Source organism: Rousettus aegyptiacus, unplaced genomic scaffold (assembly GCF_014176215.1).
Source record: "Rousettus aegyptiacus isolate mRouAeg1 unplaced genomic scaffold, mRouAeg1.p scaffold_m13_p_17, whole genome shotgun sequence".
NCBI lineage: Eukaryota > Metazoa > Chordata > Mammalia > Chiroptera > Pteropodidae > Rousettus > Rousettus aegyptiacus.
The window spans coordinates 1589967-1660206 of NW_023416292.1; the positions used below are offsets into that span (position 1 = coordinate 1589967).

At 49.7% G+C, this 70240-nt stretch overlaps 2 protein-coding genes and 1 pseudogene across 5 annotated transcripts; all 3 read left to right on the plus strand.

Moving 5' to 3' along the window:
* The first annotated feature begins 17468 nt into the window (after window positions 1–17468).
* Window positions 17469–29111, plus strand: LOC107508136 (proline and arginine rich end leucine rich repeat protein). Of its 4 annotated transcripts, none has more exons than XM_016139722.2 (4): window positions 17469–17619; window positions 19287–19432; window positions 24672–25651; window positions 27965–29111. In XM_016139722.2, the coding sequence occupies exons 3-4, from the start codon at window positions 24688–24690 to the stop codon at window positions 28138–28140; spliced, it is 1140 nt and encodes a 379-aa protein (XP_015995208.1). In that variant the 5' UTR covers window positions 17469–17619; window positions 19287–19432; window positions 24672–24687; the 3' UTR covers window positions 28141–29111. The 4 variants fall into 4 exon arrangements, with proteins under 4 accessions (XP_015995208.1, XP_015995228.1, XP_015995218.1 ...); XM_016139742.2 differs by having other exon boundaries at window positions 17469–17609; XM_016139732.2 differs by lacking the exon at window positions 19287–19432 and having other exon boundaries at window positions 17469–17609.
* A 3059-nt stretch (window positions 29112–32170) lies between these two features.
* OPTC (opticin) lies at window positions 32171–42434 on the plus strand. The gene is made up of 7 exons (XM_016139757.2): window positions 32171–33894; window positions 36241–36474; window positions 37226–37361; window positions 38902–39060; window positions 39874–40076; window positions 41249–41344; window positions 41752–42434. Exons 2-7 carry the CDS (start codon window positions 36247–36249, stop codon window positions 41920–41922), a joined length of 993 nt encoding a protein of 330 aa, XP_015995243.2. The 5' UTR covers window positions 32171–33894; window positions 36241–36246; the 3' UTR covers window positions 41923–42434.
* A 19569-nt stretch (window positions 42435–62003) lies between these two features.
* On the plus strand, window positions 62004–63165 carry LOC107508904 (annotated as a pseudogene).
* Window positions 63166–70240: the final 7075 nt, after the last annotated feature.

Below are 70240 nucleotides of genomic sequence, written 5' to 3' on the forward strand. Positions count from 1 at the left end.
TTGGCCACTAGCACCAAGTCCCAACCCCCATCTGCCATTTCCTCTCTTGGGAGAAGAGTTTAAACTACAATGATACTTATAGGAAGCGGGTCACTGTCCCCATTCACAGTTACCCTTAATCTGAATGAGGCCATCAAAAATGCAGAATCCTGCCCCTGACCTAGAATTAGTAGTGGGAGCACTCCCAGTCAGAGGTTTGTTGGAGGGGCTAAAGAGGAATTTCCACTCAAAAGGCTAATCAGCTCTTTGTTCTGCTTCTATAGATGTGCTTACTGCATAGGAAATACTCGAAATAAACTAAAGACTTATCTTCCCTTTTGCTTGTTCTGTCTAAGCAACGAATATAACTGCCTGCAACCCATAGCAATTCCTGCACTTTGTAACCATCTGAGGACAATCAGCCCATGCCAAAGAAGTTCTATATAAGTAATGTTACAACTGAGCTCTGGGCCCATCTTCAGAGCACTAGCTCCTCTGGAACCACCGGCATAATAAACCTGAGTTCTCCAGCTCTCTGAGTGCTGCTTGGTTTCTCACTGATCTGATTTTTTGCAGCTTTTCTGCAACAGGGCAAGTAGGAATCAGAAAACAATGCAGAAAGGTTGGCAGGCAGGACCCCAAGTCATAGCACCTGGTGACTCTAAGTCTCGCTCTCTTTCCACTTTTCAAGACCCAATTCCTCAAGGGCCATCACTTCCAGAAGCCTTCCCAGAAACTGCACACCTGTCTCCTCTGAGGTTCCTGTAACTCTCAGGCATCCACACCCAGTTTGACCCCAGGGCTTTCTCTCATATTACTGGTTCTCTCCTCCTTGTCTGCCATTCCTGCTTTTCCAAGGAGCTGTGAGCCTCAAAATCCAAACCTCCTTGTAGGACCTGACATCCCACTGGGACTCAAGAGATTCAAGACAGCCTGACTGACTATTCCATTTACAGATGAGTCTTAAAAAATAACCCTCTCCCAGTGAAACAATCTCCAGCCCTCTGAGTGAAAAATGTGCCCTTACATGTCTATATCAATTTTAGAGTTTTCTCAGCTCTATTTTCTAGAGAAGTGATACAACAAGAGCTTAGTGGGTCCTGAACACCTAGATCGTGACTTCCTGTGTTCAAATCCCAGCTCTGCTACTTACTAACTGTAAATTCATAGGCAAGTTCTTTAACCTCACTGTTCCTCAGTTTCCTCATCCATTAAATGGGGATAATAAGAGTACCTGCCTTGTAGTTCTGGTGTGAGGAGCGAGTGAGTTAGTGTGTGGAAAGTGCTGAGAACAGTGTTTGCCACACACATGGAAGCTCATAATTTGATCCTCTCATTAACTGAATTAATGTGATTCTTATATAATCTCATGTGATTCTCACACTGGAAAGCTATCTCCCTATCACAGAAGAGTCGGGTTTCAGAGAAGTTAAGTGACTTGCTTCAGGCAACACAGCTAATAAGTGAGCACACGGTTTCTCAAAGCCAGGACTCTGAGCAACAGAGACGTGGCATATGGAATCCTGATGCTGGACCCCTCCTGTCTCTCCATCCCCCGTCCTCTGGCATTCCTGTGGCTTCCTTACACATTCTTGAAGCCTCCAATAACAGTCAGTGTTCCCCCTCCAAAACCACCAGGGACCACACTCCTGCCTTCCTGGTCTTGGGCAGGGAGCCCTGCAGGAACCACACTGGGCTCCTGTGGCAGCACTAGTGGGCTCATCGGGAAGGTGGGAGCCGTGGCCCTCATCTTGCTCTCCCAGAGCCCAGCCTATATGTGATCCTACCGATTATCTCCTGGCATCAACCTTCCAGATTTAGCTTACCCAGCTGCCCAGAGCCCAGTACAGGAGAGACTTATCAGAGGGGCATGCCACAAACCCTCAGACTCTAGCACTGAGACAGCCTGGTAGACCGGATGTGCCAGGAAGGGGGCTGGGCAAGGGTCCTTGGATGGGCTGAGGAGCTTGCTCTGTGTGGGAGCCAGAGGCCATCTGAGAGGCAGAATGAGGCTGCACAGAGTATTTGGGTGGGATCTTCACAGGGCCAGACAGAAACACACTGCAGCCCCTTATGAGGTGTTTCTGGAATGGCCGTTATGCAAATGCTGAACTCTTCAGTGTGTTCTGGATTTTGCCACTCACACAGTCCCTTCACAGATGTCGTCCCTTTAGGTCATATAACTGCCTTTTGAGGTGGATTTGTTATGTCCACTTACAGATAAGGAACTGAAACTCAAGCTTCTGCCTCCAGTTCATAAGTCTGGCTGCTAATCTTACCTCTGGACAGATACAGAGCTAAGCCAGGAGACCGGCAGGTCCTGAACATGGGAGTGAGAGAAGCAGCAGGGAGTTGGGTGGGGACTGGGGCACGGGCACTGCTCAGTGCTGCCAATTGGTGCCAGGTGGGAATGCGACCTCAGGGTTGCAAAAGAGCTCTGGATTTTTCCAGAGAAAATGGAAATCTGGATTTTTAAAATGTGTAATTTCTCATTTTTCAAATGTTTGCAACTAATTTAGTTTAAAATGTCTAGCAGGCTCAACAAAACACATTCTTGGGCTGGACTCAACTCCAGGCCACCAGTTTGCAGACTTGGGCTGGCACATCTTCTCCAAGATGCCTTGCGGAATAAGTCCTCGCCCTCCTGAATTGAATAAAAACATTCAAATGCCCTTGGGTGGGTTGCACAGGAATAAGCCAACACAAAGGAGTGAGGGAGGCATTACTCATTGAGTGCCTATATGTCAGATTTAGTTCTGGTGGTAAGTGATATAATTTGACAAAACAGACAAAAACCCACTCATGAAGTTTATATTCTAATCGGAGAGACATGCTATAAATATAAACTTGCAAAGACTTTAGTGTGTTAATAATAAGTACCAAGGAGAAAAATAAGCAGAAATTTCAGTTTTAGAGAGGGTGATCAGAGAGCCTCACTAGGCAGAATACATGTGACAAAGAACCAGAGGAGAAGAGAGAGGGAGTCCTGCTGATAGCTGCAGGATAACCATCTGGAAAAGGAAGAGCCAGTACACAGGCCCTGAGGACCAGGGAGAGGATCGGAGTGGTTGGGAAGCAGGAAAGGAGTAAGAGTGGCTAGGCGAGTAGTTCAAGAGTGGTGCATAACAGTATCAGTGGTCATGAAGAGGAATTTCCATTCAAAAGGCTAGTCAACTCTGTTCTGCTTCTGTAAATATGCTGGCTGCATGCCCTATACTGGAAATTGACTAAAGACTCACCTTCCCTTTGCTTGTTTTAAGTAACAAATATAACTGTTTGTACCCCCTAGCAACTCCCAAGCTTTGCAACTCCTACCCTTGTAAGGCAATGTATCTACCTGCAACCATAGCAACTCGTGCTGCTTTGTAGCAGCCTCAGTTCAAATTATCCAATCAGGCCATGCCAAAAAGGTCTATATAAGGAATGTGGCAACTGAGCCCAGGGCTTAGATCTTCAGAGTTCTAGCTCCTCTGCTGCTACCAGAGTAATAAACCTGAGTTCTCCAACTCTCTGAATGCTGGTTGGTTTCTCACGAATTTGATTTTGGATCTTTTCTGCAACAGTCAGAGAGGTAGGAGGAATTAGAAGGGAGACGCCAAGACACCTAGGACCTCTGGTTTTACTCTGAATGAGATTGGAAACCATTGGCGTGACCAGATAATTCTTGCTGCTGTGTTGAAAATGGATTAAAGAGAAGCAAGGAAGGAAACAGAAAGACTATTTAAAAGGCTATTGCAATAATTTGGGTGAGGAAATGATGGTGGATGGGGCTGGGGCAGTGGCTGTGAAGATGATGAGAAGTGATCAGATTCTGGACATGTTTTGTAAGTAAACCCAGGGGTGTGCTGGTAAAGGTTCAACAACTGGCTCTTGGATGGGGTGGCTGATTCCCATAGTGTAAAGTTTCCTAACACGGTTCATTTCAAGCTACCACCAGAATGTTAACTGGCTCGCAAAATTCCTAAAAATTTTACCATTGGCTCTTGCAAGCCAATACAGGCCAGCTTTGGTGCAGCACTGGGCATAGCTAACAAGACTAATGGATTGAATGTGAGTGGTCAGAGAAAGAGAGCAAAGAGAACTCTGAGATTTGGGCAACTGATAAAATGGAGTTGCCATTGATTTAGATTGGGAAGCACATGATGAGATTAGGTTTGGGAGGAATATCAAGGATCTCAGTTTGGACATTATAAGTTTGAGAAACTCATATTTTTTATTTTCAAACCTCACAAGACTGATTCATGTAGTCAATATTTGTTTTTATTTACCCAAATGTTTGCCACTTTTTTTGCTCTTCATTCTTTCTTGCCTCTCAGACCTTCTTTCTGGGTTCATTTCTCTTCTGCCTAAAGAGCAGAATGTCCTTTACAGAGAATTGGCTGGTAGCAACTCCCTTTTTTGTTTTTTACTTTATTTTTACCATCTCAAAGCATCTGTATTTTGCCCTAATTTTAGATCTAATTTTACTGAGAAAATAATTTTAGGTAGGCAGTTATTTTCTTTCAGCAAATTAAAAAAAAAAAATTAAGATAATGTGTCCTTAACATTTTTCTTTGTGTTTTGGTTTACTAAAGTTTCACAATGACGTGCCTAGCTATGGATATCTGTTTATCCATAGAGTTATTTGTCTTCTTGTATTTGTGATCTGTTGTTTTTTATCAGTTTGGGAACACTATCAGTTGTTATCTGCTTGCATGTTGCTGCTGACACAATTTATTCCTCTTATGTTCCTGGGACTCCAATTAAACATATGTTGGTTCTTCTCACATAGTCCTCTGTGGCTCTTATGTTTTCTTTAATAGCTTTCATCTTTGTGTTCCTCTGTGCTAAATCTTGGATAATTTCTTCCACCTTCTGGGTTTTTAATTCTCTCCAGGTATATCTTTTGAGCTTTAATTTTTATTAATTTTATTTATTATTTCTAGAAGTTTGATTCGGTCTTTTTCCAAATGAAAAATCAATTATTATAGTTTCTTATTAACTATCAGTATTTTCAAGCATGTCTTTTATTTCTTAAACATAGTAATCATAATTGTTTTATAGTCCATGTCTGATAAATACAAGATCTGAAGACTTTGCAGTTTAATTTCTCTTGTCTGTTATGTCTATAGTTCCTTACTCATGTTGCCTGTTCCCTGGTGTATAGTAGGTCCTCACTTAATGTCATCATTGACAGATTCTTGGGAACTGTAACTTTAAGTGAAACAACATATAACAAAACCAATTTCACCATAGGCTAATTGGCACAAACAAGAATTAAGTTCCTACAGCATATTTCTGGTCACAAAAACACAACCAAACTTCTAAATAAAGACTCTCCACACCTCTAATATTCAACTTTGAGATGAATGTGAGCTATTCATACATTTAAGAAAGATCAATAAAAACAAGTGAGATAATTATTTTGAACCCACTTATTCCAGTTCAGGGTCGTGGGTGGCCGGAGCCTCTCCTGGAAGCTCAGAGCACAAGGTCGGAACCCACCCTGGACAGAACATCTTTCCTTTGCAGGGGGGCCCTCATCCATAACCACACTCGCTCAGACAGGGATAATGTAGACATACCAGTTCACCTAAAAGATGCATCTTTGGAATATGGGAGGAAGCCGGAGTCCCCAGAGAAAACCCACACAGACATGGGGAGAATATGCAAGGCTGAGAATCAACTTTTTTTCCCCCTCCATGTTGTAATGAAATGATGTTGAAAAAAAATAATGTCATTTGAGGCCCTGCTGTGTTTTTTTTGTTGTTTGCTTCCCATCATACTTTGAAAAATAATTTAGTGAAATAATTTAAGAGTAGAGGATGAGAGCACCTTCCTCCAGAAAAGTGTTTTCATTTCTTTCGATTTTTGCTTCTGCCATGCACTTGTGGGGAGTACTACTGATCTGGAACTGCCTTAAATCAAATTCAAGTTATTGAGGTTCCCTGAACCAGGCAGTGACGAGAATTCTGTCAGATTGTTCACCTTTACACTCAAGGTGTGGTCCTTTGGGGTCCTGGCTTATAGAGAAGAATATCAACCAATCTTTAAGTTCCAGTTTTGATTTGCATCCTCCTTGCCCTTGAAGTTACCAAAACAAAAGTTTGAATTTACTGAGATGAGCAAATACTCTCAGAGCAAACTTTTAGTTTCTGTCTCTGGGGTTTCCATGTGTTCCCTTCAATTTAGCCCTGTTATTTCTCTCACTAGCTCTCTTGTTAGCTCTTGCTTTTTTTTTTTTTAAATAAAAAAATAATTATTAATATCTTATTTACCAGTTTTACTTGTTTTCAGTGGTAGGGTTGGTCCAAACATCTTCCTTCATCTGGAGATGGGGAATTCCACTGAATGGTTGTGGAGGAGGCAGAAGAGACATGACATGGAATTTTTCAAGGTGATGGAAATATTTTACATCTGACTGGAGTGGTGGTTAGATGAGTCTATACATTTTTTAAAGTTTATCAAACTACACTTAAAATGGGTACATTTTGCATGCAATTTATGTAAAGTTGAATTAAAAAGTAAGGAAAAATATCTCTTGCTTCTAGTGAAGGACGGACGACAGAGTGGCAGGAGGCCCTGCACTCAGTACTGTTCACCATCCCAGCCATCTCCGAGCACAGAGTCTGATTATGGGTCGGGGGTAAAAGTTCCTGTCCATAAATGCAGTGTTAATGAGCTTGTATAATTAAGATGAGTAAGCACATAGGGTGGAGTTTTTTATCAGAATAAATTCAGAGCTAAATGGAAATGAGTCTGGAGGGACTGAGAGAGCTAGAGTTGATGGGATAACTCCAGCGGTTCATCTTAGACATGCTAGCCTTGCCTTATAAGAAGGACCCGGAATGCCTTGTTCCTACTACTCTATGGGCAGACCTTAATGGAAGAGAAGGTAGGTAGAGAGACATAGAAGTGAAGATAGTGGCAGGGGTTTGGGACATGGGTGGCATGGCCTGGAGAACAGAGTGGTCTTCCTGTGCTTCTGACCGTGCTCCTTTAGGTGCAGAGAGTGTATGTGAAGGCCTGTGCAGGGTGCTGGGCTACATTGTAAGTCCTCATAGGGCTTTTAGTCTCAAGCAGGAAGCTGGAATAATTTAAATAATTCCCCTGCGGTTAGTTTTCAGATCTCTGTGAGTAGAAGGTATCAGGTAAGGGGCCTGCGATGAGGAGGGAGGGACATGGCCCTGGAGGGAGATGACAGGGCTGGCATAGGAGTCCTGACACGAGGCCACAGGGGCACTGGGAAGACAGGTTTAGGGGTGGGGTGAAAGCAAGAGAAAGGGCCTCGTGTCCTTGCCAGGGTGTTCCGGGCCCGATGAAGAGCTTAGAGTTGGGAAGTCGGGCCAGGAGGGTGGGGGTGAAGCACCCAGGAAAGAGGGGCTGACTGCCCTCATCCACCTCAGACTTGGGAAAGAGGAAAAGGACAGGCACTGTGTCACCAGGACTGGGGGGAGTAGAAGCGCCCAGGGAGATGAACCGAAGGGTCCAGGCCTGACAGACCTGCTGGGTGCAGGTGCAAGTGCCTGTGCACCTGTGGCTCTGCCAGGCCTGATGGATTAGAGCACTGCTCCAGAATGAGCCACCTGTTTCATCCAGTGGCAGTGTGGCGGCTAATGAATCGCATATCCCCTCCCTGGGCTCAGCCATAGGAGGAGCCAGAGGTTGGGGGAGAGAGGAGGAAGCCATGAGCAAGGCAGGACAATACTATGAGGGGCCTGCAGGGGAGGAAAGGAGAGGAAATTGGGGGGATAGGTGAGAAGGGAGAGGAGGAGGAGAGAAGGCAGGAAGAAGGGAGAGGAGGGAGGGTGGGAAGGAGGAAAAGGACCTAATCAATGTGACAGCCTCACAGGCTGATTACCCAAATCACTCCCACCCTGCACCTTAGCAGGAGCAGGGAGTCATCCATCAGGTTATGGAGGGAGCTGGATTCCCTTCTGTGCAGTGTTCCCTTCCTCCTCTGCCCACCTCTCACCATAGCTCCCCATCCCTCCTCTTTCTCTCTCTCTCCAGAACTAACAGGAAGGAGGGTGGCTGTCCGCCCAGAGAGCTACTGCTGTTCAGAAGGAGACGACAGATGAGTAATGCTAATGATACAACAGCGTTAATGACAACACCATTTACCCAGCACCTGTCTCCAAGGAGGCCAGACCTCTCTTCAAATCCAAGTTCCGCTTAAGGCGGGAGGAGGCTTCTCAGTCAGTCCTCCAATAAGCATGAATTCCAGCATGCAAGAGTCCTGGTAGACTGAAGGAAGAACTTCCTAATGAAGTCATTTCAGCTTGAAGTACTAGGCAAGTGATGGTTTTGGGGAGTGAAGGCGTGGTGGGGTGGAAAGCCTTCATTTCTGGGGGGTCTCTAGAGAAAAGAGAGCCACTACTGTCCCAGCTGTCGTCTCGCACTCTCTGCACCACTTTGCTAACTGCACAGCCTCTCACTGAGCCCTGGCCCAGGGAGCAGACAGTCAGGGCTGCCAGCCACCTTCCAAAACATGTTTTGCCTTTTTGCCTTCATTCTGTGGCTTGGCTCAATGAGGCCTAAAAATTCCCCACACCTGAGGCGGGCCAAGATGGGCTGCTCTATCGCTAATAATCAGTTTCCAGCCTAAAAGCCTTGGTTTGTCCTCAGACCAGCCTTATGGGATGGGGCAGCAGGCACCGAGGCCCTGATATTAGCAGGGGACAACTTCCAGGGCAGCGTGGGGGGATGGGCATCAGGAGGCTGCTAGTCCCAACACCAGAGTGCCTCCCAACAAGGAGCACCCAGGATGACTGTCTGGGTCATGGCTGGGTGACCACATAAGCTCATTGAGGAGAGGAGACTGGATTAAAAGAGCATTTGTGCCCAGTACATCAGTTCCCAGGTCACAGTCCTCAGCCAGGAGTGCCCTTGGCTATGTCCTCTGTTGATGGACACCAAGGCCAGCGTAAACACTACTAAGGAAACGCAATGTCTCTTGGCAAAGACACTTCATAACAATAATCTGAATCCTTCTACAATGCTGTTTCATGAGCCACAGCCGTTAAAATATTTATCCTTTACCGAGTATATTTGGGATCAGAAAATCATGAGTTTTGGTACCAAATTGTCCTATCTGTGTATTGCTCAATTTAGACTGTGAGTCAGCTCTTAGAGCAGAAGAAAGCAAATCTCCTTGCTTGCTCCATGGAGCACTTTAAATAGGACCTCGCCACCCTCCTTGGACCCTGAGTTGGGGTAGAGAACAAGTTTGAACCAAGCATGTCCTCTCTTTCTCACCATTAACTAGGAGAATCCCTTTTCACATGCCCTTGGAAAATGCCATGCCCTTGGGAGACACAGCCTCCTCTGGAGGAACGTCCAACCTGATTGTCTAAGGGCAGAGCAAGGCCAGATGAAGGCTGCACGTGGGAGACCCAACGCTAAGCTGTAGGCAAGTGAGTTGGAGCAGAATGCAGGGGGCGTGGGGAGCAGAGGGCCTCTGGTAATCTGCTCAGGTGGGCCAGCGTCCCTGGGGCCTGGGACAGTTATGAGAGCCACAAAAGGGCATGCTCTCTCACCCTTTCTTTTTCAGCCCACTGCCCTGTGTTACCAGCCTCAGGAGAGCAAAAGCCCCAGGCAGTGATGGGAGTTCACACACATGTCGCTTGCAACTTTCTGCAGCAGCACTTCTGAGTCCAGCAGGCTGAGAGAAGAGAAAACTGGAGGCTTAGAACAGTCTCAGCTTTAGTCTTTGCCTCTGGCCATGTCCTTTCCTTTGACAGGGAGAATTCAGGCTTAGAGACTGAGGGAGGAGGAGGGAGGGGACAGCCACGTGGCATGGCTCAGTAAGGCCTGGGCTGCACAGGAGAGGAAGAAGGGGCCCCACTCACGAGCTGCAGGCCAACCAGTTATTTTCCCAGACTGGGCAAGCAGAACAGAATAAAGGAGAAATGAAAAGGAGGGAGGCTGAGGCTTGTGGGGGTAATGAGAGAAGGGGGCGCGCATCTGTGTCACCTGTTGGAAAAGAGATGATGACAGCTCTGTTGTTTCAGTAAAAGCCACAGAGCAGGCTTCAGGAGATCAGGGTTCCGTTCCAGCCTGACATCAGGAGTGGTGTGGGCAGGAACCAAGTCATACTATGTTTTTATTAACTACTCCCCTCCTCCACACACACACACACACACACACACACACACACACACACGTTCTCACTGTGAATTACCATGCATTCTGCAGGCATGATCAGTATAGTGTAGACAGCATGGACCCTGTGTTCGAATCCTGGTTATGACACTTAGTGACTATAATACTCTGTAAAATAGGAGTGATAATATAGCGTCTGCTCCTGGGTTGTTACAAGGCTGGAATGAGCCAATGCATTGTAACTGTCATGCTTGGCACACAGGAAGGTCTGTGAGGTGTTGGCTATTCTGACTGTTGTCACTTATCTGCCAGGTCCTTTCTCAGGAGCTGGGTTTCTGTCTTGGAGACTCTGCGATCACACGGAAGAGGCAAACATGGAAACAAGCAGTTAGTGCACTGTGTGGCCATCGCAGTGACAGCCCTGGATAGGGGAGCACAAAGAGCCCGCTCTGCCCGCAGGAGTCAAGGAGAGCTTCGCACAGGAGGGAACGTTTGGTTTGGGCCTTGAAGGGTAGATAGGAGTTCCCCAAATGGAGAATAAGGGGAAACGGACCCAAACTGGGCAAAGGCCTAGAGACTTGAAAACCCAGGGAAACATAATCTCATGAATCTGGTTCTCAGGTCTTGTGGGAACTATGGAAGGGAACGAGAATAAGAATTGTAGGAAAGCAAGAGTCAGACTGCAGGCCCTCAAGTATCACGTGAAGGCATCTGAGCTTTGTTCTGTAAACAACTGAGACATACTGCAGTTTTAGGCAAGAGAGTTGCATGATCAGGTTTGTGTTTTGGGAAGTAACACATTTGATGGGTCATGGAAAATAAATTAGAAAGTGAGAAGGTTGCAGGAAAACACAGACACACACAGGAGGATTTCACAATGACTGGGGCAAACCCAAAACAGGGGAAACTATTCTAGTGCTTTGAGGCTCACTGCCAGATTACACCAGGGCCGGAATGTAAGATACGGAACACCTACTATGTGTCAGAGCTGTGCGGATCCCCAAACTCCAAGGAATCGGATTAGGTACAGACCCTTGGGGGAGCTGGTAGACCAGGCAGGCAGGATAACAGGGAAGTGGCACCAGTCCTGGGCTGGATATCCTTTAGGGGCGTGGCTGAAGCACACGGGCAGAGTGTGTTCGGTATCCAGGGGCTGAAGAGGAAAATTGCTGTCGGGAGATCATCTAGAAGATGTAACCCCTGGGAGGCGGGGAAGGGCCATCTAGACAGAAGGCACAGAGAGCAACAGTATAGAGATGTAGAGATAGCTCGGAGTGTCCTCGTTGCTGTGAGGCAGTCACACGTTCGGGGTTTAGAGTTTGAGCAATGGTACCAGAGTAAGCGTGGGGCAGAGCATGGATCTTGGGCTACAGTCTATGTCTCAGTTGTGGATGTGGATCTGAATCACTCACAGGGACAGCCTTTAAAAATACAGAGCTCCTTCCATCAGCATTTCTAAGGATGGGGATGCAGGTGTGTTTAAGAGCTGCTCTCAGGTGAATCTGACAAGCACTATGGACTAAGAACTGTGGTTGTGGGGACAAAGAGACAATGGAAAGTGACCTGGTCAGATATGCCTTAGCAAGAGCCAGATAGAGGGTGGAGGGAGGGGCGAGGCCAGGAAACATGATCAGGAACTCCAGCAATGGTCTAGTACCATGGTAGGAAAGATGGGGAAGCTGCAGAAGCCATTAGGGAACTGACAGAACTTGAAGAGTCCATATAGGGTTAGAAAGAGAGGCATTGAGAGTAACTCTATTTTAGGGATGAGAAGCTGAGGCCCATGTCAGTGGTTCTCAATAGTTTCAAGCGTGAGGATTTTCTTTTCAAAATCAGAAGATAAATATGTGATAATAGTTAAACTTGCATGAATAAAAAATACCTAATGACACCAAGCTACATGAATTTGGAGAGGATCGTGAATGATTTGGATTTTAATCTTCACAATAGACGGATAAACAAATGAGCACTGGAGGCAGTACAGCCTGGGGTCAGAAGCCATCCCCACCATCACTAGATGGTTGACCTTGGGTACATTAATTGTGCCTCAGCCTCTCACTTGTAAAATGAGTGTTCGAGCAATCCCTGCTTCATGGAGGTGTATGAGGACTAAAGAGTTGTACGTGTAGATGGCTTGGAAGAATGGCTGCCACAGAGTAAACCTCAACAAGCTGTAGCCATTAGTGTTACTGTTATTCAGTTCAAAGATAATGCTTGGTGCACACGTGGATGTGAGGACCTCCAAGGTCATGGGTGGTGCTCCCTGGCAGTTCTGCCTTCTCTTCCCTCTTAGACCTTTTGACCTGGGACATGACTGACTGCACATGGCCACATGTCATCATCAGATGGCTGCAGTGCAACTACGCCTGTGTGAGGCAATGGCATTACCCAATAGTCTATTTCAAAGAGCAGGATGGCACTGGTGACTTATCGAAACAATACTTGCAACCTGGATATTAGATCCAGGTGCTGTGACTTGTGAAAGGTGATTTTTACAACATAAAATTAAGTAGCATTCAAGGATGACATGACTAAAGGGCACAAAGCCTCACCAGAACCCAAGAGGGCATCACCTTGGAAGGCAGATGCCACCTACTCACCTGAGTTGGTTTCTTAGGTACCTGAGGAACTCCAGCACCAATGCTGATCCAGCAGCCCAGGTTACTATCCTTGGGTCACACTGACTGATGGTGTAGCAGGAGTGCTCAGATGACCAGCAGGTTGACAGCCCCAAGACAGGATTGTGGACAAATGAGAAGGTATTTTGGCATCCTCCAGTCTCCCTGCCCTCATTTCATGGCTGACAGACATGCTTTGTTTTTTCTTTCTCTGTCTTTGCCCCTCCCTTCCTCCAATGCTCCCTGCCACAGGCAAGGCAGGAAGGAAATGGAAGAAGCCTACAAATTCTAGGGGTTCATTTTCCATAAGACTGAGCCCTTGGAGGTTTCTAGGCATGAATATAGTGTTTTGGCTAGAAGTAAGGGAGACAAGGAAGCTTCCTTCCCCACAGAAGAAATGGCCCCTGGTTGAGGCCAGGACAGGGGAGAATTGTGGGGTTCTGTAGCTCCTGAGCCCCTGGCAGAGTGCCAGGTTGTCAGCATGTCTCCAGAGAGGAAATGACAGCTCTCAGGTTTCTGTCCTCTGCACACAGCCTTAGAATGTGTCTGAGTGCTGTTCAGACAGAGGGGCCTCACAGGACAGAGGGCGTGTCCCGAGCAACCTGGGTGGGACACTAACCAGGAACCATGTGTACCTCCCCACAGGCACGTCCCCTGACCCAGGCCCTAGCACCACGTAAATCTGCCACAGCTGCTGGATAACCCCGGGGAGGGGGAGGGGCCACCAAGAAGGGCCGAGATGGAGTTTTCCACCATGCCAGTAAAACGAGCACTCAGATTCAGAAATTAAGTTAAATCATAGAATGATTGGATGAACTGCAACTGACACAGATGAGAAAACCGAGGCTCAGAGAGGGCAAATGAGCAGCTAAGACCACCTGGTCAGCATGGAGAGGAGGCAGAACAGAACTGGACCCAAGACTGTAAGCTCTAAGCCCAAGGTGGGGGAGGGGGACCAGCGCCAACGTCCACAAGAGGGACTGGTCAAGTAAACAGTGGGCAGAGAGAGAGCGAGCCTCATGTACCAATATGGACAGACCGTCAAGATATGCTACCAAGTAAAAATAAAAGTGCTCAGTTGCTGGGACTCATTGCTCGTATGTACGTTAAATAAATCTGGTGGACACAAGCAGCTGATTGTCTCCGGGAGGAAACTGGACAATGGGGACGCAGACAGCGTAGAAGACTTTTCCCTGGTGCAACTTTTTGTACCTTTTGGATTTTGAATCAAGAGAATGTATTACCTATTTATATTTTTTTAAATGCTATTTTTTAAAAAAGAGTGACAGAGAGTCTCCTTGTTCAACCCTCTTGAATGTGATGGAACAGACTCCTACTGAGCACTCGGAGCATGCCAAGCCCCTGGTGGGTGCTGTGGGTTATCCCATGATGACAGGATGATGCCCCTACCCACCAGGAGCCCACTCGTCCCAGGCAACCCAGACCCCCCAGGTTAGGCAACAAGACAGTGACCACAGGACTCCCGCAGCTTCTCCCTGTCACATATTTGCCCAGATGATGCCCAGCCACTGGAGGCTGTGAGCCTCAATTGGTGAGGGGCGAGGGTCCTTCCCAGGGCCAGCCCCATAGACCTGATGAACACAGGGCCGTCTGAGCCCAGACTTCTCAGGGCAACACTGCTCTTTCCCGGCAGAGTTTTGAGGACAGGGCAATGGAGAGGTGGGGAGCCTGTGTTTCTATAAACTCTTCTATATTTCTATGGAAAGGATCATACACAATTGTGCTCTTTCTTCTCTTGCTTCAAGCACTTGCTTGTAACCAGCAACAGTTACTGTGAGGGTCAAATCAAGCAGTGAGCCCCTGAGCGGGGATGCAACCTGGGTGGAAAGCAGGATCAGGTCCAGCCTCTCCAGAAATAGAACTGAGATCTACTGCATCGCAGAGCCACCTGGCTCCCCTCCCTGCCTCCCCATCCCTGACATTTTCTGTCCCCACATTCTGCCCTTCTCCACTGCCCCAGACCCCTCCTAGGAGTAGGCTACAGCCGCAACCTAGACCTCCTGACTTTCCACCACTTTCCCCAGCATTTACCTCATGTTGTCCTTACACCAGGAAGCAAAGCTACATGGATTGGTGTCCCGAGACTTGAGACTTGAGGAGGGGAAGCTCTTTCTGGAAGTATTGCAGTGCCTGGCCGTTTGAAGCCAGTGAATCACGAAATGCTCTCCCAGACAGCACTCCCAGTGAGCTTCGTGTTGTCCTGGGTGCACCTGGGCAGGAGGTGGAGCAGGGTGATTACCTTAGATGCAGGTGTGTTCAAGACCTGCTCACTAGGTATCAGAGAGTAGTAGAGTGGAAGTTTTAACCCAAGTGTCCTAACCCCAGATCCCAGGCTCTCTTCATACTATTGCTCCAGGAGAACTCAGAGGTCACTCAGTACAACCTCGCATTTTCAAATGATGAACTGAGGCCAGCAAGGGAGGGAGGGGGACATCTCTAAGGTCACACAGTGTATAAGAGGCAAAGCCAGGTTTCGAGAACCCAGCCAGCTCCTGTCTCCCACTCTTAAAGCTATTTTGTCTTCTGTCAAGGTGATGAGAAAGGCAGGTTGGTTGGGATAACTTGGCACCTTCTCCCTTATGGTGACCCGATTTGTCCCAACTCATGCCATTTCCCAGTTGTTGCCCTTAGACCAGTGGATGTGACCTCAAATGTCTTCAGAGACAGGCAGGTCAGTAACTGAGTGAGGCGGTCTAGGCCCTCCACTCTGTTGACAAGATCATATAGAGAGATGGTGACTGTGTTGCACTGGGGAGTGTTTTTCCTGCCTAAAAAGCTTCAAATACAATTTGAAAAGTATCGATGCTTCAAATGTGTAGTGGGAGTGTGGGGAACAGATGAAACGAGATGGGTCGTGAGTTGGTAATTGTTGAAGCTGAGCTTGGGTACATGGGGTTATTAATACAACTCCAAGTGAATGTACACATGTTTTAAATTTTCCATAATAAAAGATACTTTTTAATTAATGTGTTATTAAAAAACATTGGATCCTCAAGCCATATTATATCTACAGGCCACCAATTAGCACACTCTAGACATCCCGGAATAGCTCAGGGCCCTCTCTGTCTTTCATTGCAGTTCCCTCTGCGTGGCCTGGGACAGGAGGAGACAAGGGAGGAAGGAAAGAAGACTGACTTGGGAAGGTATGGAGTCTGTTATCATAGATGCTGAAGAGCCTGGACTCTGGGTATTTGAGTGGACCCCATAAAAATGGATGCAAGTCACACCCCCTGCACCTGTCTAACTTCTCCCACCCCAGTCCCTGCCCATCCTCCCTGCAGCTCACAGTATCTTGCTTACGTTTCTTACCACCAACTCCACCAAGGGAAATAAGCAAATCTACAGTTGGTGTCCTCAGTCTGCAGAAGGGAACATATCCCACGGGGACGAAAAATAAAATGCATGAGCGCCTGGCCCACTAGAGCTCATGCAACTCTAGAGAGGGCTGTACTGACTTCCAGCAAGACCCAGCCAGCAGAGGGGGAAGGCTCATGCTTTTGAGTGGAAGCTTGGTGGGGAAAGAAACTGCAGGTTATATTTTTCCTTCTCTGTTTCTTAGGCTGACTACCATTCACCATGCTTACTCTTCTAACCCTAATATCGTCCCAGTTTATAAAGTGCTTTCACACTTATGATATCATTTCATCTTCCAACCCTGTGAGACAGGTATTGTCCCCATTTCATAGATGAGGAAACTGAGGCTCCACATGATCAAGTAACTTACCCAAGACCATGCAACTTGTAAATGGCAGAGTCCAGGACGGCTGACCCTGATTTTAATGTTCTTTCCTCTGCCCCAGGTTGGGAAGGGTGAGAGGAGTTCCCTGTCACAGGGCTCTGCAGCACTTTCTTCATGGACCTGATGACAGAAAAAGTACGTATCATTGGGTTTTCTAAGCAGTCAATGGGGGTGGCAGGAATTTTCAATGGATTGCTACTTAACTGCAACTGTGTTGCCCTTTTTTAATTGAGGACAATTGTTTGAGGTAGAGGTCTGACTTAAATGGGTCTTCTGGGAAAGGACATTTAGACTGTCCCATGTCCTTGTGTGATGACCATACAGTCCCTAAATCCTGAGTGTGAAACAGATGGAGAAGCTGAAAGAAGACACTGACACTGTCCATATAGACTAGGGACATTGACTTTAGGTCTTATATCAAATCTTAATTCTGTCTTAATTTGCTGTGTGACCTCAGGCCAGACTTTTCCCTCTCTGATCCCCAGAGCATCCCCCTGGCAGCCAAACCAAGGCTATCTCCCATGCCAGCTCACTGCACAGCAAGACTCTACTTCCTTATCAACCTCTTAGAGAAGATGACTTAGGGAAGGATTGTCGCAGCTCAGAGAGACGCCCCACATCCCTCACTGGTTTGGGAATTTAACACCAGGGGAGCAACGGGGAAGCAAAGCATTATTAGGGAGAGGAGCAAAACAGGCTGGTGGACCCATCCATCCCGCTCCAGCCACACACAGTTTGTTTTTCATGCCTTTTCCTCTGTTAATTTGGCTTGTTTCCCAAACATGGGTGAAACAATCTCTCCCTAGGAACAAGGACGGCAGAAGGAAATGTTATTAAAAATGAGTTCATTAGTGGGCATGGTGTGTGGATGAAGTCTTTGGGAGTTTTGGCTGCCAAATAAAGACTTTATTGTTGTCATTCCTCCTTTCCCAAGCTCCCTCCTTCTCTTCTCTCCTCCCCACTCCTCCCCTCCCTCTCTACAATCTGCCCCTCCCTCCCCCTAACCTAACCTCCCCACCCCAATAGGATCTGGTAGAAGAAAAGTCAGGCACTCACAAGCAGGCTCCCAGGGAGATCAGAGCTTCTAGCTGGCTCTCTGCTGCCACACTCCACCGAAGGGCAGGGGAGGAAAAGGAGGGAGACTGACCCAGAGCTGAGAGCAGAGGCAGGTGTGTGCAGGTAAGCCCAGTCGGGAGATGGGTAGGAAGCCTCCTTCCTCCAACAAGTGTCCTCCTGCTCTGTCTAGCTTAGGTTTTTGATCTGGTTTCTGACTCCTCCTTCCTTCCTTCCTTCCACCTTTATCTCCTTTCAAATGAGTTCAAATTAGTCTTCCTCATTGCTTCTACTCCCTGGTCCTCTTCCTTCTCTTTGTCATCCTCTGTATTTGCTGGCTGTGTATTTGCTGGCTGCAGAAGTTAAACTTTCTTGGTACAGATGTTTGTTGTAGCACAGAGTCATGCTGCACACAGTATTTCTACGGATCAGGTGTTTCCATAGAAACTGGAACCTATTTCTCTTCACCTCTCATATACTGTCACTTGCTGTCACAGGCACATGTGCACACACATAACACAGAGGCTGCACTTCACACACACACATGCTCACACATACACACACGCACACACACACATTACATATACACACATGAAGACTCCTGCCCATTCACCTGCACTCTCTGACTGCATGTGACATGCAGAGCTAAACACACACATACACACACACACACACACACACACACACATGCACACCCCACATCTTGTCTTTCACCCTCTCACGTACCTCTCCAGCAGTAAGAGCAAAGAGAAAGTATACTTTCCACTGAGACGGCCAGTCCAAAGAAAATCATGTGCTGAGTCTAGGAGGAGCGGGGAGGAGATGAACAAGAGCGGGAGGTGGAAGGATTTCTTTGTTCTTTGGAACTTAATTGGGTAGGAGGGAGAAGTGGCTTTCCGACCTGCACCGTATCTTCCCACTAGCGCTGAACCTTTCTGCCTCACTGGTCCAAACCACTGGCTTTTGGAAAGAAAGTGAAGAAAGAATCCAGCTTCCAAGATTTGGAGATCCTAATCCCCAGCTTTGGGGCAGTTTATTTATTTTTCTGCAGGCAGCCGATAAAGATTTCTCTTTAAAGCCTTTAGCAATGGGTTATTGTGGCAGAGAAAAAAGATAGCAGTTCCTTAATCTGTTAGGGAGAGGAAAACTGGAGTGGGCAACTAAATGGGGCTTGTTTCTAACCAGGGTGACCCCACTCCATATCAACAACAGAAAGTGCTGTCCCAAGGCAGGCAGGGGTGGGCTGGATCAGGGTCTCCAAATACAGCTGATCTTCACAATCACCTAGGAGCAGGGATGAGGGGAGTGGGTAGACTTACTAAAAATATAGATGTCTGGACCCCTCACTCCAGACCTACCAGATGGAGACACAGGAATCCGTCATTGTTTTAACATTTGAAGGGATCCCAATGGTCAGCCAGGGCTTGAGAACCAGAATCGGGGTATGGAGGGAGACCTGCGCTGGGATTAAAGAGCAGTGTTAGCTGGGCAGATGGGCCTTGTGGTCTCCTGGACGAGGACTGTCTGTTGGAGGAGCTCCAGAGTACCCCAAATTGGCCACCCTCTTTTAGGGGGAGGGAGTGTGCACTGAGGGAGCAGGGAAGATCTTTTGTGAGAAATCCCCCTCTGTCCTCCTTGCAAACCACGACATGGCAGCCATATCATGGGGGAACATCCTAGAAAGAAAGGTTCCCCAAGATAGTCCCCCAAAGCTAATGTTTCCTCTCCCCTGCTAATCCGCCTGCCCTGAGCCCCCTGAGGCACTGAGCTGGGCCTCTCCCCATCCCTTCCAGATCCCCTCTCCTCCTGCCCAACAGCTGTCTGTTCTGATGGCCTCACACAGAAGATGGGCTAAGCAATAAGCCCTGTGCAGTGGACAGCCCCATTTATTGGGCATGTGAGGGAAGCGTTTCAAGGCTGGAAGGAGCAAAAGAGCCAGGTATGAAAGGTTGGGAGGGGAAGTCATGAATCACAATGGGACTCCACAACCAGCTCTGTGCCTCTCTCACTACATCCCCTTACCTGCTACAAAAAGGTGTGCATGGGGGCTTGTGGGGGCTTGTGGGTGCTAGTGAATTGGAGGACAGAGAAAGCAATCCCAGGTGGCTGGGGGCTTCTACTGTATCTCTGATTACTTGGCTCTGTGATTCTAGTGTGGTCTCACAGGCCCTAAAGAGAAGAAAGGTGCTCTGTGCAAATGAATTGGGGGAAATCCATGAGCCAGTACCCACCTGCAAGGCTCTCTGCTTTGGATGGAGGGTTCACTGAGCCCTCACTCTACACATATTTACTCCTTTAACCCTCAAATCAACATCATAAGGTATTAGTGTGTTCATTTTACAGATGAGGGAGCTGATGCTTAATTGGGGTAAGAGATTTTCCCAAGAGCACCCAGTGAAGCAGCTGAAGAGTTACAGGGTTAAGACCTAGATCTATATGCACCTAGGACAGATTCTTCTAGGCTTTTCTCCAAAGGGTGGAAATGCTAGGGGATGGAGGGAAGAAGAAAGAGATGGCGAGGCAAGGAAGAGAGCCATCTCACCCTTGTTCCCTCCCTAGCCCTTTGGGATAGAAAACTTGCTCTTCTGCACTAGTGGCCTGAGGCCAAAAAACCATCCCCCTGTTTACACTTTGTCTTGTGGTAGATGCTGGGGAGACAGATGGTCTCTCCATCACAGCATTATATTTATTTTTAGCATGTCTTGATTTACAACACATTTTAAAGTTACTTATTACACTTGTTTCTGACAATAACTGGGTGAGGAATACAGGGATAGGGAAGATTTTTTTCTTCCCCTCTTACAGATAAGGAAACTGAGGTGAGAGCAGGGTCATGACACTAAATACTGGTGGAGGGGCTGAGAACTTTCCTCCCCTCTCTAGTTTGCACCATGAAGCTCCCGCCCCACTGTGCCAGCCTTCTACTGATTTCAACCAATTTCAACCCCCAGGAAAGGGGCAGCTGCATCAGTGGTGTGTTGAATTCATCATGCCCCCACATCGTACCTCTTGTTACCTCAGGGCCACACGAGCCCTATGTAGAGGCCTAGAGAAGGTCTCAGGATGCCTGGGTAGGCCTGCCTCGCTCCTCTGCTAACAAATGGGCAGAGACAACCTGACTCTCTTGGCTTCCAACTCCCTCTGGGATTCCGGAAGAGATAAAGGTGACAGGATGAACTTCGGAAGTCTGAGTTTAGAACAGAAGGAAGGGAACAGAGCAAGAGCGTCATGCCAATGTCCCTGGGTGTGGCTCTGGGGCAGAGGCGCCCTGTTCTCCATGGCGGGGTTGCTGGCTGAGTTAAGCTGCGGAGGTTTAGGAGTGACCAACTAGACAGAAAATCTGACAAGAAAGAAGAATGCCAGTAAGTAGTGTGTAATCCTTTAACGGGTCACACCCAACCTCATTCCCAGTTTAACCCAAGCCCAGACTTTCTATACAGAGCAAATTACCCTTAAACTTGCTCCTAATGACTTGACAAACCCATGTGGACCTCAACCCAGCCATGAACCTGAACATCGCACCAGTCCCAGGTGTTCAAACCTTAAGTGAATGAATTCATGAGCTCGGCTGGGAAGAAGGCTACCTCATTTTAAAATCAGTCTTTCCAGAGAATCTGCTCTTTCATAAACAAATTAATGAATAATCTAAACCCCTGCCATTTGTAGAGAGTTTACATGCTATGACATGCCTTCCTGTGCATGATCTCATTTGATCCTTACACAGATGAGGAGCCAGGGGTAGAGGGGCAGAGCCAGGATTCAAGCCCAGATCTCCAATACTTGGAACTGAAATTCAAATTTAAAACTTTCTTAGGAAATGTTCTTAAAGGGAGAGACTGAATTTTGGGTCAGGCAAAGAAAGCAGTTGTGACTCTCCCATGAAGCAGCAGCATTTTGAGAGCCAATGCCGGTGAACAGAGGTGCATGAGGTCGGTGATTGTCGGTGGTCAACAAGTGTCTAGTGGTTGAGCAGTGAACATGGCCCAGCAGAAGAGTGGGAGGTGTGCTTGCACAAGCATAGAAAATTTAACATTCACACAAACTTATGACCCACCCCAAGGGAACTTGTGATTAGACAGAAGGTTCTGGAAGGCAGGAACATAAGAAAGTGTGGCTTTGGGCTTTAGTTGGGGGTGGGTATGACTCCCCTTGGAGCTAGGGACTGCCAGTCTGTCACGCATACTCTGGTTTCAGGGACATAGACTGTCATATGCACTGCCAGAGCCATGCTGTCAGGACTTCCCCTCCAGACGGCCAGGCTCCAGCAGGAAGAGGCGTTGCCCGATAAGAAAAGCCTTAGAAATGAAGGCTGTTTCCTGGAGAAAGGAGCATGGGTGTGCGCACACACACGCGGAATGGTTCAGCCCTGAACTAAGAGAAAGGAGCCAGCAGATCTAACTTCTCCACAGACCAAGCCCAGGGAGCTTTTTCTTGGGAACCTTCCATCAGCTCTGGGAGTTGCTTGGCCAGCCCCAGAGGTTTGGCATGGAAAAGGATCAGAAGAAGGGCTGGTGGGCAGATCAGAGGAGTTCCTGAGGAGCCTGGGAGGGAGATGGGAATGAGGAAGGCCTATGTTCACTGTGGGCAGAAGGAGCGGTAGGTTGGCCTGCCTGCTGGAGCTGTGATCCTATCACTGAACTGTGATCCTGTCACTCCTCATCATGGGGACCAGGGCTACCCAGGCCAGCCTCCTGAGTCAATGCCCCTCACAGAGTGGGCTCCTGCTGGAAGCTCTGGACAAGCTTTAGCCGCTTAACTTGGGGCCCAGTACCTGGTAGTTGCTTTTGGTGACAAAGGCAATTCCAGGAAATAGGGAGCCCCAGCCAGTGCTGGGGAGCCTCCTTGGGGCAGGGCTTCTCACATCGTGGGAGACTACTTGCTTATTTTCAGACTTCTGGGTGATAAGTAAATGAAGAAATCTCAAAATAAAAAAAATCAGGGTCACAAAAATTGGGGCTTTTAAAAAGGTTTGTTTTTAGCATACTAATGCTTTAACTACCCCCTTAAAATTTATATGCAAAATGATGGTGTTCTATTCAAGACAATCACAAGACTTATAAAATATTAATTTATAGTTGAGCAGTTAAAAGTGGTGTGAGTTCTGGCCACAAGACTCCAAGTGTAGGTTTATAACGAATGCCTTCTCTTTTCTGTCCTTTCAGCGTACCCCTGAGGCTGTTACAGCCTCAACTGGAGATAAAGCCAAGAACCCAACTGTAAGGTCCTTTGTGATAGGTCCAGGAAAAATGGCCCTCCTGGACCCCCTTGGAGAGGCTAGCCTGGGAACAGACCACCTTACAGGGAGGTGGAGAGGCAACAGAGGTTGCAGGCAATATCTCCCCTCTTTCTTGTCTATCTGTCTGTTTGCCTTCCCTCCTTCCCTCCTTCCCATACTCAGTGTACTGTATAAGGGTTCACACACACACACACACACTGTATGTGAACATGAGTTTGTTTATGTGCATGGTACAGGAGAAGAGTGTGGGTGTGTGTGTGAGAAGGGTGTGAGAGACACCTTCTGCCTCTCCAGGGTTGAGCTCTGCCTTCTCCTCTGTTTCTTATTGCATTTAGCTCCTCCTGAGTATCTGGCTCAGGGCTAAGCAGCTGGTGAGGGGCTTCTATCATCTTCCTTTGAGCAAAGCCGGCAAGAGGCCGGCACTGGGTCACTCACACCGGGAGAAGTCTAAGCTGACGTAGACTCAAAGGAAAGACAGTGGGAGGCCTGCAACAGAGGTAGTGATCACAGGGTGGAAATCCAGGGGGCACCACACTCCAGCCCACTCTATCTCAGAGAATACCAAGAAGCCGGAATCTCCCCAGTGTGTCCCAGATCCCAGGAGGGGGCAGGGTGGGGAAGCAGCAAAGTGGGCCAGTAGAAGCACTGTGGGAACAGTGTCCCTTTCCTGGAGACCAGAGAGGGTGTCATAGAGATAATGACCCTGGGGAGAGAGTGGTACATGAAACCCCCTCCCTGGACTCTTCCTGGCCAGGCCAGGGGGGAAGCCTATGGGAGCTGCCACTTTGTGTCTGTGACCCTGGGTCTATTGCTGTTTCTCAGCTTAATTCAACTCAAACTATGTGGCCCTATCTAGGGATCATGAGGGCCAATGGGCAGGGCAAACCCAAACCATCCTTCAGCAACCTAGTCTGCTAAGTTTTTCTTGAGGCCTTAACACCACCAATTCCAGTGGAGATGAGAGCAGTAATACTGAATCACAGGAAATGAAGGTTTCCCCACAGCTTTCGACCCTTTCCTGTTTACTTTCCCAGAAGCCTCCACATCTGGGGAGAATTCTTGGTATGTCTCCTGCTGGCAAAGACCAGTGTTCTCTGAGCTGAGCACAGGGGCAAAGGGTGTGCAGGGAGGACACGAGGGTGCTGGCCGTACTTTCCTTCCTTTCCAAGATCTCCACGGCTTTTCTGGAAGGTGGGAGACCTGGGCTTTTGTCCTGGGTCTGCTGTTAAATAGCTTCCTGGCCTTGGAAGCCACTTTTTCCCTCCAGTACTCGATTCTTACAAACAGTAGAGTCTGGACTTGATCGGTGGATTTCAGACCATTTTTAGCAAAGCAACTTTTTTCTTCTTCTTCAAGTGACTGCTGTGGTTAAACCTCAATATACACAATAGACTTAAAAAAAACACACACACACAGAGTTGCTCGGGTTGGCACAGGCGTGAGTTGGGGCCATCCCCTCAGTCTCCTTCTCTCAGAAATAGGGGCAAAGTTTGAAAACCATTGAGCTGTGAAATTTCTAAGGACCCTTCCAGATGTAACACTCCAGAACTCTATGGTTCATATGTCCTACCATCCCTCCTTTAAGGACAGAGAATATCTTCTCACGCTGCAGATGGGAAGACTGAGGGCCAGAGAGGTTAATGGTCTTCTCCAACAAGCCCCAGCACTCCTGATTCACAGCTTGGTGTGCTTTCCGCCAGTATGGCTCACCTCTGTAGAGGAGGCTGAACACTTTCAGCGGCTACGCCTCTGGGCAAGGGACCCAGACCCTCAAGCCCTTGTTACTTTCTCACCTGCTGGATACAGGCAAACAGAAAATGCTTTCACAGGCCCTTCCCACAGCCTTCCTGGAGCCCATCCTGGCCAACTTTAGCTGCAAAGACATAGCCTCTAATTAGTGAGGTCCAACAGGCTAATGACCTCCTATGTCTCCTCCCTGCAGGTACACCACCTGGATCATGAAGTCATCCCTCTGCTGGCTCCTCTCACTTCTCATCTTGGCCTCAGTGGCCCAAGGCCAGCCAACAAGACGACCAAGACCTAGCAGGCCCAGACCCAGACCCAGACCCAGGCCCACACCCAGCTTTCCTCAGCCCCATGAGCCATCAGAGCCTACAGACCTGCCTCCTCCCCTCCCACCAGGCCCTCCATCTATCTTTCCTGACTGTCCTCGGGAATGCTACTGCCCCCCTGATTTCCCATCGGCCCTCTACTGTGATAGCCGCAACCTTAGAAAGGTCCCTGTCATCCCATCCCGCATCCATTATCTCTATCTCCAGAACAACTTCATAACTGAGCTCCCAGTGGAGTCCTTCAAGAACGCCACAGACCTAAGGTGGGTCAACCTGGACAACAACCGAATTCACAAGGTAGACCAGAAGGTGCTGGAGAAACTCCCCAGCCTGGCGTTCCTCTACATGGAGAAGAACCAGCTGGCAGAGGTGCCCTCGGCCCTGCCCCGGAACCTGGAACAGCTGCGGCTGAGCCAGAACAAGATCTCCAGGATCCCACCTGGCGCCTTCAGCAAGCTGGAGAACCTGCTGCTCCTGGACCTCCAGCACAACAGGCTAAGTGACTTCGTCCTCAAGCCTGACACCTTTCAGGGCCTCAAGAGCCTCATGCAGCTCAACCTGGCCCACAACACCCTAAAAAAGATGCCACCCAAGGTTCCCACAGCCATTCACCAGCTCTTCCTGGACAGCAATGAGATCGAGACAATCCCTAATGGGTACTTCAAGGCCTTCCCCAACCTTGCCTTCATTCACCTCAACTACAACAGGCTGTCCGACAGGGGGCTCCCCAAGAACTCCTTTAACATCTCCAACTTGCTTGTGCTCCACCTGGCACACAACAGGATCAGCAACGTACCTGCCATCAGCAACAAGCTGGAGCACCTATACCTCAACAACAACAGCATCGAGAGTGAGTGGGATGGGCACTGCTGGGCTGCAGAGAGTGGGGCTGGGGACGCACCGCCTCAGCCCTTTCTCAGGAGACTTAGGGTGGGATGGCACAAAAAAGCTCCCCATTTTGCACAGGACTTCAAATCTCGGCCTTGCCACTCACTATCTGTATGACTTTGAACAGACATTTAATCTCTTTGGGAATTTCCCTCACCTGTAAAGTGAGAATGGTAATAATACTTCTGTCAAAAGTTGATAGGAGGATTCAGTCATTTAACATGGATAATGTACCCCGAACACCACGCTCGGAGGGTACAAGCTTCCCTTACTCCATCCCTTCTTATCCACCCCAGCTTCTTAGCCCTCCAGACCTATAGCTAGGCTAGATGTGGAATACAGTCCTGGACATTCTTCTAAAAGAAGAACAGTGGTATTTAAATGCCCACTCTGAAATGTCCTGGACCTGTCCACGGCAGAAGCTGGCAGCTGTGAGAGGCAGCGTCTTCCCCAGTCTGAGACCATGTCTGAAGTATCTGTAAAATGTATACACAGAGTGGCAGCTGTATATTCACGGTCTGCAACTGGTGAAAATGCAGCAGGCAGAAAATCTGTCTGGAAAGCTGGAATATTTAGTCACTTGGGGCAGAATTGGCCTCAGCTACATTTACAGAGTTCTGGGCTTGAGTTATTGATTGCATCCCAGAAGAAGATGATAGTCGCAATTTTGTTTCCATCAAAAATGTCAGCTCTGAGCAGAGTATCAGCAGAAAGGTTTAAAAACAAAAGAGAATATTATTAGGTCCTTGAACAAAATCGGGATGTACCGCACAGGAAATGCAGTAGCTGCAGGGATGAAGGACACAACAGGGAAAGAGGGGCATCCCTAAAACAGTATTGGGAATCCTTAGTTTCCAAGCCAAAGGACGAGAGGAAGATTGTTGAGTTTCTACAGTATTGAAACAAATGGCAGGGCGAACAGGTTTGCTCACTCATCTGGAATAATTACACAGAGTGGGAGAGGGCCTTTTAAAAGCTGGCAAGAGACAAATTCAGGAAAAGGGAAAACTGTCTAATTTTACCCTATAGGGAGTAAACCGAGGGTACCTATTACATGCTAACAGGTCTCTACCAGGTTGTGGAAGACAGGCATTTTGGGGACAGCTGGCCTCCTGAGGATGAAGTCAGAAAAAATCACACCCACTCTCATCATGTCACAAACCTGGGAACTGAACATCAGGGTGGTCAGGTGACAGTCTAAAGTCACAGAAGCTCTAAGAAGAAAATCCATCTAAGTCAAGGCTCTTTCTGCTGCTCCAGTGGTGAAGAGAGAAGATCAATGACCCTATACATGATAAATGAGGCAAGGCTTAGGGGAAATAAAAATTCATTTAGAAGATGACACATCTGATGTCATCTAACAAGAGGGGAAAGAGAAAATGGAATCTCATTTTCCATTCGAAAGCTTACCAAAATTTGGCCACAACTTACCTTTCCAGCTTTCTTTCTCTAGAATCAGTAATCACATCAGAATCGATAGGCTCAGTAAGCCCCAAGGGCTCTGTGTCCTCCCCAGACTGCCTTTCCTCTTCCTGTCATCCCTATGTCAGTTAATGTGACCACCTTCTGTCCATCCACATGTCTTCCATCCAGGTCAAGAAATTCTCACATCTACCTGCTGGCTTCAGATCTCTCTTCACCCCACTGCTTCTCTGCACTGTGGCTCGATTCATCCTTCTGCAGTATAAAACTCATCATAGGCCCCTTCCAGATTTCACACCCCGGGATGCTACCATCCTACTCAATGCCATTCCTCAGACTGGAGATCAAAGCCTCAATTCTTAGTGAAATAATCAGAAAGCCAAACATAATTTTTGGCCACAACTCACCTTTCCAGCTCACTGTCCCTGGTCCATCACGTTGTGCTGTTCACAGCTCCCAGATTCTGCTGTGACCTTTTTGGCCTCCACGACTCCATTCAGATAGGTCCCTCTATCAGAACCCCATCCCCCAGGTAATCCCCTGCAATAGTCCTACCTAACATTAAAGGTCCAGCTCAAAGCTTACTCCCTCCACAACTCTTCAGAGTGAATTTCCAATAACAATTATGGATTGATTCCAACTTAATTAATTTTCATATGAGTAAACTGGGCCTACAGTTTAGGGTCAACTCGACCATGGTCACAAATTCCCAAAGTCAGCCAATTCTATACCAGAGAGCTCTAGAGTCCTTACTTTCAGTCGTCCACCCTCCCCTTCCTTGTCAGTGCCTGCAGCCCCCTCTGTCCTGACCCCATTGTCCTCTCCTACTTACCTCTCTCTTCTTTCCCCATAGAAATCAACGGGACCCAGATTTGCCCCACCAACCTCGTCTCCTTCCATGACTTCTCCTCGGATCTGGAGAATGTGCCACACCTCCGCTACCTGCGGCTGGATGGGAACCACCTGAAACCACCGATCCCGCTGGACCTCATGATGTGCTTCCGCTTGCTGCAGTCCGTGGTCATCTAGGTCTTGCTCTGCTCTGGGCCTCCTCTGATAGCACTTGAATGCTGGTGGCCCAGGGACCTGTGCTCACCATTCACTTTCTCTATCTTCCCACCTTACTCCCAGCTTTGCCTTTCTTATCCCACCTTCCTGAGGCAGGCCAAGCCACACACTCTGCTGCATCTATGGCCTCTAAAGCGAGACTTCTCAGGCCTTGGTCGGGTCCACCCAGCTTAAAGACACCTACTGCACACCCAGACTTCTGGCCCCAGAAGCACAGATGTCTGTCTAAAGACTTCATAGTTCCTTCTCTCCCCTCCTCCCCCTGTCACTCCTGGGTAAGTCTGGGCCTGGACTGACATCTGGATCTTGATTCTGGCAAAGCAAGAAAATGGTCAGGGGCAGCCTAGAGGTGAGGCTCGAAAAGTCCTGCAGGAGACTCCTCCTTCAAAAACATCTCTCGCTCCAAAAGGCCAAGAAACCCAGGCCCTCTTGGCCAAGGACCCAGCCTCCAAAACTGCTGCTCCACCACTTGTTTGCTGTCACTAGACATGACGCTGGCTCTTTGTCAGCCTGTGTTCTCCAAAAAGGAAGTGCAAGGGCATGGCCAGGGGAGGGTCAGGGCTCCCTCAAGGGCTCACGCTGGCCATCTCTTCACAGGGAGGAGCCGGGGCCCTCCTCCTCCAGGGTGAACACAGCACGCGCCCTCCTGACTGGTCCTCTCTAGTTCCAGAGAAAGAGCAGGGAGGAACAGTACAAAAAAAGAATGGCTCAGGAACTAGGAATCAGCCAGTGGGAGAGGGATAGGCCCATGCGAGTAGCCCCCCTTGGCCACTCTGGACAAGGGAGGCTACTCGCATGGGCCTATCCTGATGCCTGAGGAACAGCGTCCATAGTGGAGGGTGCAGAGCCACCAGCCCTGCCCCGCCATCTGTTCTCTATCAGTGTGGATGACCCAATCCTTTCCATCCCCAGAGCAGCTGCTACAAAACGGGCAAGAAGGGCGGGGGGTGGGGGGGGGCGTGGAGAGGGCGGGCACCTGGAAATCTCCCAGAAACCTTTTCCACGTGTGCAAATTGGCCTCCCCTTTAAGACAGACACATCAGCGACACCTGGTGGCTGGTGCAGGTCACAGCGGGCACCAGTGTTCCTCTTCACTTCCCTCAGGGGTGATTTTCCAAGGTCAAGGAGTTTCTACTTAAAGAGCCAGGGGCTGTCTGAGCAGTCTCTCTCTCCTCTGGGGCCTACAGAGCACAGAGGTACAGAGTCCCTGGGTTGGAGGCTGATTCCCATCAAGGGTGAGCATTGGCGGGAACCTTTGGGAACCCAGGTGAGGATGCCGTCTGATCCAGTTTGCTGTCTGACCTTACTATCCCTTCTGCTTTCAGTTCCCACATCTGTTAACCCCTCCGAGGCCCCTCCCACACTCAACGTTCCAGTCTGCGGCGCCACCCTTTAGACATTGCTCTAATGCAGGACAAGTCCTAAATATTAACCCCTTCCCTTGCCGTAATTTATTCCCTGTATGGACTGTCCTACCCCCAAAGTTCCCACTCTCCCTGCCTGGCCCTGGTGCAGCTTGGCAGGCCTCCAAGGGAGCCTGGGCCCAAGGGCTGACTGGCCTTCTCCCTCCCTTGACCTGCCCCTAAGGGATGCTGCCCCTCCACAGCCCCCGAATGTACACGTTGGTAGGGGTGAGGGAGTGTTCTAAACATGAGTAGGACACAGTGCCCACCCTCAAGGTAGGTTAGAAAAGTTGCAGAGATTTTTAAGAAATTATACTAAGCTAGGTTCCTAACTTCAAGAAGTTCCCATTTTTCTCTTTCTCACCCTTCTCTTTTGCTAATTTATGAACAATGGGGCCCGTTTTATCCTAGCCTCCTTCCCTATGCTCCCATAAACTGCCTCATTCTTCCTAGCTGCAGCTGGTTTCTCCAAGGCTCCTGCTTAAAGTCAATATAGTATAGTGGCTGTAAGCAACCTGGTGCTCTGGCCTGGATAAGCCCTCTTCTGCACCTTACTCACACCTTTCAACCTCAGCCCCTCTGATGATGCCCTTGGAGAGCACAGCTCCTGTGGCTGCCACGGGGGAGGGGTCATTCCCCTGCTCCTGTAAACCCAAACTAGTTTGTTTCAGTAGCAACACAATCACCACCATCCCATCTAAAATGTCTGCGAAGATTCAGTTAAACTGGCTTTACAGCACCCGCCCCCCCAACACACACACAATGTGCTGACTTCCCTTGGGTTTCAGGAAGCCCCCTCCTCCATGCACAAGTTCATCTCTCAGTGCTTTTGGCATCTACATATGCGAGTGTGTGAGTGGATGTGTATATGTACTCTGTTCATATACCTATTCTTCTGGAAGACCACGTTAACTTTGTGAAACAACTTTCACATTCCAACATGCTTCACAGCAAAGGAAATAAAGTAATAAGAAAAACATCCTGCTTGAACCTGACACCATGAACAGGTCAAGAATAATACCTTAGAGCCACCTTGCCACCCCTCTCCTCCTGCTGCCGCCTCTCGCTTGCTCTCAGATGAGTGGAAAAGGGTCCTATTCTTAAGAAATCCTAAGAAAATTATTCCAACGACTTTTCTCTGTGAAATTCCCCCAAATCACAACTCTTGTGAAAAATTATTCCTAAAGTCAGACCAGAAATCTGACAGCTATGTTTGAAGTCCAAAGCCCCAGGTCTTTCAGCCATGAATACAAAATGCTCAGTACTGAACCAGATACAAAAAGACACAAAGCAGATACCAGTCCCAACCAAGCGAAGCTTACAAGCTAGTTGAGGAGATGCAGTGTAAGAACACAAAGCAGTGGCAGAGTTGTATCAAGGGTGAGAACAAAGGGCTTTCTCATCTGGAAGTGTCTACGGGCTGTGCAGATGTCCACAGAAGGGTGAGAACGGGTGCCCTGGAAACTTCCTTCAGATGGAAGGTTATAGAAGCGGACTTGTGATCTTCCCAACCTACACTATCTTAAGGTGAAAACTTCCAAATGCTGTCCCCCATCTCTCCCACCCTGCCTCCTGAAGGCCTGCTTCAGTTCAATCCAGCAAGTTTTCAGTGGACATCAACTACGTGCAAGGTTCCCAGCTAAGAAGTCAAGGATAGGTAATATATATGCCATGCCCTTGAGGAATTCACAGCTTGGTGAAGGGGGAAATCCATGAATTAATACTTGCATGTCTTAGAGTTTGTAATAACGCTGTGTAGAGAGAGTGTGGTGGAGAGGGCCTCAGCCTCTGCCGGAGAGGAACTAGAAAGGCTCCCATCATTGGAGCAGGGTCTTAGGGATGAATCACTTTGCCAGATGGGAGAAGTGAGGAAAGAGTGGGGAAAGAACATAAGCGGAGGGGAAGCAGCATGAGCGATAAGGTAGGAAGCCTTGGCATGTGCCCTGTAGGGTGTGTGTGTGTGTGTCTGAGAAAGGGAGAGGGCAAGTTCCTGTCATAGGGTTATGTGGCTATAAGCCCTCAGCAGGGAATATATCCCTGTTGTCCAAAAATCAGAAGGGTTCCTGAAATTTCCACCACTCCCCTCCCTGCTCATGAAAGGGGCAGCAACAGGGTCAGCTGGCCAGACTTTTGTCCCTACCACCTGCCACCTCTATTCCATCAGCATGCCTTATGATTCTCTTAATGAGGGGCTCGGATTTGAAGGGCTGCCCGCAGCTGCCCCGCAGTCCCCCCACAACCCTCTACCCCTACACCCCCACCTCCTTACCTCCCACACTCCCCAGCCCCACCCCCACCCCTGCTTCCCAGGCTCTAAGGGGCTGAGCAGCACTGATGGTGAGACGGTCCCCACACAGGTCACTCATACACGTCCCACGGACCCTCCCTTAAATCCATGGAGCCAGAGCGTGTGACAGACGAGCTTATAAAGGCAGAGCCCAGGCTGGAAGAGGGTCTATGACATGAAACCAGTTTCAAAGTGATTCCTCGCAGTGGGAACAGGGTGGTGCTGGTGAGCCGTGGTGGGGTTGCAGCGGGGAAGCAGGCGCATGCGCAGTGAGGCTGGCTGTGCCCTGGGGTGGACCAATTGCAGGGCAGGGGGCTCACTGACAGTGTGCAGAGGTGTGTGTCACCAGAAAGTGGGGCGGGAGAGCGGGAGTAGGAGACCAGCGGAATGCACAGCCAGTCGCGTCTTCATTCCTCACGGTGAATAAATGGTAAGGGTGGGAGGGGAGAGGCCCTATCTGACTGCTGGGATAGAGGGCCTCTGGATGTGGACAGAAAGCAAAGGATAGCACCTAAATATGCCATCTGCTTCCGGGGCACCGTCCTGGCCCCGGGGCTCTCTCTCCCTCCACCCAGCAGAGCCCCTGTTGGTGTCTCTCCCCAGATGCAGATCTGCCAGGGGCACAAAAACACGTGTTGCCCTGGTGACCTGGTTCTTGGGCTGGTGGAAGCCTGGCCACAGCAGCTGGTGCCCAGGAATGCTGCAGGCCAAGCACTGTCCTTTGGGCCAGGTTATTGGATCTGCCCCTTCACCTGCTGTGCCCAGGTAGATACGAGCTCCACCAAGGCCATCTGTTATGAGGGCAGCAAGACTCACTGTCTCGGACCTCCTGGGGAGGGTCATATGGAAAAAGGGGAACTCTCTAACCTGAGAATCCAGGAATCCAGGAGCTGGCCTAGGCTCTGTGTGACCTTGGGCAATCACCTCACCCCACTGGGTCCTGTTTCTCTATCTGTACAATAAGGGGTTTGGATTAGATGATCCTTAGGGGGCCTTGCAGCTGGGATTCAGTATCTGGTGTGGAAGAGAGTAGGGAGAAGGTACACTACTGAAGAGTCTGGACAGACTTGCAGGCTAGCAGAATCCTGGGGAGACACAACACCTTTCCCCCACCCCACCTTCAGTAAGGCCTGCCTTGCAGAGCCTATAGCACCAAGCAAAACAGAATTTCTCCTCGTAAATACATCTGGGGGGGATTCTTCTCAGTTGCGTGAGAACCCCACATAATGCCTCCTGGTGTTTCTGATCAGGAGTCCTCTCTAGGGGCCAACCTTAGCAGATTTAGAGAATATCTTGTATCCTCCTTGCCGTCATCTCCAGAGAACTTGAAGTGGGCTTTCAAACCCTGCCTCATCCTCATTCACCTCTTTGAATGTCCTGGTCTTCAGTCTCTCCCTCCTATGATTTTTGTTCAGTTATGGTTCCCATGTTGGGGCTCCAACATGGTTCCAAAGGAGCCTCACAGCATCCAGAGAGGTGTGGGCATGGCAATGGTTGGGGTGCAATTGCTCTCAGCCCTTTTAATCTTTGGGTTCCATTTATAAAGTCAAAGCATCATCACTCTCTGGCTGGAGAAAAAAGCTGGGAAGGCAAGCCCCCACCCTCCACACACCCCACTGCTGCCTTCTCTGAGAGTAGTACAGAATCTGATAGGAACTACCTACCTCCCCAAAGCCGGTGGGACAGTAAAAGAGAGAGGCAGCAGGCAGAGAAAGAGGGAGACATGAGGGTGGGAGGTGGGGAGGAGCACCAGTGGGGGCTGGGAATGGAGTGGGTATAGGGAGAGAGAATTCCCTGGCACCGAGCACAGGAATGGGACGAGGCCCTGCTGAGGAAGGAGGAGGGCAAGCAGCTGGACAGCAGAAAGAAAAGAAGTCTGATTGGCCACTCGCCTGCCCTGGCCAGCTTTCCGCCCTCCCCAGGCAGCTGTCCATCCAGGCTCCACTGCACACAACCTTTCCATCAGAGTCCACACCTCTCTGGATGCTGTGAGGCTCCTTTGGAACCAAAAGAGTATACGGAAGGGTAAGGCTGCTGGTTTGAGAAGGTGGGCACATTGGTATGCAAATGAGGGAAAGAGTTCTGGCTGGAGTGGGGTGGGAGGAAGAAGAGAGTTTAGGCCTCTGGGCCAGACGACATAGGAGGAGGCTGTTGGGCAGCAATGACTTAGGACCTTTCTTAAAGATTTTTTAAAAAATTATGTAATGTGGTTTGGAGTCAAATGTGGGAGGTGAGATGAAGAGTCACCTCATGCTACTTCAGGGGGCTCACCCCCTTGCCCGGCTAAAATTAAGAAAGGGGAGACGCGCCTAGAAATTCATGCAACTGGCTTTGGGGAGGGCTGAATTATCAGAAATACACTGGGTACCTCAAATCGCACGGCACACATTTCTTGACCCATCTTTGCATGTGTGGGTGAACTTACTTGAACAGTCATCACAATGCACATCACATATATACATAATCACCTCTGTACACACACAAAGATGTACATGGGTCTCAGGAACTTTCCAGATATGTAGACACTCTCACAACCACACATGAAAAGTTCTTTTGTTTCAGTAATCATTTGTTTCTAAAGAGTGGCATTTATAAGTATATTTTATACACTAACATTCTTTTTTTTTACAGTGTATGTCAATTTGTAAGCCCAGGTCCCCTAAATGGACTAGGCGTTCCTGGAACTAGGCTCATCTTATTCATTTCTGTGTCACAGAGATAAGTCCAGTGCCTGGAAAAAAACAGATACCCCAAAAATGTTTGTTGAGCAAATGCATGAATTAATGAATAATCTTTTTAAAAACCACAAGACTCTTTGATGTTAGAGTTTTTCTAAATCTAGTTTAGTGACTAGTAGTTGTACTCTGAGTGTGTGGTTGTATAAGAGAGAAAGAACACCTGTATAAATGTGTAAGTGTGTGCCCACTTAGTAGAAAGGTGTATAGTCAAGGGGATGTGTGTGTCGTGTGGAGAAGGAAGCAGTGTAGACGAGGGGACGTGTGTGTCGTGTGGAGAAGGAAGCAGTGTAGACGAGGGGACGTGTGTGTCGTGTGGAGAAGGAAGCAGTGTAGACGAGGGGACGTGTGTGTCGTGTGGAGAAGGAAGCAGTGTAGATGAGGGGACGTGTGTGTCGTGTGGAGAAGGAAGCAGTGTAGACGAGGGGACGTGTGTGTCGTGTGGAGAAGGAAGCAGTGTAGACGAGGGGAGGTGTGTGTCGTGTGGAGAAGGAAGCAGTGTAGACGAGGGGAGGTGTGTGTCGTGTGGAGAAGGAAGCAGTGTAGATGAGGGGACGTGTGTGTCGTGTGGAGAAGGAAGCAGTGTAGACGAGGGGAGGTGTGTGTCGTGTGGAGAAGGAAGCAGTGTAGACGAGGGACGTGTGTGTCGTGTGGAGAAGGAAGCAGTGTAGATGAGGGGACGTGTGTGTCGTGTGGAGAAGGAAGCAGTGTAGACGAGGGGAGGTGTGTGTCGTGTGGAGAAGGAAGCAGTGTAGACGAGGGGACGTGTGTGTCGTGTGGAGAAGGAAGCAGTGTAGATGAGGGGACGTGTGTGTCGTGTGGAGAAGGAAGCAGTGTAGACGAGGGGACGTGTGTGTCGTGTGGAGAAGGAAGCAGTGTAGACGAGGGGAGGTGTGTGTCGTGTGGAGAAGGAAGCAGTGTAGACGAGGGGAGGTGTGTGTCGTGTGGAGAAGGAAGCAGTGTAGATGAGGGGACGTGTGTGTCGTGTGGAGAAGGAAGCAGTGTAGACGAGGGGAGGTGTGTGTCGTGTGGAGAAGGAAGCAGTGTAGACGAGGGGACGTGTGTGTCGTGTGGAGAAGGAAGCAGTGTAGATGAGGGGACGTGTGTGTCGTGTGGAGAAGGAAGCAGTGTAGACGAGGGGAGGTGTGTGTCGTGTGGAGAAGGAAGCAGTGTAGACGAGGGGACGTGTGTGTCGTGTGGAGAAGGAAGCAGTGTAGATGAGGGGACGTGTGTGTCGTGTGGAGAAGGAAGCAGTGTAGACGAGGGGACGTGTGTGTCTGCATGGAGGTGAGAGCTGTGTCATCAAGGGGACATGTGTGTGTCCTCGCGGAGATGAGTACATGAGCCTGTGTCTGCGCGTGCCTGTGAGTGCCAGAGCGTGGGTGCGCACTAGAAATTGAAGTGGAGTGGCAGTGAGGGGTTGACAGGAGACGTAGCCGTAACCTGTCGGGGGCTCGTACATGCGATGAAGGCGTGAGTCCGCCAGTGTGGGGGTGGGAAGCATGTTGAGCGTTTGAGCTGTTTTCACAAAGCTCAAGAGAGCCCTATCCCTCAATGGCGGCCCTTCCTCCTGCCCACTTCGGGACTGGATGCCGAGCGATCCCCACCCCCATTCTTATCCCAGCCCCACCCCCAGGATCCCATGAGGTTCCCAGCCTCCCTGAGCCTGCTGGTCCTGGTGCTCCAGGAAGCGAGGCAGGCTTCACTCCCAGAGGAGAGAAAGAGGAGAGAAGAACGGCCACAAGGGGCAGGCGATTCTAATGCGGCTCTGCTTCCCGGGGACTATGCCCTGAGCCTGGACAACTACGACGAGGTCATTGACCTGGGCAGCTACCAGGAGCTCACAGACTATGGGGACCAGGCCCCTGAGGTGAGATGCACAGCACCCTGGCTGCATCCCCTGAAAGCGACTGGGAGCCAGGGGCCAGGTCCCTCTAGTGCTCTGCATGCAGGTGTCTCAAGCCCCCATCTCTTTCTCTAGGAGGAGGAAATTCTTGTCCCTCCATGGGAACTTGTCACTCGGGTGGTACTAAGAAAGAGGACAACAAATCCTCAATTTCTTTGCCCGTTCGTAGCAAACTTGGTGAGACTTTCCTTAGATTTCATACACCCTCCCCCTGCCTTCAAGTAAACCATAAGCCATGTCACACTGGGGCATCAGCGATGTCCTCATATTCTCCCTAGAAAAAGAAAAGCCACAACCCTCTTCATTCTGAAGGTCTCGCTCAGCCGCTCCTGGCCTTCGCAAGGGCCGATCTGAGGTCTGCACTTGCTTAACGTGTGAGCTTGGTCAGTCAGTGCAGGGTGCGGGGCAGACTCCAGCCTGGGAATCTGAAACTGTGGACTCTAGCTCTGCCACTAGCTCGGCCACCAGCTGGTTCCATGATCCCAGTGCCTCCCACCTCTGGGCCTTAGTTTTCCCATCCACATAACGACTCTGTTGGACCAGATGCTCTCCAAGAAAGCCCCTTCCTTGCTCACTCCTTCTGTTATCCCTTCCTCCTTCTCTATGGTGACTCTTTGTAAGTTTGAAACTGGTCACTGAGGTTCCTGGAGTCCAAAGTTAAGCACCTCTCAGGCAAAACCTGACTTAAACCATGTGCTATGGGCTATGTCCACAGGTTAAAGGGACCAGCCTGGCTCCTCCAAACAGGATCAGCTCCACTCAGAGCACAGTGGCTCCAAGGACACCCTCTTCCAACGCGACGGTGACCAGGCCTGCTATGCTGGGCCTGCCGGCTGCCCCAACCAGCCACAGTAAGTTCACGGCCACAGGTCTCAGTAGCCATAGGTCATAGGCCACACAGCCATGACTTTGAGCCAGGGGCACCAAAGTAGAGTATGGTCACGGTCACGGCTAGGGAGTCATAGAGAGGAGGGGAAACAGCCACAGTAAGAATAGGGGGAAAAAAATCAAAGGGAGAGCTGGCTGTCACCGATGTTTCTGCCTGAATGTACAAACTGGATAGGAAGCTGAGAAGTGCCAGAACTCTGCTATGCCTAGAGAAGCCACCCTACCTTAATTAACGGAGTCCCTGGGGGAGGAGGCTGAGTGGTAATTAGATTAGAGACAATTAAAAGCCTGTAGAGAAGAATAAATAACTTTGTGGCTGTCACTTGGCATGGGGGCACATGAAGCAGTCCTACTGCTTTTCAGCTTTTAAAACCCTGCTGAGCAGCTCCTCCCACTCCCAGATGCCCTCCTGGAGCCTGGGATGCTGACACCTCTGGCAGGAAGGGGCTGGCACTCTGCTGGGAGTCGGAACTGAGGCGGAGGAGGGATGCATTTATTCCCAACTTGCTTGCCTTCAGTCCCTGTCCTCATCTTGAGATGCTTTCTTCTGGTGGCTCTAGAATATTGGGCCTCAGCAGATAAAACCCTTTAGCCAGGAATCCATGACCTCTCAGAGCTACAGAATCCCAGCCTCAAAGGGACAATAAAGGCCTCAGCTGGGCCTGCCGTTCGAGGCCGTGGAATAAGAAGGGTGCTGGGTGCTCTCTGTTCCACCTGCACTGTCCCGTCACTGCTGGTGGAAGAGCTTTCTCCTTACCACGAGGCTGTGCCACTGCTGACAGAGCCCTGCTGGAGCTGGACCAGCATGTGGTCTCCCGTAATCTCTGTCCCTTGGAACTGGCAAGTAATGGAAACCGCCCACACTGTTGAGTTGTACGAGCCAGTAAGGTCTTCCTGACTTTTTAAAGCCAGTCTGAGTTCGACGGCCTGGCCTAACTCTCATGACCACTGGCCATGGACTGAGAACAGTGAAGGGCTGTTTCCCAATGGAAAACTGGGATGCTGGCACCGTAAGAAAGGGAAATTAATTCTGGGCGAGCATTGTCCACTCCACCTGAGCTCCATTATGCTTCTGGGAGCCACACAGAGCTTGTCTAACTTGTTGCCCACAAGGCAGTTGGGAGGACCAGCAACCATTGACCATTCCACTTAATTCTGGCTTTATTTCGTCTTCATTGCACCTTGGACCAGAGAGGATGCCTATGGAAAAGAGACCAATGGATGTCCTAGAAATACCCACACATGCCCAGGAAAACCTGCACAGGCCCAGGGTCTGATGAGTGCACTAATAGGTTAGGACAGGGTAGTGACCGAGGGTGGATCTGGGAGCAGCCAACAATAGTGCCTGGGTGCACTGTGGCTGTTGGTAGCGGGCAGCAGCCCGAGAGGATGCAGATGGCCCTGGCTCAGATGCTCCTTGAGGCAAGGGCTGTTGGTCCCAGAGGCTGAAGGAGGTCTGATGGGGTGGGGTGTCTCCCTTTGTTCTGTCTTCCTCTGGGCCAGGCCTGCCCACCTGTCTGGTCTGCGTGTGCCTTGGTTCCTCCGTGTACTGCGACGATGCTGACCTAGAGAGCATCCCTTGTCTTCCCCAGACAACTGCCTACCTCTACGCCCGCTTCAACAGCATCCGCAGTATCCGGGCTGGAGACTTCAAAGGGCTGAGTATGCAAGGCCTTGGCAAGAGAGGAGGGTGGGCTGGCAGAGAGAACCACACCCCCCCTCCTCTCCCCTGCCACCTGCATTGCGACCTCACCAGACACAGTGCCCCACATGAGTTAGCCTTTCCCCATTGTATTTCAATCTCTCCAGCTATCAAATAGATACAACCCCAAGTCTCTCTCATTACCTTCTCTGACAATTTTAGATGGCAGATGTGGCCTATTCTCTCATTTGTTCTCAAAAGCTGGGAGCTGGGAAGGGGTAAGATATGATCAAGGCTACGTTTTCAGAATGTCCCAGGAACTGTAGTTCTGTGCCCTCCTGGCCTCTGGACAAGACCATGCTAAGTCTACTCTGCATGATACTGACACTGTTTACATGGCTATTGTTTGTTTACTTGCTTTGCTCCTTTATGCCTCATACCCTGCTAAGTTAGGAGATCTGGGCTCTAATCCAGATTTTGTACTAATTACCACAGCCTTCCAGGCCTCAGTGGTGGAGGATGGGGCTGGGATGGATCCAGGGGTTGGTTCCTGGGTCTGTTGGGTCTTGCCCTCAGAAGGTGTCTGCCAAAACGATCCAAGGGGGATAGCCAGCACACAGAGCAGAGCTCCAGGGAAAAGTGCTGCAGAATCTGAGGGCTTTTCCAGGGAGTCCTGCTTTTTAACATTATTTCTTCTGGTATAGACCTGGTGCAGGTAGAGAACTGGCTGGCATTCCCTAACTTCAGAGAGCTGGAGCAGGGTAGGGTGGCTCCTGCAGGGCAGGAAAAGATGGTGTGTCCCGTGTCTCTCTGGTCTCCCTCGCACCCCTTAGCAAAACTGAAAAAGATTGACCTCTCCAGCAACTTCATCACCACCATCGACGACGACGCCCTCCACCTGCTGCCTGCTCTGCAGGCTCTGATCCTCCCAGAGAACCGGCTGACAGCTCTGCCCAGGCTGCCTACGGGCATTGAAGTCCTGGATGTCCGCCTGAATCGGCTTCAGAGCTCGGGGATACAGCCTGGCGCCTTCAGGGTGAGCCAGGGCCTTTGGTCCACAATCCATCATCTGCTGCCCACAACCACAGCCACAGCCCCGCCCCCCACCCCGCCTACACACACACACACACACACACACACACACACACACACACACACACACACACTCCCCTTGCCCTCATGGGGTATCTCTGCTCCAGCTCTGTTCTGGGGTCTGAAAGTCAAACCTATTTTTTCATCTGTTCCCATTTGTTTTATTAAAGGTCTTTTCATTGCAAGAACCTGATTTCACAAAGGAAAAGAGTGTTTACAACACATCATCCCAAGAACCTCTGTGAAAGGAAATTCAGGCCTCTTGGGCCTGTTACTGGGGGTGGGTGGTGTCAGAAACCAGGATCGGTGACTTTCCCTCCCCCTCTTTGGGACACACAGTTTCTTGGCTTCCTTCTGTGCACCTGCTCTATTCATCTCTGCACACCAGTGTCCTCTGCACACACAGCTTCTGCTCCCCTGGAACTTGGCTTAAACATGACTTGCAATAGTGCTGGCTTCCACCCTAACTCTACAACTCCTTTCATTTCCAAATTCCACCACTAACTGACTAATTACTATCTTTCTATGATCAAATTCTCGAGAGAGAGACCATCTGCTTGGTCATTGGCTAACCGGTTTTGATGGGAAGGACTAACATATGGCACTAATATGGCCTGCAGCCGCCCACTCTGCGGAGCTGGGAAGATTCTGGGGTTTAGTTCCTGTGAAGAAATGGAGAGGGGTGCAGACAACTTTGCCACCCAGCTCTGTCTCGTTCTACTGATCTGGGCACTTCCTGAGCGCACTCACCACAGCTGCTCCCGGTTTAGCATTTGGAGACTGTTCGTTCTGGAAAATCCCTTCTGATAGCAGAGAGGTCGAGGCTGGGCTGAGATGTCCACTTGTCCTTCCTCCCTCCCTGTTCCCCTCTTCCCCACCCTGCGTTAACAGCTGACAGCTCCTGTGTACTCCCCCAGTGGGAGCGAGCGCTGCGAGCTGCTAGGAGCCTGGACACAGCCTGTCACTTCCGGCATGAACCTCAGTGCATGGCTGGGGTTCAGGAAGCCCTGAGCGAATGAATGGGGTCATGTCAGGCACTCTTTTCTGCCAGGGTCCTCTACCCCCTGCCAGCCTCCCACACCCTTTCTCTCTCCCCTCCCCCCACTCCACCTCCAGGCCTTGGAGAAGCTGCAGTTCCTCTACCTGGCCGACAATCTGCTGGATTCCATCCCTGGGCCTCTGCCTCTGAGCCTGCGCTCACTACACCTGCAGGTGAGCGGCCTCCCCAGGAGCATCGCAGAGGGCAGCGGTCAGATACAGGGAACACCCTTAGGCAGCTGTGGGGTTTTCTCTACTGAGACCTTATTGGAGACACGAATGAGTCAGTCTTGTCCACAGCCTTAGTTTGATTTCTTCCCTTTTCTTCTCTTTGAAACACTCCCTCTCCCTTCACATCCTTATCCCACCTCACCTGAGCCTTGTTCCTTTGTTCTTTTCCCTGTCTCTTCTTCTTTCCTTCATCCCTCTGTTTCCACCACCCTCCGTCGGTCCCCTCTTCTCACCCCTCGTTGGGTAGTCTTGGCCTTAGGTACCTTGGTTTCTCCAGTCCTAAAGGGGAGCAGAGCTGGTGTCGATATCTGACTGAGCCTTCAGTGCAGCCATGGGTGTACTCTTTCCAGAATAACATGATAGAGACCATGCAGAAAGACGCCTTCTGTGACACCGAGGAGCACAAGCACACGCGGAGGCGGCTGGAGGACATCCGCCTGGACAGCAACCCCATCAACCTGAGTCTCTTCCCCAGTGCCTACTTCTGCCTGCCGAGGCTCCCCATAGGCCGCTTCTCCTAATGCACCCCTTCCTCTCCTCCCAGGCGGGAGTCCTCAGAGGACCACCAAGGCATGGCCTCCAGCCATCGGACCCAGCCCCCTTCTCCAACGCCTTTCTTCCAGATGTTAATCAGCCTCATTATCTAGTTGCAAATCAACTCCCCACCCCCAACACACACTCTAAATGTACTTCAGAAGCCAAATTTGCATTTCTTCATCCTCTTTCCTTAACACCTTATGGTTCCTGGTTCAGAGAATAGCAGTCTCTGCAGCAAAGCTCTTTCCCACATTACCCATTCCTCCTGCCCACACAGAATGCCAGGGAAGTCACCGGAGAGGAAGAGGAGGAGGAGAAAGTGAAGAGCAAAGGGGAGGAGCAGTTGTGTGCTGGAGCCAGCTCTTACTGCTAGGTTTGCAAGAACCAGTTATTAAAATTTGCGGAATTTTGCAAGCCAGTTGTTAAACACAGCCATTATTAAAAATTAAATTACATAAACTCAATCGAATATATTATGTTGAAAACAAATATAATAAATGCTCAAACTCATCATTTCCCAATTATTTTACTATATTTTACTATTAAACATGTTCTTGACCTGATTTGTGCCTGTGGGGTCTGTATGGTAGAAACACTGTATAATGACATACGAACACTGCTCGTCTCTTCCCAACTCTGCTTGCAGTGACACCGAACAGGTAGTTTGAAATGGGTCATGGTGAAAATATTTATACCATGGAAATTCATAAACGCTACGCATTGGAATTTTGGGGGGAGGGAGGGGTGAGAGCTGGTAGTTAAGTATTTGCCAGCACTCCACTGAGGAGGAAGAATAGCTATTTAAACTAGCCTTCTCCCAACCCCCAGGCCGCCCCACTGGGGGAAGGGTGGGCTTTCCACGGGGCTTTCTTTAATTACTTGCTTTTCCTAGGCCAGGGCTTCCTGTTGGATTTGGAGGCAGCCACTCATAAGAAAGGAGAACTGACATGACTCTTCACCTGGGTGCCTCCCTGCAGTACTTACCTCTTCCAGGTTCACCTGCCAGCCTCTGAGCAGGGCTCAGCCAGCCATTTCCTGGCCCAGGGGGTTTCCATTCTTCCCACGCCCTCTTCTGTGTTTAACCACCAGAGGGCAGCCTTGTGCAAAGATAAATGAAATGCGTAACGCAGTTACTCCGGTGTGTCACATGTTGACAGTGTGCAACATGCCCTCCTTCTCCACATGGAGCGTGGAGTCTGGCGCGGAAGACGTGTATTAAACGAACAACCACAAAAATAACCATGCTATTCTACTCATAGTAAATGCCACAGAATGGATATGCAGAACACCATGAGAACTTAAAGGAGAAGACCCAACCTAAGGGTCCATCCAGGTCACCTCAGAGAAGCACGTCTAAGCTGAAACCTGAAGAAGCAGTAAGAATTAGCCAAGACCTCGGTTGCCAAGGTAACCACTCAAGGTTGCAGGTGGTTCCCGAGTCTGGACGGACAGGTGTGTCTTGCCCACATGGGAAGGAACCCACTCACCTGCCTCCCCTGCCTCTGTCTAGCACTTCTCCACACACTTCGGATCCTCAGACAGTCCAGTAAGCAGACAAGCCAAGGATTAGTCACATTCCTCAAAGGAAGAAATCAAGAAATAGAGAAAATCAAGCACTTCCCTCAGCTCCCATGCGGCCCGCCGGCTGAGGCTTGGACGAAATCTTAGCACATAGACTGCCGCCTGGAAGGAGGACATCTTCGAGGCTGTGAGAGGCGTCCTCGCGTGGTTGCTGTGGTGCCCACCCTCCTGGAGGTCTGAGGATTCCAGGACCCCCGGCCAGAGGAGGGCGGCGAGGGCAGGTAGCCAGCACCTCCTTGTCTTTCAGAACAGTGGAGAACAGTAGAATGTCATGACAGTTACATTCTGGCCTGTTCTCTTCCTCTTTCTTCAAAGGAGCTTAGGATAGCAGGAGCGCTCTCTCTCTCTCTCTCTCTCTCTCTCTCTCTCTCTCCCTCTCTCTCTCTCAAATCCACAGGTCCTAACCTCTTCTGTATCATTCTCTTCCATGTCCTGCTTTAGTAAATTACAAGGCCTAGGCACACAACAGCTGACAGCCTCATGATCCCCAACTGCAAGAAACCCTGTGTCGAAGTAATGCAATGAAAACAATAGAAAGGATATTTTCCAGAACTGGGGCTCCTGGGTGCTAGAAGCTACATCATACCTCCAAGCCCCAAGGTTAATCTGTGCTGAGTACAGAAAGTCATCTGACCCATGCCCTACTGTGAGAGAAGGGGACCAACAATTCCCTGGCTCCTGGCATTTGCCAGACCTTGTAATAGAAGTTTATATGCATGTTAACTCCAACAATAGGCCTGGATAGTAGGGGTGTTTATCTCCATACAGCAGATGAAGAACAGGTTTATGAAAGGGAAGTGGCCCAAATTCACACAGCTAATAAGTGGCAGAGCCAGGAATCAAAGCCAGGTCAGTCGGAACACAGGTCTGAAGTCCTGTTCTTACACCACGCTTCGCAGCTGGCCCTTCTTTCCAGTCCAGACAAAGAAGGCAGGCTCTTGACCGTTTCCTCCCCAAGGCCTTGGCTGCTCCGTTGGGTAGGGTTTCCCCAAGGGCCAGCTGCCTGTGCAGCTGTCTCCTGACTAATTCCCCTTTCTTGGCTAGGGAAGCCTGCGGAATAGAAAGAGCGCCCTTGTTGGTGCCTCCCTGAAGAAATTCTAAAGAGAGCAGCTGTCCTTGGGCCCTCCCCGTGATCCAGAGAGGGAGGTGGGGAGAGAACTGGGGCTCAGCTTCTAGCATCTGTCACATCTTGACATGAAGAACCTGGGGCTCTTCTCAGGGACCTGAAGGAGTCAGGTTGCGGGCCTGGCAGGGGCAGCAGCGCCCCTTCTCATCCACGGTGAGGTCCTCGGTTCTGCAGACCTGAAGACCCGTAAAGCTGTGAGCCAGCACCGAGAGAGAAAGAGGAGGGCGCCTCCGGGTCCAGTCAGGCACTGCGGATGCCTCAGTGCCCTCGCCCGACTCCCCAGCCTCGCTCATCCCCCTGTGCACCCCCTCAGCAACCTTGACGACTTAGGCAATTTGGAAGGGCCCTTGCTCCAGGGGACTCCCTGGTGGCCATCCTCCAGCCCTGAAGGAGTACCCTACTCTCTGTGGCACCCCTCAGCCTCCAGGCAGGCTGCCCGGACCTGTTCTGTGAGTGTCATGGGAGAGAGAGGACAGCGTGAGCTGTCAGTGACTGCCCCTCCACCTGCCCATCATCAGCAAGGCCCAGGCCCAGGGCTGGAGGAGGCTGGTGTAGCTGGGAGGATGGGAGGTGGGGGCTGCTGGAGGGGCTGGAGCTAAGTTCCTGCAGAAGCCAGAGAGTGTTTCCTCACCCTGACCTTGCCGGGGACTTCTTCCTGCCTCCTTTTCCTTTTAGGCTCCTCCTGGAGAAACAATCTCTTCGGCTATGCTGTAAATGTGCGCTTTACAGACCTCTTTACATTTGGATGAAATATGTAATCTCAACAACTCTGTGAGAAAAGCATTATTATCCCTACTTTATAGACGGAACACAGGAGGCTAAGTGATTTGTTCAAGGGCAATGCAGACTGAAGGAGGGGAGGGACAGCCATAATTTTAGGGAGGAATTCCTGCAGGAGAGATGGGAAATCCCATCCCTAGCTGAGGGAGCAATTGGATTACCTTCCCTACCCTCACCAAGAGCTCTTTGAGAAGCAAGGAGTAGGAAGTATCTCCCAGGCTGGAGAAATGGGCCCCTCAGGCCTGCATCCTGACAGACCATGAGACATTGAGATGGTGGTAGATTCTGTGGGTCTTGGCTCAGGAAAACCCCAGGACTCAAGAACACACTGCCCCCCACCTCTGTCCCCACCCAGCAGGCGTATATGGCCCCATACCCACAGCCCCGTGCCTGTGTCCTTCTTGCTTTGGCTAAAAGGAAGGGGGCAGGCAGACAGGAGGTGGACCTGGCTCTGCCCTTCCCTCCACTGTCTGGATCCCTCTCAGCTCTCTCCCTCCTCCTCACTCCCTGCTCCCCCACCACCACACTAGACACTAGCTCAGTTTTGTCTCTCTTCTCTCTCAAGGTCGTCTCTCTGTCTCTCCGGCTGGGTCAGCTTCCTGTCCCCGGCAGCTGCCATCTCGCCATCTCACACGCCTCCCTCCTGTGGCTCTGCCAGCTTGGCAGAGGGTCTTTATCTAGAGGGATGATGTGGCTTTTCCCAACCACTCCGGTGTCTCTCTTCACCTGCAAGGGTGAAAAGGCAGCTGAGGGACCACCACCTTCTTCTGTCACTGCAATAAATTCCCCAAACGCAGGCCTCCTTCCTGTCTCTAGACCAGCCCCTTTACCACTCCCAGGCCTGGACGCGCGTGTGCACAGCCTCCTGACCTTGCACACGCAGAGCACGCTACATCTGCTCTCCCTTCTCTCCTCCCTCTGCAACTCCTCTGTCTCCTTTCCCCGCGTCCCCCTCTGTGCCCCAGGCACCAGAACAGGCAGCTTTCACCTTCTCCTGGCACCATTGGTCCTAGCCTGTCTTCCAGAATCCTTGTCTGTGGCATGTGTCTAGCACATGGTTCACACACAAGAGGAAGTACAGGGTTTCATGCTGTGGCCCCCTGTGCTGCGAAGGAACAGGCACTGAGTGAGAACCCAGCACCCTGAGTTTTACTACCCTGGGCCCGACTCACTGTGTGACATGTGGCAAATCACACCAACACCTTTTCTGTCTGTCTTCTCTTGGAGCTCCCTCAGCCCAAATCTGTTGTTGGAAGCACATCCGAGCCCAAAGGGCGAGGTGTCCATGCCCTTCCTCATCCCATTTCTAGTCTTAGAACAAAGACAGACCCTCCCTGCTGTCTCCTGGAACATGGAGGACAAAGAGTCGCCCAGTGGCAAAGGGGGCAAAGGGAAGCAAGGACGAAGGATGCAGATGCGCAGAGCACGTCCAGTCTCCCAACTCAAGGTTCTGATCCCAAATCAACTGCACCCTGACCTAAAGCTGGCTTAGCTGTAGGCCTCCCTGAGCCCCATCTAGTCCATGCAGAAGAGGGACCTTTCCAAGGTCTCCTCCCACTCAGGCCCAGGAACCTGAGACAGGGACACACATCCTGACCCATCTCAACAGGAGAGGCAACAACTCTTGATCACAAATCACCGGTAATCGGCATCCCCCCACCAAAAGATTAAGAAAATTCAGTGTCAAGAGGGGCACTCCCTCTCCCAGAGGAGCTCCTCCAACCCAGAACTGGCTCCTGGAGCCCAGCCTGCAAGAGCAGAATTACCTTTAAGAAATCCCCATGGAGCCATGTCCTGGGAGACTGGCAGGATGGCAGGTGAGTTTCTGGTCTTCAGGCAGTACTGGGGCGGTGGGCAGTGGGGAGTTGGGTGGGCAGAGGAGCAGTGGGACCACTGATGGTGCCTGAGGACCACTGGGCTCTGGGCAATCCTGGAAAATACCAGGCCAGAAAGATGCAAACAGCCCCCACGCTGGAAAAGCAGAAGGTGTTGAGCACTTACCCCGATGTTTCAAGCTAAAGCACCCTGTAGCAAAGAGGGGGAAAATGTAGTCTTTAGAGATTCAAGTCTTCCAGGTCACCTGCACACTTGGGTTAAAAATCAGCTTGCCAATGTAGATGCTTTCCTTATGAACAAATCTGTCTGAAAATTGGGCCCTTCTTAAAGTCAGCAGATTAGGACATCATCCCTGCAGAGATTGTGGGAGGTAAAGAAAGATGGGGAACTGGCAGAAATTAAACATTCGGAAGGCCCTGCGATTCCTCAGGGTCCTTCTATCTAAGCCCCTGTGTCCAGGCAGGCCTTCAGGCAGTGCAGAAGGGTCTTCCTGGCTTGAAGTAAGGGCCAGAGGTCCAGGCGGCAAAAAGCTACCCAGCCACCATTTGCAGGACACTGTGCCAGGCCTTGTGCTAGCCCTTTGCATTGCATACATTGTCACATTTAATCCCTGTAGTAGTTCAGTGAGGTGGGCACTGCCTAGTTTTATAGAAAAACTCAGGTTAAGTTCTTTGTCCAAGGTCATGCAGCAAGTAAGAGGCAGAACAGAAATTCCGAGTTGGCCTGCGTACAAAGCCCTCCACTCTCTTGGATTGGTGCTGGGTATCTGACACATCTGCTGAATCACACATCGTCTCTCACTTGCTGTAGGAGCCTTGCACGTAGAACTACCCCATAAATACTGTGCATGGCAGCTCCATACCTGGGGAAGGCCGGCTGCTACAGAAATCTCACCAAAGTGGACCCTTTTCTGCTTCTTCTCTCTCTCAACATTCCCAAATGGTGGCTCCAACACCTGGATTTCTCTTCCAAGCCTCTCCAGTCTAGAGCTCCCTTCCCACCCACCGCCCCCCCTTCCCATCTATTGTTTCCGAGCCCAGCTTCTTGGCTCCTGAGCTCTTATTCACCGATTTCTTTCCGCTTCTTCCCCCCTGGGTACAATAGGTTCCTTCCCTCTTGTTGATAAACAGAATCACAACAAGGGAGGATGTTGGTGTTTCAAGCCAGCGTTGAGATACCCAGGGAGCTTCTGGTGCTACAGTCTTCCTCATGAGCACAGAACTCCTGGAAAAGTGGCCTGCCCTGTCTCCTGGCTCTCTGCCTGCCCTCTCCCCCGCCCCCAATTCCTGCACACTGCAGGTCAGGGACAAGGAGCCCTGTGCCAACGTACTGCCTCTTTCCTACCTGGAGCCCAGGAGCTGCTCACCCATCTCCTGAAAGGAACAGGGGAAGAGGAACAGGAAAGGGAAAGGGGGGGGGGAGAGAGAGAGAGAGAGAGTGTATGTGTTGCCATCACCTAGCAAGTTCCCGGCACCCCACAGCCAAGGCGAGGTCTGGTCAGTGCGTGGTGGCGTTTTCCAAGTCATCGCTAGGACAGCCAGGAAAGCAGACGTAATGAACAGGGCGAAGATGTCAGCACCTGGCCCCCACAGCGCGGGCAGCACAGAGCCACACGGGGATCCCCTAATTCTTGACATGGAGATCCCTGGGCTCATGTGGACCCTCAGCATCAGTTTTCTGAGCAGGACAGAGAGGGAACCCCTGAATCTGCAATACCTCATCTGCAAAGAGGTTCACCTGGATCCAGGTCCTGCTTCAACCTAAACCGTCTCCCTGCGCTGATTCTTTGAACAACAACTCTTTAAGTGTCAAACACAAGGGACATTATAATAAAGACAGACAGGAAAGGCCCCTGCTCTCAACGGGGGAGAGAGGCACTAATGGGAAAACTAAAACAATATCAGATAAAAAGTATAATTCACGCACAACAAAATGAAGGCAACGGGCCAGAGACCAGGGCCTCCGGAGGTGGCGATGGCCACGCGGCAAGCTTCTCGACAAGATGGCAACGGCCACACAAAATGAGAGGGGAACACTCTCAAGGCAGAGGAAGAGGATGAATGGTGACCCGAGTGTCAGCGAGCAGGCGAGTTTGAAGCCAAGAGAGCAGCCGAAGCCGAAGCCGGGTGTGAGACAGGCAGCAGCCTGAGCATGAGAGCCTCGGGTTTTTATTGTAAGTGCGTGGGATCCTTCTCCAAGGAAACAAAACACCCTTACCCCGCCCCCGCCCCCCCCCCCCCCTCGGCACTAGAGATGCTAAAACCATGAGGAAGGAGGGGAGGGAAGTGTGAGTCACAAACTGGAGGGTGACAGTGACCAGAGCCAGTACAACCTTTAAGGAGGAGGGCCTGCTGCTGCTTGGCTATCAGGCGTGGGTGGGGCGATGGGTGGGAACGGGAGGAGGAAGCAGAGGGAGGCCAGGAGCTGGGGGAGAAGCGAGGAGTCCCAGGGAGGGGGACACAGCAGCTCCCAGGAGCTGCGGCACTTTGAGGACAGGCAGGAAGAGCATTTTAAGGAAGTTCGGTTGGGTTTCATATGGTGTAATTTACCCTTGGTCCTCTTCTGAAGAAAACTGCACTGTCTCAAAGCTTTTAGGGCCAGATGTTGGCTCCTTTTGGACATGTCTAGTTTGAGAGGCCTTAGGAGAAGCAGAGGCCCCTGTGCCGAGTGCACTGCTGAGATTGGAGCACAAGCGAAAAGGGTCCCTGCTTGGGTGCTCCCTCACCGTGTGATCTCAGGCAAGTCACTTGTCTTCTCTGTTCCTCACCTCTGGCCATGAAAAGAATGAATTAGATGATTTCCAAGATACAAACAGTCTTGGACTCCAAGATACCGCATGTCCTCTTGTTCTCTTAACAGAGATGTGAGAAGACGGGACTTAAGAGACCAGCTACTGATCCTCAGAGCAAATCAGCCCCACCCACCTCATGACCTCTTGGGAGGGGTGGTGCAGGCTGCTCTGCTCCCCTTGGTGCCAAGGGAGGATGGTAATAGGGGCACGCCCATTCACCCCCAGCCCCTGCGCTCAGCACAGGCCGCCACCTCCAAGGGACTGCCGCTTTCACAGGGACAGGACTCCCAGAGTCTTGCAGAAGCCCCCAGCAAGATAGAGAAAAGGACCCAGTGTCAACACCTCCCCAAGAAAGGAGTCTGTGACCTCAGTGGGTAGATATCCCCCTGGAGAGCAAAAGGGCCCCTTCCCTTCAGCAGAGAGCCTGGGGTGACCGGAGGCCCTGGAGAACCAAGATTTCGGGCCCCTCTCGCCGCTGCCTCGGGGGCCGAGAGAACCCTTCTCCTTCCAGGCTCTTTCCCGCCAGCGGGCTGTAGGAGCCCAGGGGTGGCTGCTTTAATGGCCGCCTGCCTTCTCATGCACAGCAAAATGCTTCCCCACAGAACCTGCTGAGCCTTCCACCACATTAGTAATCTGCTCACAAAACAAGAGCTTTCTCCTCCTCTCCTCCCCCGCCTCCGGTCTCTTTCCTCCCTTCTCTCTCTCTCTCCACCACTCCCTCCCCCCTTTACCTTCTCCTCCTGCCTCCTCCCCATCTATCAGAGCCACTGCCACCTCCTGGGAAGCTGAGAGGGTTTATCATCAAATCAGGCTTTGTCATAAGGAAAACAGGTTTGTTTTCCTCACTTTGAGAAGGCGCTGACTGGAGCAGCTAGGGAAAGGGTGCTTTGTATATTCAGAGTGTCCTCTCCCTTCCCCCATGGCTGAATCTGACACCAATTTTCTCATCTTCCTCAACCACTTCTCTGCGGACCTGCCTCTCTGGCCCCCTATCCTCTTACCCCTTTGCCACCAGACCAGTCCAGTCAGATCGCTCAGTCCATTTCACTCGCTCAGTGATTTGAAGGCATGGCTCCTGTGCCAGGGACCCCAGGTGCAGGGTGGCGGGGGGGGGGGGGGGGGGGCGGAGTGCACAGACGTATGAATAAACCACTGAAATGCAAAGCAGTGACCAAGGTGACAGAGGCGGCACAGAGCACGAAGGTGAGGCAGCCATTCAAGGTGGGGAGAGACCCAGGGAGGCAGCTGCGGCCATTGGCGGTGACTCAGAAGCAGGAGACCTCGGCCCGAGTGGGAGTTGTAGGCACAAAGGCAGCAGGAGAAGGGGCTCTGGGCCCAGGCATTGTGCCACCAGGCGACCTGTGTATGGGAGAGGCTGGAGAGCGGTGTGAGCAGAGCAAGCAGAGGCTGTGAAAGTTGCCCTGTTAGGTTTCACCTGGCGATCAGAGGGGTCGGGTTGGTATTTCGGAAGTTCTGTGAAAGGCAGTTTTGAAGGAGACAAGTTGTGAGTCTGGAGGGGGAAACTGGTGAGGTTGTGGGTGCCGTGCGAATCAGAAGAAAGATGTGAGTTCCAAGTGCACACAGCGGTTGGACAGAGAGCGGAGGAGGCATCTGAGGGGCGGGTGCAGGTAAGAGCCTGCAGCCGTTTCCTGGTGTGGGGCTCTCCAGCAGAGGGGTGGCAGGGTCCAGGAGAGGGCATGGATGAGCACACCTGCACTGGGCAGTGAGAAGGCGGAGATGGGGCAGGGAGGGGGAGCAGAGTCCTGGGGAACGCAGCGTGGGCGCGCGCAGATGGGAGAGCAGCTAGGTGAGAGCAGGCGGGAGAGACTAATGACTCGGAAGGGCAGGAAGGGGTGGAGGGTAAGGAGCTGGGTCAGGCCCCACTCAGAGCACGGTATTGCAAAGGGCCTCCCGGCGACAGCTTTGCCAGCAGTCTGGGCTCACTGCTGCCTTTCCCCTCATCTTCAGGTCTTTCTGGAGGCCAGGGGCTCTTCATTGTGCCACCCCACCTTTGGTCACAGTCACCTCTCAATATTGAGCACCAGTTGGCAGCCTTTAGCGAACTCCAGCGGAAGAGGCACAACCCTCCTGCTCAGAGCTCTCAACCTAATGGGGGAGGCTGCGCACAAAATCCTCACCCATTAAAAATAACCAAAAAAGTAATATCAATACAGAATAATGTGAAATAAATGTATGTGGAAGGAATCCCAGAGAGAAGAGGCCGGCTCAGGGAAGGGAGGCAGGCCACCCTCCCTGGCTCTGGAGCACCAGGCAGACTGGGGCGTGACGTCCATAATTCATAGCCGATCAATCCTGGAGGGCCTAGCACTCTGACCCCTGTGGAAACCGCTCTTTTCTCTGACAGCTGAGCCCTTCTCCTTGGGGGCCCAGGGCCAGCAGGTTTCTCTGCGAAATGTACTCTGGTGCCTGCAGCCAGGATGATGGATGAGCAGGCGAGAGCTGCTCAGGGCCGCCGAGGCCAGTGGGGCTGAGCAGGGAGAGAAATGTGATGGAAAGCAGCTCAGAAACATGAGGGAAGCTCAGGAGCTGGACGGGAAAGCAGGGACATGGGGCCCTCTCTCGGCCATCTCCATCCACCTGTCTGCCCCTCTAATGAGGTCCTAAGTTCTGACACAGAGAGGTTGAGGACAGCTGACAGGCTGGGATAGGGAGGCAAAAGATCAATTGTTTAAAGGGACATCTCTTCCCTCTCTTCAGGGCCACGGATATGGAGAGCTCTTGGGGTTCACTAGGAGTGGCTCACCCCGCAGCCAAGGCCTGTTGCCTGCCTCTGTGCCCCAGTGCCCAGAAATAAGCCCAGCCCCGGACTCTCCTGGCATAGATTCAGGCCGCCATTCAACCTCACTCCTTCAGGCATAGGAGATGCTGGGGCCAGCAGCTAGCAGAGGGAAAGACACATTCCTGGGATTACTCCAATCAGGACTCCATACCAGAGACCACGGCAGAATGGTACTGCGCACAGCTGCTCTGGGACATGAACCTGCCATTTGAGCTGCCTGGCAGGCTGGGCAGTCCACGGTGTGATGGGTCAGGCCTCAGCCTACTTCTCCCTCAGCCCTTGCATTCCATTTGTCCAGGCCTCTGGGTTGCACTGTGTCCGTTCCAGGTGTACACAGGACAACAAGGATGTTGGCAGGTTACCGCCGTCTTCCCACTCCCTGTCAGCTGCTGGGTGAGGGGAATCAAAGAAACAGAAAATCGTGGGAGTCCCCCTTACAAGCAGCTAGTGTGATGAGATGCTGGGCGCTGGGAAGGGTATCCTGGGGCTGGGCAGCCAGCACGATTGGTCTTGCCTGCTCAACAGATAGAACATGACTACATTCTTGGTGGGTAATGGAGTTGTCTCTCTTCTCTGGAGGTGAGCATGGGCAGTAGGGACTGCAGAGGCATCTCTGAGCTGAGCACTCCATACCTTGTGGCTCCCTTCCTCCCAGGTATGAGGGCGATATTGATAAACCAAAAGTGTAGCCTTCTGGAGAGCTTACCCTGAAGGCCATTAACTGAGAATGCAAGACACAAGAGCCCAGGAGTGGAGGTGGCTTGGGCTGAGGTTGACTGGAACACCGTGTGGAGCAGGCAGCCGCAACCTAGAACTGCCCCTCCTCACGCACTCACACAGCGGCCCATGGAGGGCAGGGCCCACAGAGACAGCTGTTTAGGACAAGCTTCTTCATGGAAGGGGCAAGCCTTGCACACAGTCAGGGCACAGCACATATCTGTACAAAGAACAACAGCGAGAGTGTTTTGAAGGTAAGAAACATGAAGGTGCCTCTCCTGCGTGGGCTTGCCTTGGCTGCTTTTTCCTCCACTCCTTCCTGCATAGGCACCATCTTCTCCCTGACTCCTCTCATCCCTACCTGGCCCCCCCCTCTGATCTCCAGGTAGGCCCTTGTTCCAGTCTAGGACATGCCCTGGGTCCTGGAGTGAAAGAACTAGGACAGGTCCCCGCAGCTCTCCCACTTGGGACATCATTGTCTGCTTTCCCAGCCTGTCCCCTTCTGAGCGTCCTGGAACATCAAGGCAGCACGGGTTTCTCAGAAAGCACCGCAGACACCTAGCACTGACTAGCCTCTGCTCACCCCAGCTCCATATTGCTCTGTGCCCTGTACCTGGAAGGCCGACTCCTAAGGCTGCACCAAGCAGGCTCCCTAAACATCCAGCTTCCAGTGGGGTCAGCCGATGACCTGGCGTGAGAGAAGGGCCTACAGTTCCTGGGCACTCCTCTGGGACGGCCAGAGCTTTGCCAAGGCGGCCCTCCCACAGCTCCAGGGCCCACTTTTCCTGGATCTTGCAGGATGGCTCCCCTCCTTTGCTCTTACCCTTAACCCAGCCTGCTTGTGGATGCCATCTCTTTCCTTCTGGACCCTGACTAATGCACACTTTGCCACTGCTCACTCCTCAGGAGGAGGAAATGGGGAGAAAAGACGGCTTAGAATGCAGTCCTGAAACAAGGCCTGGTCTGGTTAACTCAAGGGCCACAAACCTGGCTTTGAATCTTAGCTATGCCACAAGGTAAGTTATTTTTCTTCTGTTTTACTCTTTTCATCTATAAAATGGGGATATGACTTCCTCTCAGGATTGTTATAAAAATTAAATAATGTGCACACATAGAGTACTTATCATTTTTTGGCACCTAGAGCTTAATAAACAGAAATGGGACATGTCCTGAACTCTCCCTCTTTGAACCCCCTTTGGGGCCCAGCCAGCAGTCACAGTGACCAAGGCGCAGGGCTGCTCTCGGGCCTCTGAGAGACTGAAGGACAGTTCTTGGAGCATGGGTCCCAGACCCTTCTCCCTTGAAATGTTACCTTCCTAGGAGGCCTCTGCCCTCCCTCTGTGTCACGGGAACAGCCTGGGAGCAGTGGGCGTGGGGGACGGAGAGCAGGGGGGCAATGAACAAAGACCTTTTGTGCTGGATTCCCAGTTGGGGAGGGCAAGACTGAGAGCAGCCTGCTTCTCCCACGCATTTCCGAGAGTCACGGGAGAAGCTCGCCATGCTCATTGGCACAACAAGATCACAGCAACGACTCCTTTCATTTCTGTGATGACGCAGGTGAGGCCAAGCTGACAGCAGCCCCAGCCAGGATCAGGTCTCCCAGCTATTGCCTGACTCCCAGGCCTATCACGTCCCTGCCCCAACTGGAGGCTAGAAAAACACAAATTAGCTTCAGAGAGGAAAAGGAAATGGGAACTAGAACCATGCCTTCACCCAGGTGCCACCTCCACTTTACAGGTATAAAAAATCTAAGGCTCAGAAGGGTAATGTGCTTTGCTGCTGATCGGTGGGGCTCCAGCCCCAGCTGTGCCCCCCTGGGAGGAATACATCCTCACCAAGAGCAAGGCTGGGTGGCTGGGTGGCTGCCCCTGAGGATTCTTGCAGGATAGTGATGGAGGTCAGTGGGCAAAAGCAGGGTGAAGCCTGGTGGGATGATCAAGCGGCTTCCAGTGATTGGGCCTGAACTCCAGATGCCAGGAGCAGCTCACAGACTAGGGGCTGGGGCTTAGGGATGATCCGTACCAGACGTCCCCTTGGTGAGGAGCTGGGCCAGAGGTGCCTGCACAATTCTCTGAAAGATCCCAGGATGGGGGGGGGGGGTGGTGAGTAGCCTGGAAAGTAGAGCAAACAAAGTTACATAAAAAATAGGTTGTGGCTCCAATGCCAAAAGGGACATGGTCTTGGGGTCTGGGGCCAACCCGACAAGAGCGGGAGCTCAGGGAAACCGGCATTGCCTGCCATCGCACCAAGCCCTGGTGACTCCCAGGAGACAGGGAGGAGCAGTGGAGCTCTCCTGCTGTGCGGTGGAGAGGGACCTCCCTCCCAGAGCACAAGGGAGCCTGGAGGCACACCTTTCCCACCCCAACCTGTCCTCTCTCAGAAAGTTGAGGGGCCGTGTGTCGAAAGATCACTAGAGCACAGCTCTGTACCCAGGACAAATTCCCACTGTGGGATTTCTACATGCTTCCAGTACAGACTCTCAGCAAGTGTGCCCGGGACACTGCCCATTCTGGCCCTTCCGACAAAAGTGGGCCATCAAGAGGCCCTGGAAAGGCCCAGAATTCACCAATGTCAACCACAAAGGCTTGCAATCATTTTTAACGGTTAACATTTAGTCCACTTAATATTGCCAATAGAACTAAAAAATGTTCACATTATACATCCATTTGTTTGTGGGTGTATGAAATCCACTTTTGTAATGCTTAATATTTTTGATTTATTGAATTTTCACTTGAATTTTATTGGCCACACTCTCCCTTTATTGCTCCAAGGTCTGTACGTGGCCGTGACTTGCACAAACCCCGCCAGGAGCATGCCAGGCACCAGTCAACAGCAAGACCCTGGGACCACGAGAGCCCTCTGGACAGCAATGGACAAGGGCTTCAGCCACCACGGCAGCCTTGCCCTTAGCCAAAGGAGGAGGGGACCTGGAGGGCACACCAGGAGCCAGAGCTGAAGCCTAGAGCGGGGACCACAGGGGTTCTTCCCAGCAGTCTGGAGCCAGTGCCCAGCTCCAGGGCCCAGGCACGTTTTATTCTCCTGGGCTCAAGTACATGGTGGCTCCAAAGCTCAACAGAACAGGGTTGAGCTGTGCAAGGCTGACATCCATGAAGATCTAGAAGATTCTGCCACTACTGACCTGTGAAATGAGGTTTTTCTCACCTACAAAGACCATCCAATCCCAGTTCTGCCCTGTCCTAGCTGAGTGACCAAATCACCTTGATTCTCTGAATTTCCAGTTTTCTATGTAAAATGGGTTTAATACTGTGCCATTGGGAAGGTCGATGGAGGATTAAAGGAAATGACACAGGCAAAGCTCCTAATATGACATCTAACATATAGCAGAGGTTTCACAAATGTTCATTCATTCTTACCCTCACCCCTAAAACCAGATAAACAGTGTCATGGCCACCCCGATGAGGCTACTCCCACCTCTGCAGGCACCCACATGCTCTTCAGTTCACCCCTCTGCACCAGCTGGCAGGGGTGTGTGGTGAGGAAGCTTGGTGACTGAGGAGGAAGATGGGGAGACAAAGCACTTTGGTTAGGGAAGGGGGTGGTGGTGTCACCAGCCGAGCCTGTCCCAGCCATGCCCCAGCTGGAAAAATCTGCCAAACAGCCTCTGTAGAAGGAAGCCCAGGGCGGTGCCATGTCCTTCTGTGCCCCGCTTCCCTCCAGCAGGCTGAGGCAGATGTTTCTGGGTTATGTGCTCTCTGTGACTCTAGAACCCTGGGGACCTTCCCTCTTGGCTGAAAAGATCCCAGTGCCCAGCTGTGGGCCTGTCCTCGGGTCCTCAGAGACTTGTAACTAGCAATAGCTGCGAATCCTGGCTAAAATGCTGCCGCAGGGAGAATCAATAACCGTTGTCACTGAGCCTCTAATAAAGGTAATCATCAGCATTAAGGGAAAGAGCAGGAGTGAGTGGGGCTGGTAATGTAGTGATTCTATGAACTGGCCTCCGTCCCCATTTGCATCAGCACACCCTCACCTGGAGCCCAGCAGGAAGACAGGAGCTGCCAGTCAAAGCAGGTGGCCTGGCTTCACCCTGCTCTGGGGGCTCAGCGGCCCCCAACACCCACTCCTTTCACAGATCTGGATAAAAGTTCATGCCTGGGCAGGAGGGGATAAAGGGAATCTTAGAGAAGGAGAGGGAAAGAGAGAGCATGTGGAGAGCTCCATGCTGAAAGAGAGGGCCAAGACTCCACCCAGGTCTGAGTCTGTGGTTTGATGTTCAGACTTCAAGAATTTCTTACTCCATGAGCTCAATTTATTGAATATTATTTAGTAGAAGCTTGGTAAAGTGCTTACCATGTGCCGAGCATTGCTTTAAGCATTTCACAAATATAAACTCATTTAAGAGTCTCACGACAACCCACAAGGTAGATGTTATTATTATCCTTACTTAGCAGATGAGGAAACTGAGTCACAGACCTGGTTAAATAATTTGCTCAAGGTGACTAAACCCGAAGTGGCAGATCCAGGACATGAACTAGGTGGCCCAGCTTTACTGTCTCTATACTTAACCTCTTTTCTGTGCCGCCCCTGAAACTCTGTGTCTGGCACGTAGTGGACACTCCCCAGGTGTTGGTTCTCTGGAGCACTGGGATGCAGGGGCCATACCTCCTCCCTCTCTTACTCCCAGTGCCTCCCAACTGTGCCATTTAGTACTACGCATCCCCCTTTTATTGCATTTAGCCCCCATTCCAGAGTCTGTGGATATTTTAAAACATCTCTCCGGCAAGCATTGGTGAGTGTGCATGAGGCCCTGGCCTGTGGAGAGCACCATTTCATCCCTTCTCCCCCGCTCCGGCTAAGTGTGAGCACTGACAAGGCCCTCCTCATGGTCATGGGTCTGCACCACCAACCCAGAAGCCCCCCAGAGTGTTTCTCTAGTAACTTACATGCTTGGCTGTTCCACAAAAGCTTAAAAACTAAGCTGGAAGCAGAATCTTCCAGAGAAAGAGTTTTCTTGGGGATAAGACAATATGGAGGGGTTCATTGGAAATGGCCAGGCTCACCTCACCCACCTGGGACCCAGCTACCTCTGCAGCAGAGGACACAGCCCCAACATACAAAACCAAGGCACATGAGACATCGTTTGTTTTATCTCAGAGTTTAACTGCTTTCCCTAGAACAGCAACTCCCCCAGTTCAGATCAACATTGTGGAGAAAATGAGTCAGGGTCTACATCTATTTTGTTTGTGTCTCTGTGTTTTTTGTACCTATGTTTATTTAATGAACAAACGAATGAATATTCTCCTTTGTCTCATCCACAATCTCATATTCCAGACTCCAGACAAGTTCTATTTGAGTTTTAGAAAAGAGAATTTTTAATGTCTTTTTAGTCCTCTTCAATGGATGTGTTTTTTATTGTGAAAATATACATAACATAAAATTTATAACTTTAACCATTTTTCAGTGCACGGTTTAGTGGCATTAAGTACATTCACATCGTTGTGCAACCACTACCACCATCCATCTCCATAATTTTATTCATCTTCCTAAACTGCAGTTCTGTACACATTGAACAGTAACTCTCCACATCACCCTCCCCGGCCCCTGGCAAAGACCATTCGACTTTTTGTCTCTCTGAATGTGATTCTTTTAGGTGCCTCATAATTGCCTAAGTTTGGGTAGATGGCTCTATCGTAACTGAGTTAACTATTCTCTCAATTATTTGCAATCTTCCTTAGCATCGACAATGTAGCAACAGATATATTTGTGCAACAAGCTTTTTGTGTGTGTATTTCAGGTTATTCCCTTGGGTTTGATTGTCAGAAGCAAGTATTACTGGGGAAAAAATAATTTAAACGTTTGCAGGTTTTTGATACATACTGTCAGCAGTTTATAGATAACATTAAAAAATGTATAAATGTGCACGTTTCTTTGTATTCTTACCGCCATTGGATATATATTTTTTAAATGTCTTGCTAATTTGTTAGGCAAAAATCTATATGGCATTGTTAAACTAAAAACAGTTTGTGGCAACTGAAGTTTAGTGGAAAGAGGGCCGAACTTGGAGTCAGATCTACTTTTGGAAGATGAGTATAAAGCAAAATGCCCTGAACTGAAGAGAAAACAAGTAAGTGCTACTGTTTTCAAGTATTTAGGCCCTAAGTGGGGCTGGAAGAGTGAAAAGCAAGGGCAGGAAAAGAGACGAACACATGTCAAAGTCACTAAGACAGTCTCAATCTGCTCACAATCGAACAGACTTTGTTAGCAATTTCACCTTACAGATGAGAAGACCGAGAGTAAGAGTTAGCCGTTAACTTTTGCAAGGTTAGATAGTTCATCAGTAATAATGTAAACTAAAATGTATAGACTACTAGCTACGTGCTAGGCACCATATTAAGCACTTTATATAGAGCATCTCACTTACTCATTATCTTCCCAAATCCCCGTGAAGCTTGTCCTGTTTGGTCCCATTTTATACATTTCCCAAGATCACGGAGCCTGGCTGCATACTCGGGCAACTGAGCAGTCTGACCCCAGGCCTCTTGCATGTCCCTGTCATCTCTCACAGCACAGGTACCTCGTTCCTGATGACACATAGCTCAGGTTTTCCTTCCTTGGCTTCCTGGAGTTTCCTCCTCTTAGAACACCCTTCCCTATCCCTAGGTTTTTTTGGTTCAGCTAACTTATCTATGGGAATCAGTTCAAAAACGGTCCTGACCCTCAGAATGTGCCCGTCTCCTCCCCCCTAGCCCACGTCGGATTTAGGTGTCTCTCTAGGTGCTTTAAGGGAATATACCTATCATAGCAGTGGTTACACTACGAGTGCTTACGCATCTATCTCACTAGCTAGGTGTCCTTAAGATCGAAGGGGGTGTGTGTGCGTGTGTGTGTGTGTGCGCGCGCGCGCTCTTTTTTTTACCTCCATATTTCTTTACCTGTACCTGCCCGGCACATAGTAGATCTCAGTAAGTGCTCAGTGAATGAATACATTCTCTGCCATGCAAACCCAGATCTGGCTCATCCCGCAGTCTAAGGCTTAGGAGTTTCCCTTGCACAGGGCAGGGGTCCTGGCTTCTCCTCCTGGGACGACTCTGAAGTCTCCTGGGCCAGCCAGGTTGTTTTCATTCTTCACACCTTCACTGGAGACTCGCAGACTTCCTCATAAAGAACTCTGGGGTGCTCAGGAAGGTGGCACTATGGAAACAGAAACTTCAGCCTGGTGGGACTGCAGTAATTAAATTTCTCTGCTAACAAGTTCATCCCGGAACAGCCTCTGCTCTAGAATGGTCCTCTGGGAATGAGACCTGGATGTTTTCTTTCTCTGTAGCCAGACCCAGTGGCTTACTGGAAGTGCTGGACGCCCAGGAAACCGCTAACATACAGGAGAAAAGAAAGTGGGTCGGGGTTTGGGAAAGCACTCCATGTGGCCTAAAGCCTGGGGCTGTCAGTTTCTCCAAGGAGGCTAAGAAGCCTCAGGACCACGGGCCACCAGGCATAAAGGGCAAAGATGCCAGCCTTTCCTTAGAAATGAGCTTGCCTTCCTATCACACCCAGCACTGCAACACTTACAAGAACCCCAGCAAAGCAGGCACAACAACAAAATGTTAAAATGACTTCCTTCTTCATATTCTAGTCATTATGATGAGAAAATCAGCAATTTTTTAGAGCTTCTTACTCTTAATTTGTCTTATGTTTAATTTTCTGTTACATGGGGATGCGGGGGCAGTTAAGAAAGCACTGCAAAAATTTTTAAGGCTCAGGACCTCCTAAATATCTTGCTATAGCCCTTGCAGGCCCATGCCCAAGGATGGCAGCCCTAGGTTGTAGAAGAAGCAGATCAAGGAAGACTCCACGAAGGAGTGTGAAGAAAGTAGCCCAGCAGGTCCAATGAAGTAAAGCCCCTGCGAGACCGAGTTTGCATTTCTTATTTGGTTTGGGATGGTGCTGCGACTAAATGTCCATGCCAGGAGCCCCAGGGGGCAGGGATGGCTGCTCTTTGCCCAGCCACAGTTTGTGGGATGATGGCATCAGTCATCCTCCTATGAGCGACTTCTCCCACTTGCCAACATTCCATCTTTAGAGAGGAAAGTCACCAGAGGGGAAGGGAGGAGGGTCAGGTGGAATGGGAGCAGGGAGGACCGGGCTTTGCCTTGCAGGATTCGTCTTTCAGCTCTAGAATGTTTAAAGATGAGGATAAAAAATTAAAAAGTAAAAAAACAAAACCGGTAAGCCAATTACTCTAAAGAAGCTTTCCTGAAAGAAAGAGGAGAAATCAATATTTAATTCAGACTTCATTGATTTGCAATTTGGGTCCCACACTCAGGACTTGATTTTGTTCAGGTTTCTCCATGAGAGATTATTATGGAGCCACTGGCAATGGATACTAAGCGCCGAAAGGAAAGGCCAGGATGGGAAAGAGAGAAACAGGTGCTTTCCCAGGCTGAGCAGAAGATGGCAGCCTCCAAAAGCTAGGAGGGATATGAAGAGAACGTACTGGGTCTGTTCCCCTGTCTCTGAGTAGAGTGATATCTAATTCCTCCTGAAAAGAGCTGCCTTCACTTAGACACACACGCACACAGGCACGTACGCACACACCACGGCCACCACCACCACCACCACCATCCTTATCAAAAATACCCTAGCTTTATTGTGCTACCCAGACAGGGGCCACATGGCATTGCTCTTGGCTCCCACGTAACTTAAAGGGAGACTTTCACAGTGTCTGGAGCCCTGATGTCCTATAAATAAAGGAAAAGGATGTCCTCAAATTCCCTGCAGCAGGAACCCACTTAGGTGGCACCAATCCTGACTTCCAAATGGTATAGTACAGGCACAAAAAGAAAAGTGATGGCATCCACATCATAAATTTGAAGAGAACCTAAGAGAAGCTTCTGCCGGCAGCTCATGCCATTGTTGCCATTGAAAACCCTGCTGATGTCATCTAGAAATACGGGCCAGCAAGCTGTGCTGAGGTTCGCTGCTGCCACTGGAGCCACTCCTATTCTGGTCGCTTTGCTCCTGGCACCTTCACTAACCAGATCCAGGCAGTCTTCCGGGAGCCGAGGCCCCTGGTGGTTACTCATCCCAGGGCCGACCACCAGCCCCTCACAGAGGCATCTTATGTTAACCTGCTCACCATCGCCGTGGGTAACACAGACACTCTGCCGCTGTGTGGACGTCGCCATTCCTTGCAACAACAAGGTGGGTTCACCCGCCGGGTCTGACGTGGATGTTGGCCTGGGAGGTCCTGCGCATGCGTGGCACCATCTCCCGTGAACACCAGTGGCAGGTCACACCTCATCTCTGCTTCTGCGGAGATTCTTAAGAGATTGAAAAGGAAGATCAGGCTGCTGCTAAAAAGACTGTGACCAAGGACGGGTTACAGGATGAATGGACCACTCCGGCTGCTAAAAAGACTGTGACCAAGGACGGGTTACAGGATGAATGGACCACTCCGGCTCCTAGGTTCACTGCTGCTCAGCCTGAGGTCACAGGCTGGTCTGAAGGCACGCAGGTGCCTCTGCGCTTATTTGCCGGTTTCCTACTGAAGAGCAGAGCGCTCAGCCCGCCACTAAGACTGGTCTGCGGCCCCTGCTGCTCAGGCCACCAAATGCGTCAGAGCAACCACTGAGTGGTCTTAAGCCGTTCTTCAACAAACTCTTAAAATGCAAACAAGGTTGACTGAAAATAAACAATTTCTAAAAGTTAAAAAACGCCCTAATTTCTTAGAGCTACAAACTGAAGTATCTAGGGATGAAAAAATCATATCTGTAATCTACTCTAAAATACTTCAAAAACGAAAAAGGCCAAAATATTTTAGAAGAGGCTGCATACGCGTTCTCCCTTTTCATTGCTCAGGCCTTCCAGTCAGCTTCGCCCACCTGAAGTTGAACCTGAATCCCTGTTGCTGCAGATGAAACATGCGGCGTTCTCTTCTTCCGGAGCGCGGAACTTGGCTGCTCCCCCGCAGCCCTGCTCCCCGCTCGGACCCTCAGACAGACAAGCGTGCAGGGACGGTTTGCTCAATGAAAAATTGGATATATCACCACGTCGGTGCTGCCACGCTGTCTTATCAGTCAGCCATTCAGCGGACGCTGTGGCACAAGGGTCCTGCTGAGCCGCTGGGGTGGGGACGGGACTGGGGGAGAAATGGAGAGGTATGATTTTCGGTCCTCTCCTCTAACTCAACAACACGTGGCATACGCTGCACTAGTGGGTCAAACAGTGATAAGGAATTAATATCATTGGTACACAGAATTATCCTTTAGCCTTTCAGAACTTGTTACAGTTTTCAGTGTACTTTCATATCTATTACTTTAATTGGTTCTTGTTTAGAATACTGTGAAACAGTTAGGGCCTGAATTATTCATCCCCATTTTACAGATGAATACACTGAGACCTAGAAGTTGTGTGAATGAGCAGCATAAAGTAGTTAGTGGCAGTGCTGGGACAAGGACCCAGGCCACACCCCACACGGCTGCTCATTCCAACGTCCTGCTGCCTGAGAGAGTTTCTGCACAGACCACAGAGAACCTGATTCTTTGAGTCGGACACTCTCTGAGTACCCTTCTCTAGCTTTCTCTTGTCTCAGCCCAGCAGTAGACCCAGGCAATGTCCAACTGTTCCACCTTCTCATAACTTCTCCGAAAGCTCCCAGGGGTCTTCTGCCTCTGAATCCCTCATCACGTTGGGATTTGAAGATGCAGTATTTATAAGGAGTGTGTAGCGTGGTGACAAGAGTCTAGATTCTGAAACCTAGCTTCCCAGTATGGCTGCACGTGGGCATGTCCAGATGGCTGTCCCACTGGGAGGCCTCAGGATGACTTTTGGTACCACTGGTTCCTGTGTCCTTCTCACTTCTTCCCAGCCTTTGCAGTGTACCAGACATTTGGTCTGCTTTCTTTTCCCCTGAAAACTTGCCACCACCCACACCTCCCTTGGGGCTCACCTTTCCTTGTGCAGTAAGATGTTGTCTCCCCAGTTCCTATTTTCCTGCTGCCCCCAAAATATGCAGATAGGTGATTTTCCTTACCAGAGTTTTACCACTGATCATTTGGGAACGGATGGAAGATAAAATTGTCAAGTGGAAGTGACAGAGGTTTCAAAGTCTATGGGCATTCACATAGTCTTGGCCTCTCCTGTCTAGAACTCTTCTCTGAGATAATAAGAAAAGATAGGGGCTCCGCTTGCTTCCATCATCCGGTTGTGTCACTCCAAGGGGTCTAAGTGACCTTTACTGACTTCCAGCCATTCCTACGTGCTGGCAAAGGCCACAGTGATTCCTTCCTCCCCATGGTCCCTCTTCTTAGCACTTGGGCCTGAAAAAGCAATTATGGTGGAATAGTTCCTGCACCTCTGGGTGACATCAGCTCATTAACTCTTTGTCTAAACCAAAAATGATTCTCTTAGCATTTCCACAGGAGTTACTGTGGCCTTTTTCAAGGCTCTTCACCTCTCTAAGCCCCAGGTTCCTCATTGGTGATATGGAGCCAAAATACTTCCTTCCCAGTGTTAAGATAATGGATTTGAAAGTCCTTGTACAACACTAAGGATAATTCTATTGTGAGTTATCTAATGTAGCTAAGTTAAAAAAAAAAAATCAATGCCTCTCATTAATAGCCATGATTTATTGAGTGCCAACTAGGTGTTGCTTACTATATTTATTGACTGAATAAATATAGTATAATATAAAAATATTATTTCTAATATAAAAATAGTAAGGAAGCCATTGACCCCATTTCACAAATGAGTTGTCTAAAACATTCAACTAAGTGATAGAGCTGAAATTTGAATCTGGGTCTGTCTAGCTGCACAGTTTTTTTTTCTATCCTAAGCTGCCTTATAAGCAAATTTTTATCCCACGTACATGCTTTTATTGCTGTATTTATCACATTGCCTTTGTAATTTGCTTGTCTATAGGTTTCTCCCATAGGAGACTATGAAATCGTGAAGAATTGAAACTATACACTTTGGTCCTATCTCTGCATTCACTGGGTGTTTATTGATTGATTATAGAAAATGGCTATTCACTGAATCTCATTTCCTCCTCCACATCTTCAGAGGCCCAATATGAAGGTGGAAGGGTGGAAGGTTGAAGAATAAGGCGCACAAGCTCTTTGCCATTCTTTGCCTAGGGGCCTCTAAATCTAGGAGCTGTCCCCAGAAGCCTATTTCTTCCTAAAGTTCTAATAGCTAATACATATTCATAATGAGAGAAAATATTGAAAAGAGTTATTTATTTTGTTTATTAAATTGGCATCTCAGCAAATTTCTAGCAGAAAATGAATGTCTGTTTATTCCTGTACTTTCATAGTCTGAGAGTTAAATTGATGGTGCCTCTTCGCCTGGCAGGGGGAGGGTAGAGGGAGATGGGGGCTATCACCCCACCAGAGTTAGCCTGGAGCAGCTCTCAAGGGAGAGGATGCCCACTAGGCTTTGGGAAGCTCAATAAATATCACCCTTATATTCTCTACTCAAATAAAAACAAATAAATAAACAAATAAGATCTAGACCCAGTAATTACAAAGTGGAGATAGCAAAAAAACTATTTTAACGAAATGTTCAGATATGCTTGCTAATATTCCCTTTCCTAGTACTGAATCTATTCCTTGTAAAGAATTACCCAGAATTATCAAAAACTTGGAAATACTGCAAAAAGATGACTGCTGTTCTCTCAGTGTTATACTGGATGATGGTATAACAGACTCACCAAGACTGGTTTAATTCTCTAGGAGAAATGAGTCTGTGCTTGACTTCTACTTACTATATATTAGTACCTAGATTCATTAACATTACCTGCAAAAATTCTCTGATAGAGATGCAAATGATATCTGTTTGATAGAGAAAATAACTATAGAGGCTACAGTCTTATTGCAGTGTAGGATATTATCCAGTTTTACACCTAATTTAATAAACTTATTTCAGAGTTCCTTTCCTGACTAAATCTCTTCACCAAATGCACTTAAGAACCAGCTTTAGCCTTTCCTCCTCAATGAGTTAAACAGATCTTCGGCACATATTCATTCTATATTTGTATGGAAGTAACGTTTTTAACTTGTTTGAAAATCGTACCTTGACCCACTTCCAGCCTGAACAACAAGCCTGCTCTAAAGAGCCAGACTGTGTTCTGCCAGGCTTACCGCAGAGTAGGCACAGCAGTTCAGAGTGCAGATCAATCGACAGAAGCCAAGGGGGCTCATCACTTACATTCAGCCACTTCTTCTACATCACTAATCTGATAAGTCACTCCCTTGCTTCTCCGGTGGTGCGAGAGTGGGCTGGGGCAAGAGACCAAGAGTATTACCCTAGAGGAGTCCTTTCCCATGGAAACAGGAAGAGTGGAGATCGTGTCCCCACCTAACTGGGCCCACGTGAGGAACAGCCACAAGCCCAATGGGAAACCAGCCACTTGGCTGGTGACCAGTGGAGGAATACAGGCAATGGACCTTTCCCAGAGAGGTCACTAGGACTACAAGTATAAGGTCTTGCCCAATGGCTATTAAAGCTCCATTTGCCTAGAGGGTGAGTCTTCTGTGACCTGGGCCTGGGTGGGCTGGAGGCACCAGGATTAGATGGAAGTTTCAGAAGGAAAACAGAGATTTTTCGAGCATCATCACTGCCTGGAAGACTCTAGTTATAACCTTGCCCGTTGTGTCACCGGGGTCACCCTAAGGTCTTAGAAACTCTCAACATGGTCTCATATCCTGGGAAAAGAGACCAGGAGCGTCTCACATGACTGTGGTCTTTTAGTCCTACCTGGGAGAAGGCTGCATTTCGGCATAAATCAGCAAAGGGGAAGAAAATGACATTAATTTAAGATCTTTCATGTTCCAGGGACTGAGTAGATGTTTTTGTATATTTTATATGTTGTAATCCTTATGATAACTCTGTGAGAACCTATTATCTGCTAGATGAAATAAAACTGAAAGGCTAAGTGACTTGTTCGATGCCACAGAGCTAATTAACATAGAGATAAGATCAAAATTTAGGTATGTGGCCCCAAAGCCTGTGTTCTTAACACCATGCTCCTTCATTTGACCAGTGATGCAACATCTCTGTGGTCAGAGATCTGAAGATCCAGGCCACAATCTCTGTCCACTGTAAGATCCCAGACAAGGTTTCTCTTCCATAAGGTTCACCACCTCTGACCTCTCCTACCGCTTCCGTGGAGACTGTAAAGTCAAATGTGGTCCCAGAAGCTCAATCGATTTCCATTGCAGCTTCAGTTGGAATTGACTTTTCTTCTTGCCCTGAGAGCTTCTCATGAGAGCTAGCTGCAGTCACAGATAATTAATGATTAGAGCAGACCGAAGTTAAGACAGCCACTTGAGAAAACACAGACCAGGCCGTGTCACCTCTTCAGCAACTGAAAGGTCTTGGATGATGACTCCCTACTCTCCATGTTCTTGGCTGTTGGGTCCACATCTTGCAAAAATCCTCATATAGACCATTCTATGCTCCACAGCCAAGTAAGTGTTACTATTCCGGAGGCGAGAGGCTGTGAATCCTATTCCCTCCATGGAGACAATGTTTGTATAGGAATAATGTATCTTTCTTCTCCCTCCATCAATCCCAATCTAGGAGGGGCCAGAAACAGAGACAGAGAGTGTGAGAGGATGAGCAGAGGGAAAAGATTATTATCTCCCAGCCCCTGTCCCAGATAGCCCACTTGTAGCAGGCCCAGCCAACAAGGCATTATAACTTAAGTTGGAAGCTTTAATTACTATATTAACTTCCCAAGTAGGACAGAATTTGACAATTTAACACAACCCAAAAGACTTGCTACCTAAGAGTGACCAGAAAATCATAAGACTACATGATTTCTTATGCGAGAACTGGGAGGAAATTTCCCAGCTGAGCAACTGTTAAAGGCGAGTGGGAGGCATAATAAAATCACTTTGTGATTTTAGCCTTTGCATCCTGTGTGTACATGTCCAGAAACCACTTTGCAGAGGCCAAATGTGATCCGCAGGCCACTTCCAGCTCTCCCCTGATGGCTCCCTGCAAAGACTGCCCACTCCACGGCCTCCTGGTCCGTAGGGGTTTGGATACCCACCCAGTGCCTGGCTGGGTCTTTTTCATATCAGTCCCCTAAACCCACGGTGTAGTCCCAGACAAAGAATGAACCTGTTATGAACCCAATCATTTCACCTGCAAATTGATATGTTGAAGTCCCAAACACCACACCTGTGTTTGGAGATTGGATTTTTAAGAAGGCAGTTAAGTTAAGATGAAGTTGTTAGGGTAGTCCTAACTCAATATGACTAGTGTCCTTCTAAGAAAAAAAATTAGGACACAAACAAGGAGGAAGGACCACGTTTTATGAGATACTGGTTGCTTTTCAGAGAGGCAGATCAAAATGGCAAGGCATGAAGCCAGAGCATGGGCAGGGGAGAGAATTTAGAGCTCCAGCTGCACCTGGAATGAAAATCTAAACTGACCCTCTAAGGAACCCAAGGATCAGAATGTAACTTGAACTTAAGCAAAGGGTGGGTTGTCCAGGAAGATCTTGTGTTGATAACCCTACCATAAATGGCCAAGCTCCAAAGTCCTGCAACTGGATCTTGCCCCACAGGCACTTACGCATACCTGTTCCCCCTCTACCATTAAAAACCCACACTGAATCCTGTACCAGGAAGTTCAGGCTGCTGAGCATTAGTTTCCCATTCTCTTGGGTGGCGCTATTCATAATGAAATAGCCAGTCTTTTTCCACTGCGATTCTTGGTGTTTAGCTTTTGGCTCAGCTAGCACTGAGTGAAAGAACTCTTTCTTTTCCATAACTTGAAGATGCAAGGAGATGGCCATCTACAAATCAAAGAGAGAGGTCTCAGAAGAAACGAACCCTGTTGACACTTTGATCTCAGACTTCTAACCTCCAGAACTGTGGAAAAAACACTTTCTGTTGTTTGAGCCCTCCAGTCTGTGGTACTTCGTTATGGCAGCCTAGTGGACTAAAATGGTGCCCTTCATCAATATTTGCTGAATTGTTTTCAGTCTATACAAATTTTAAGTATCATTTTTAATGACTTCCTGACACTTCATTATATGGATATTTTATATTTTATTTAACCAGCTCCTATTGTTGAACTCTTGATTGCTTCTAAATGTTCTCTAGTCTAAAGAATGCGTCTACGAACACTATTGTTCAAAGAGCTTTTGGTGTTCTATTGAATTATTTCCTTACGCATAAATTTTCATGAGCAGGATTACTTGTCAAAGATGTGAACATGTTTACAGCTCTCAAAGACTGTACCCATTTGGAACGATATCACTATTTCCTAAAAACCTTACCACACTGGAATTTATCAACTTTAAGTCAGTGCACTCGGAGCCAGGAATGCTGTATTTTTCTACCTCATAGCTGTGGATACTGTACTCGTATGGCCCTCCCAGCCCTGTTGCCAACATAATCTACCTGTCAAAGTTCTCATACACTTTAAGTCCTGATGAAAATTCTCCTCCAGTAAATCTGTCCTGATTTCTTATGCATGGTTCTCATCTTTCCCAGACTTTCCTTTTCTCACACCTATTATTCATTCTCTTTGGACTAAGTAAGCCCCAAGTTGCTAGGCAATTGTGTGCAGCAGAGTTGTGGGAGATGAGAGGCCCTTAGGAGGAAGATTCTGGAATTCCTGCTGATAAAAGCACCTTAAGCTAAAATGTTCAGATGATATAAGTAAAAAGAAAAAAGAAGAAAAGAGAAAAAAACGTGATTA

What these genes read in the sequence shown, in the direction of transcription:
- LOC107508136 (XM_016139722.2), top strand. Translation starts at nt 24,688, where the DNA reads ATGAAGTCATCCCTCTGCTGGCTCCTCTCACTTCTCATCTTGGCCTCA. An exon ending in CAACAACAACAGCATCGAGA is followed by an intron (nt 25,652 to 27,964) that starts GTGAGTGGGATG and finishes CTTTCCCCATAG; the next exon opens with AAATCAACGGGACCCAGATT.
- OPTC (XM_016139757.2), top strand. Translation starts at nt 36,247, where the DNA reads ATGAGGTTCCCAGCCTCCCTGAGCCTGCTGGTCCTGGTGCTCCAGGAA. An exon ending in TACAGCCTGGCGCCTTCAGG is followed by an intron (nt 40,077 to 41,248) that starts GTGAGCCAGGGC and finishes CTCCACCTCCAG; the next exon opens with GCCTTGGAGAAGCTGCAGTT. An exon ending in TGCGCTCACTACACCTGCAG is followed by an intron (nt 41,345 to 41,751) that starts GTGAGCGGCCTC and finishes TACTCTTTCCAG; the next exon opens with AATAACATGATAGAGACCAT.